The sequence below is a fragment of the Pan troglodytes genome, chromosome 21, assembly GCF_028858775.2.
Source record: "Pan troglodytes isolate AG18354 chromosome 21, NHGRI_mPanTro3-v2.0_pri, whole genome shotgun sequence".
Classification (NCBI taxonomy): domain Eukaryota; kingdom Metazoa; phylum Chordata; class Mammalia; order Primates; family Hominidae; genus Pan; species Pan troglodytes.
This window is the reverse complement of record NC_072419.2, coordinates 31,460,563-31,521,510: the sequence shown is the minus strand read 5'-3', so window position 1 is coordinate 31,521,510 and position 60,948 is coordinate 31,460,563. Positions and strand designations below refer to the sequence as shown.

Here is a 60,948-nt window from a genome sequence, read left to right as displayed (position 1 = left end):
GTCCTCTGGTGCATTTCTTTGCTGCAGCAAGTTCGGTAAACCCAACTTACTGCCATTATTTTTCTTCTGAATGTGTCCCTGGGTGTTTGCAGTGCGTGGGCTTTAACACTGGGCATGGAACACAAATAGCTCCAATGCAGTGAGTTCAATGTTATGGCTGGGGCATGTTTAAAGTGCCTTGAAGACAAAGAGGAAGATTTCTGCTTGGGAAACTGGGAGAAGAATTTTCAGCAAGGATACCTGAAGTGGGTCCTGAATGATAAAAATAATTGGCCAAGTGGAGGTGAAGGAGAGTGTATCACAGGAAGAAGGAACCTCAAGGACAAAGGCAGTCAGGCATGAGATTAGACATGGTAAGCAATCCTGAATGTCTGAAATGGGGGGTGGGGAGCAAGAGGGATAGTCCAGACAGGCAGGAAGGCGTGAGATCATACAGTACTTTGTTAACACTATCCCTGATTTAATAGCTGTATTGGCTATTCTCAATGACACAGAATGAAGTAAAATGTTGCCGAGGCCTGAATTATTACCTGGGATCTCTGGAGAACTGGATTTGCACAGCTCTCCACTTCCCTCAAGCTGGTTCTTCAGCTCTTTGAATGAATAAATAAAAAGCATTCACATGGAATTCTAGTGCCATCTAGCATTTAAAAAGGTAAAGGCATCTAGCATTTAAAAAGGTAAAAGCCTCCAAGAGGAAATTATTTTTTAACACTGCATTTTGAACGTGGCTTTTCCAGAGATAATTCCTCGTGCCACTGGTAACGGGCGTTGATTTCTTCTGCCTGTCACTTCCTCCAGATTTGATTCCTCTTTGAATCCCTGTGCCTCTCAAATGCTCTCACAAGATCCAGTTCTTCCCTTTTGAAGCAATTATTACGTTTGATAATTTTACGTCTATTTTATGATGATGATCTGATTAAAGTCATCTTTCCCACTAGTTTAATTTCTATAAGGAGGGGCCTTGTCTGTGATTTGCCCACCATCATCTCCCAGCACCTGGGAACATTTCTGGTTTCCTGCAATACTGTTGAAAGAACAATGCCTCTCTATGCTTTCTTAAACTTTGTTAGTGATAATTTCTGCTTCTACCTGGACTTTACTTAAGGGTAATCCTTAATAAACTTTATCAAAACTTAATAAACTTTATCAAATGTCTGTTGTAATCGTCAAAAAAAGATTTAATACTCAACATCTGGCCTTAACCAGAGGGAAACATTTTCTAGCCCAAGTTTTCCCCTTAACCGGATGAGTCGGGGAAGGATGTAATTTTCAGGCAGAGGTGACTTCGTTCCAAGGGTGTGAATGCATTATTTTTGACGCTGCCTGTAAGAGCAGGGTCGCTGACATTTAATAAACAGCGCCATCCTCTCCAACGATAAAAGTGGCCAACATCTCGTGCTAGCAATTCCCAAGTGCGTCATGAGCATCCCCGTCCTCAGAAACGTGAGACGAAGGCGGCATGCGCAGGGACTGGGCTAGATGAACCCGAGGTTGAACCACTCGCGTTCTGGGCCCCGGAGTCCGAGACAAGCGGGGACTTCGGCAGCTCCCGGTGCTATCTCTGAGCGAGTTCCGAGCCCCGCTTCCGGGCGGTCAGAATCCGCCTCACAGCGCCGAGCAGCGACGCGCTGGGGACCGCCAGCCCATGAGGCCGGAAGGGGCGGGGAGAACGCTGCGGAATGGTCCCTTGGGCGCAACGTCATTTCCGCGTACGGGGGGGGGCGGGCCTGGAGCCTGAGCCGGCGCCGCTCAGTGTGGGGTGGTTTCTGCGGGTGAGGCTGGCGCCCGTACCATGAGCGAGGCGGACGGGCTGCGACAGCGCCGGCCTCTGCGGCCGCAGGTCGTCACAGACGATGATGGCCAGGCCCCGGAGGCTAAGGACGGCAGGTAGGCCGGACTCCCAGACTGGGCGCTGGAGCCGGGCCGCTAGGAGTGGAGGGCGACCCTCTTGGACAGCGGCGACGGCAGTAACAGTAACCTGGGGATGCGGTGCCGAGCGCGTTGTCAGAGCCCTCTCGTTTCATCCCCAAGAAAAACTCATTTTTCCGAGGAGGAAGCAGGCTCCGACAAGGCGGATGTACCTGCCAGGTCTTTCAGGTTCGGGTGCACCCTGCGCCCAGTCGCCGCGTTGTCCTCGGCTCTCCGGACCCGAGACCGCCTCGCGCCGCTCCTGTGCCTTCCCTCCCTCACTCCTGCCCCACCCTGCATAGCGGTTGCTTCCTCGCCTTTCCCTCGCTCCCCTCGCGCTGTCCTTCCTTTGGCTTAAATGATCCCCCTGGGCACAGCTACCTGGCCAGGGCCCTGCGTCTTCCTGGTTCCCCGCCCGCAATTTCCCGAAGGGAGGAGGTCCCACGAGATGCTGGGGTCCTGCCTCGTTATCCGGCGAAGAGATGGCTTCTACACTTGCTCTTCTGCACCTGCCCCCCTCACGCTGCGTGACCAGTCCTCACCGCGGTTCTTGGAAAGAGTGGAGAACAGAAGTGACATTGTAGGCAATTTTTGCGAGAATTCAGCCTGGCAGTTTTTCCTGATAGGGATGGAGAAACATAGGAAACTGTAGTTGTTGACACCTAAGAAATATCAGGTTTTGCCCTTTGCCTCCTCTCCCATCTTCCAGAATCTAAGAATACTGTGTTTTGTTAGCTAAAAACTGAATCATGATTCGTAAACATAGATTTCAATATAAGATACTTAAAATTCACTTTTCAATTCTGTGTCCTGAGTTTCATAACTTTTAAGTTTCAGGGAGAATCAAGAGGCCCCATAGACCAAGCTTGAAGTTGTGGAACTGATTGACTTATATTTGATAGAAATATTGGAAATATTTGTTCATCAGTAGTGTGCCAAGAGGTGGTGGGGTACATATGAATGAGAGGCAGTTTTTGCCCCTGTAGACTGAGTTTATTGACTGATGATAAGAGGAACACATCTGAAGGAGAGCGATGGCAGGAAGGAGCATTTAGGCTCTAGAGAGGCAATTTAGATAGAAGACTTTGCGGTGATAGTTGACTCCTTGGGCCAGTGAAAAGGTCGGGAAGATGCTCCCATATATCCTGACCAACCATCCTGCGTTGCCCTGGACTGGGGTTTCCAAGGATGTAGAACTTTCAGTGCTAAACCTGGGCAAACTGGGACAATTTGATCACCCTACTTACTGTGAATATTGTGAATTAATCATCTGTTGATGATTGAGGAGCCATTTAGAATGGACATGCAAGAATTGGCAACACTTTCCTACAGAAATCTTGAAAACAAGGCATTTTTACCTGAGAAATGGAAGAGCAGTGGCCTGAGTTTGTCATTAGGTGCAGTGTGTTGAAAACCAGGGCCTACAGCCCCTGAGGGCACTGGTTAGGTGGTCCCAACTTTCAAGTCGGCTGGCTCACACTTCTGGCCCCAGGGCAAGCAGGCAGACTTAATTGTTTTTTTCAGGTTCTCTGTGGGGATTTCTTCCTTAATGAGTAAGTAAATCTGATTCTAAAGTCATCTTTTACTGCCTGATCTTTTCCAGTGTGCCTTTTACATTTATGTTTACTTATTTCCTTGACTTTCCTGTCCATGAACATTGTTCTTGTTTCCCTGTGTTTGTCCTTCTTGTTTGTTTATCCCTTTTCTGTATATCTGTAATGATCTCTTTCAAAGTGAGGTCTTGTCACCACCCTTCCTTTCCGCAATTATTATTGTAACATGGTAGCTGTTTTTCTTATTTTTCTTCTGCATTTCTCCTATATTTTTCATTTATTTTGTGGTCATTTCTAGTAGTTCATGTAATAGTATTCTTGATTACCTTAAAAGTCGAGGGTTCAACATAAGCCAGGAAAGCCTGTGTATAGTGGGCGAAGTAAAGGAATCTAAATTCAGAAGTAAAAACACGAAACTATTAGAATAAACTTTAGCACTTTAGATGTGCTAAATAGAATAAAGGAAGCCTTGAAAGACATATTACTAAACTGACAGAACTAAGACATAGATTTTAACAGTGGTAGGGACCCCTAGCAATACGTTGGGTGGTCTCCCAACTCTTGGCACGAAAGGTGGGTGTTTGCTTTGTTTTGCTGATGAGATCATTGAGGTCTATGTGTGTGTGAGGTGGTTTATATGAAGTTACAGAGAATAGAGTCAAAAGAGAAATGAAAATGAATGGAGGATAGAACTGGCAGCTGGACAGTGATTGAGAAGTGTATTTTTAAAATTATGCTTTGGAAATAAGACTTTATGCCAAAGCTCTTGAATTACTGTATTTGAAATATAATGGAGAATTTGGTTGGTAAATTCTTTTATTCAGTGTGGAACATAGATGAGCTAAGTACTTTAACATACCAGTGCAAGCTTATAATTATTATTTGACATTGATTTCCCGAAATGCTTTAGAAACTTAATTGTACTCTGTGGAACTATTCCTTTCTGTTTGAAACACAGTTCTATCTAGGAAGAGAACTGTTTAATGTCCATATATGACAGTTTAGGGTTGCAGAATAAATACATTGAGGATTTAATATATTTCAGTACATTAAATTCTGTATAATTCTGCTTTTTCAATAAACTTCTGAAGGATTTTAGTCTAATTAAAAGTCTGCTAGGTCCATTTTCCTTTTTCCTCTTGGAGACTGAAGAGTAAGGGAGGAAGTATGGAGAAACAGATTGGGCATTCACGAATTCATGAGGAGTAAGGCAGCTGGGGTGTTTGTCTCAGCTTTGCCCCAGGTGTGTATTTTCAGATGGCTTTTTAAACTTGTTTCTTGATTTCTTAATTTTTTTCAAGGATAAATTGATGAATCTAGGAGCCCCAGTTTAAAGGATTGTGAAAAATGAACAAATTCAAGATGCTGTCACTAAAAAAGATGGGTTGATGCTATCTGACTTTCTCAGGTTCCAGGGATCACCTTGACACATGAGGTTGCTGGTACCCCGTGGATTTGGGGCTATCAGGTTTTCCACAACAATCACAGGTGAATTTTGATCTCTTGGAGTCTGCTTGTTGGGACTTCAGTTCAGGACCCAAGGCCCTGATGTCCTGTGTGCAGAGTTAGAGGATACCCTTCAAAATCTGCCAAATTGGCTGGTGAATCTACAGAAGATTGTGTAAATCATGGCCCAGCCAACAGCAGTTGTCAAATCCTGTTGCATCACTGTGGTTGTGCTCTTGCCTTCAGAGAGTGTAGGCAATTTCAGGGCGCAGATGTCCTCATGGAGATGGGCATCCCTCCAGGCTCTTCCGAGAGATTGAGGCAAACAAACTGATTTCTCAAACTGCGCCTGGGAACTAAGTTGCCAGTGTTCCTGGATGTGTCAGCACAGGTTGGGAACCTGCAATGCTTTGTCAGTGAAAATGGATAGGGATCGATACAGTGTCCTTTATTTAAGTTAAAAAAAGAGTAAGAGGGAGGCAGACACCGAGAAAAGACAGAAGAATTGTGGTTAACTGTGAGTTTACAGGAAGCACCACTGATGAGGGCCTGCCAAAAAGTTAATGGACCTTGGGCTAAAATAAGTGTGGCGCCCAGAGCAGGGGTCCAGGAGCTGTGCTTACCTCATTTATATAATAAGCTAACTCCATTTCAAGTGCTCAGGAACCACACATGGCTAGTAGCTATTGTATTTCCATCGTTGCAGAAAGTTCTATTGGACAGTGCTGCTCAAGGAGTTTTGTTTAAATTTAAGCTAGTATTTCTAATACGTGACCACAGAACTTTCCAGTGGAGGCTGGATGCTGATCAGGTGAGGTTGGGGAGGTGTTGGTGAAGTCTGACTGGGAAGGGAGCTGCAGAGTTAGTGGTGTCCAGCTGCACATGAGGAACAACCGATGAAAGAGTTCGCAGGCCCACCCTGTACCTACCAAAGCAGAATCTCTGGCCCAGGTCATCTTGATGTAGCCCATCCAGGAGTTGGCTGCCTTTGGGAACAGTAGACTGAGTGGCCTCTAAATTCTTCTCCAGCTTTAGGAGAGTGTTACTGGTAGATCCCCCAGCATTGGGACACAAATCTTTGTCAATGGACTTTTGGCCTCCTTTCTGGCTTTAAGCCCCGTGGCTTTCAGTCCTGGCTGGACTTTTTGTTTGGGACATAATTGAGCCTCTAACTATTGTGTGAAGGGGCAACCAGGTATTTAAATGGGGTGCCACCAGCTCTGAATCAGATTACCACATCAAGATTTTAAAAATGTAAGCTGCAGTGTGGTAAAGTAGAGGTCACAATGTTGGAGTCAAGACAGATGAGGAAAATCTGCCTTAGGTAGAATGATGTTAGGCAAGGAAAAAGTAGCGTTTTGGCAAGATTGTTACTGTTTATAATGAAGGTCATGAGGTGAAAACACAATGTACCTTCCCTAGAGGGACTCTCCTCTCCTGGGAGTGGGGTGGGTGATGGCATCAGCTTCCTTTAAGGCAGGCAGTCCCTGTTGGACTCAGTACCAGAGTGCAGTGAGGGCACCTCTCAGGGCTGGCAGCCACACATCTTCACCATCCACCTTTCCATGTGCTTTGTCTCTCTTTGGGGTTCACACTGTCAGAAGCGTTTCTGTCATTTACTTGTAACCAGCCCTGCTTTATTGTACAAGTACTTCATTTCTATTGTGTTGGAAGACTTTAGGTCACTTAAAGAAAATCACTTGGGTTGAAGGGTGTCCTAGCCATTGGAGTGGCAGTTTGCATGGTGGAGTCACTGACTTTGTTTTTTTTTTTTTTTTTTTTTTTTAACATCTTTATTGAGATGTAATTCACATACCATAAAATTAACCTACTTAAAATGTTCAAATCAGTGATTTTTAGTATAATGGCCAGTTTTGCAGTAATTACCACAATCCAAGTTTAGAACATTCTTGTCACTGTCAACTATTTTTTTTAGTTGAGGTGAAATTCGCATAACATACAATTAACCACTTTAAAGTGCACAGTTCAGTGATATTTAGTGTATTCACAATGTTGGGCAACCACCAACTCTCTCTGCTTTCAAAACTGTTTCATCACCCCATAAAAGCAAGGTGTTTACCTTGTACTGATTAAGTAATCACTCCCATTTCCCCCTCCCACACAAATGTTCAGCAGATGAGTGGGGCTAGACATGGTTGCTCATGCCTGCTCATTTCAGGGTGCACTTTGGGAGGCTAAGGTGGGAAGACTGCTTGAGGCCAGAAGTTCAAGACCAGCCTGGACAATGTAGCAAGATGTTTTCTCTACAAAAAGTAAAACAATTAGCTATGTATGGTGGTGCACACCTGTAGTCCTAGCTACTTTGGGAGGCTGAGACAGGAGGATCACTTGAGCCCAGGAGTTTGAGGTAACAGTGAGATATGATCATGCCACCGTACTCCAGCCTGGTTGACATACTGAGACTGTGTCTTTATATTTAAAAAACAAAAAAACAGATGAGTGGGCAGCAAGTTGTGGTAGATACATACATAATCAACTGGTAAAAGGAACCATGTACAGATACATACTGCAACTTAGATGGGCCTAGAAAACACACTGAATGGAAGAAGCTAGTCATGAAAGGTCACGTGTTGTATGATTCCACTTATATGAAATGCCTAGAATAGGCAAATCACCATGAATTTTCACAGAGCTTTCAAACTCCCGCTCTGAGGGCTCTAGGTCTGGGCATCCTCCACTCCCTCCTCTTGCTCTTGGCAGGCAGCGCTTCTAATGGTGACCGCAGCCATAGAGTCACATCTGGCTCTCAGTCGTGCTTTTCCAGCTCTTGCATTGGCTGTGGGAAAGCCACTTGAGCCTTTCCCTGCCCACTTCCCTCATTTGTGAAGGAGATAGATACCTGGTTCCATCTGGTTGCCCACGTAAAGCACGTTTCTTGGCATACTCTCATTTGGACTGTTTGCCATTCCTCTTTTCCTGGCCCTTACTCCTTTCCCTGCTGCAGACCTCTCAGGTTGCATGAGCCTGCCGTCATGTCAGGTCGCAGTTCTGTGCTTTGTAGACATTTTTATGCCTGTGGTGCTTATACCCTTGACTGGTATAAGTCAGTCACATTAGAAGAAGATTATTTGGTCCTGGGGTTTGGAGACAGGACTGGGAGGGAGAGGTTGACCTGACTTTCCCCTTCATTCTCACCTGCCCTATTCCAGGAGCTGGGCTCTCTTGGCCTCTCCCTGGTTGGGTCTGTGGCATTTTGTTTGGGTTTGTAGGGCCTGGACCACCTCCTTTCCCACCTAATAAAAGGGGTAAGGACTGGCAATGTGGCATTTTACCTGGCCTCAGGTGTACGGGGTGAGCTCTGAACCCGTTATGAGTGAAGGGGAGGAAGTTAGGGACAAAATTCATTTTTGGAAGATTATTAGAAGAAAAATAGACACAGAATTCTCATCAGCAAAGGGAAATGGCAAAGGAAGAAGGCAGTGGTTAACACTGCCCTCGGGCCTGTCCTGCTCTGGAGGAGGAAGCAGCAGGAGAAACCGGGCCTTGCCTTCAACACTGTGCTGGGAAATGTCCTCAGCTGGGTCCAGTTTCAGTGCTTAGAAGCTCTGCTTTCCACATAACTGCAGGATACGATTCAGCCAAGCTTTCTACCACTGTGTTATAGGATCCACTTTGCTCCAGTTTCCAATCCCATGCTCCTGACATCCTTCTGCGCCCTCCCCAGCAGTGCCAGCAGTGTTCGTGCCCAGTTAGGTGTTCTCCAAGGTGATGGTTTTTTTCCTGCTATGCTCCTCTCTTCCTTCTGAGACCTCACAAGTAGAGTCTTTTAACATCCGTAGTTTTACTGCTGTGTTCAAGGAAATCTAGGCTTTTTCTGTGCTGCTCCTCAAACTTCTTCCTTCCTTTACCCACAGCTCTATTCCAAAGCTACTTCCACATTTTTTTAGATATCTGTTACAGCAACACCCCACTTCCAGGGTGCTGGAAACTAGTTTACTTAGAAAACTGTTAATTTTTATGGCTGCCATTAACAAATTACCACACAATGAGTGTCCTGAACAACACAAATTTATTATGTAATAGTTTTGTAGGTCAGAAGTCCTGGGCAGGTCTCACTGTGTTAAGATCAGGGTGTCAGTAGGGCTTTGTTTCTGGAGGCTCTGTTTCCTGCCCACTCAGGTTGGTGGCAGAACCCAGCCACTCTGCAGAGGTGCTGTCCAAAATGCAAGGGACACTTTGTGAAAGCTGCTCCCTCTTCGTCCCCTTAGTCTTTGCTTTGTCTTTATTTCCACCTACGCCAGTAGAAATAGAGGGATTTCTTTTCTTTTCTGCTTTATTCGTTTGTGAAAATCTTGCATGTTCAGGACTGGATCATGCATGTTCAGGAAGTTACCCTGCCCAACACCCCGTTTCACACTGGGGGAAACTGTGGGTTTTGGAGTGGAGAAACTGGCCTGCAGTTCCCTGACTGGTTGTTGGGAAAGAGGGCTTGGCCTATATGTTTCTACACCATACCCAGAACAGAGTTTGACACATCTAAATGGCAGAAGACTATACTTCTGTCAAAAATCGAACCCTGCCCCCTTAAATCAAGTCTGTTTTGTTAAGTGTGAGTCTTGACTTTTTTCTTTGTCAACACTTTAATTTTTTTCATGGAAGAAAAAAATTCTACCTTAGGAACTCATGATTTTGTTTAAGTTAATGTTAATGCCAAGCATTTAGTAAATTTGAGTTCAATTCATGTAAGCAAGTAATGATCCTATGAGGTTTATTTAGTAGCAAGAGGCCAAATGCTTACTTGTTTGCCAGATGAGAGATACTGTACGTGAAGATTGGTTCAGAGATGTTTAAGGCACTACTGGTCATTTGTCCAAAAACTTCACCCAGGATTCCCAGGGAAGCTTTCACATCTTCCCAAGGGTTCAGGAGTGATGACTTTGAATTGTAATTTTATAGATCCTGTGTGGATAACTGTCAGTTATCTACTGCCAGACTTCTATTAGGTTGAAGAGCTGGGATTTCCTTTTAAATTCTTAGAAGTAGGTTGGGAAAAGTGATTGGGGAATTGGATCCTCAGGAAGTTGTTCTGCTTCCATTTCCTTCATGACTTTAGCTGTCTCTTCTATCTGTGAGACTCTTAGGGCTGCATAGTACTGAGTGTTGCTGCTTTGAATCCATGCACCGGGAATGCGTAGCTTTTGAGAATTACCCACCTTTTCTGTGAATGAGTGTGTATCATTTACGTCATTAGAACTCTTTTTCCCCATTACATTTTGTGTTCATCAGTTCTTTGAGTTTGCCTTCTTTAAAACCCTCCTGGAGGATTCAAGATCTGGAAAGTAACTGATCCAACATATCCCACACAGGGGAAGCTGGAAGATTAAAAAAAAGAACAACAACAAAAGCGTGTTTGCCAATCCTAGCAAATAGTGCTAGAGTTTAATCACAGGCCAGAGGTCGACCAGCTTGCAGTGGGGAAACTGGATGAGCGTCCCTGCTCCTGCCGGGAGGGCTTTCGGACCAGCCAACCTTGTCACTGTCTGAGACTCAGCTGATTGCCTTTGTATCTTTTATTTCTGGCAGCTCCTTTAGCGGCAGAGTTTTCCGAGTGACCTTCTTGATGCTGGCTGTTTCTCTCACCGTTCCCCTGCTTGGAGCCATGATGCTGCTGGAATCTCCTATAGATCCACAGCCTCTCAGGTAGGCTGCCCTGCAGTCCTCAGGAGGGGTTGCTTGACAAAATGTAATAGGCTGAAATAATTTCCAAGGAAAGGAGGGTGATTAAATCAATCTGATCTGAAAGGTAAGTTAGGAGAAACAGAATTTTGTGATTTCTTTAGTACCTGGGTTTTTATGCTGAATTAGATGTTACTCAGGAAATATGCATGGTATTTTCCCTGTCATTGTTTTAAAAAAACTGCATCAACCAAAAACAAAAATTCAAAATTAGAGAAGCTTAATAATCATTAGACAGTCAACCGTAATTCATTTCAAGTAGCAAAAACACACACAAATGGAGCTTCAGTTACCTCATTTAAATTTTGTAAGTAACTGATTTTCTACAAAACCCATAATTAGTGTTCTTTTTTTCCTAAGTTACCTTTCACCGATGGAGATCTATGAGTAATGCAGTCCGTTATAATTTGAAAAAGCTATTGTATATGTAGAGCCCCCTGAAATAGATTCATGTTTATAATTATAGTGGGATAGAGCCAGGCTCTCATCAATGTGACGATCTATGACTTCCATGTTGACATAGTTGCAGGAGGGTTGTGCAGTCTGGTTCAGTAATTTCCTGGTTACCCTTGCAGCTGCTGATGGGGTGAAGCCATCTGAAGCTTATTTTAAATGAGTTAGTCCAGGTAAGGCTTTAAAAACTTCAGACAAGAATCATACCTAGTTAAAGAGTGAATATAACATACTAACTGAATAATGTAGTGTTTTATCCATAAAAATTAAGGCTTTATATTGGATCTGATTCACTAAGAATGTAGAGGACACGGTTCTGACCTTAGATTGACATGTGTAGCTGAGTGAACTTTTTGTTGTTGGATTTAGAATAGTAAAGGCACAAGGTGCTATAAACACACAATTTGCTCATGTAAGATTGAGAATGGGTGAAGGACTGGGGACTCTAGTCAGCTCCAAGAGTGTCAGCTCTGTAATTCCTGGTGTGCCAGTGGGTCTTCAGATGGATTTTTCTACCTGAGCCAGGCCTGAGGACATCCTGTCTCCAAAGGAGGGGCGTCAGGGGTGGGTGGGGGGGGGTGGTTCCCTGATGTGTTGAGGGAGGGGCTTCTCTCTTTCTAACCCTTCTTTCCAGAGCAGGATGGCTCATTCTACCCAAAGGGAAACTGACCTGGGCCTTCTTGGATAGTCCAGTTGGCTAAGGTGGGGGAGTGAACTGTGTCCACAGCTGGGGATTAGAAGCTTGGGTTGCGGGGCTGGCCTTGGAAAAGGACGCTGAGGTTGAGTTTTGAGTTGGAGAGAGAGGTTGGAGCCTCAGTGATTGAAGACCTTTGATCTCAGGAAAGATGATTTTATGTGTGGAAAGAGTGGTGAAGAAATGCATTGGGAAATGGGGTATGTAGCCCTGGCCAGATACTGAAAGGAAGCAGAGCCTACTGGGGATTGGAAGTTGTTTGTACAAAGTGAGTTCTATCTGTTGAGTAGAAAAGCCTGATGAGGAAGGAAAGGAAGAGAAGCAGTGGAACCGCTGCAGCCGACAGGGACCTCTCTCCTGGGCTCAGCTTTCAGAATGGTAGTGGAACCATCACAGCCAACAGGGACCTCTCTCCTGGGCTCAGCTTTTGGAATGGCAGTGGAATTGTCACAGCCAACAGGGCTCTCTCTCTCTCTCCTGGGCTCAGCTTTCAGAATGGCAGTGGAACCATCACAGCCAACAGGGACCTCTCTCCTGGGCTCAGCTTATGGCATTGGAATCACAGCCAACAGGGGCCTCTCTCCTGGGCTCTGCTTTTGGAATGGCACACTCAAAAACAGGAAGATAGGCCCCAAAATGCAGAGGAGAAGCAGAAGCCTGGTACATGACAGAGCTTGGTGTGTCTCATGCAAGAACGTGGCCACAACACAGGCCATGCCCCATGCACGCCATCCCAGCGGGTGCTGACTCAGCTGCAGCCCTCTCAGCCCACAGTCACTCTGTGGAAGGACATGGTTTCTCTCCAGAAGGGAACAAAAAGTTTATTTTTCATAGAAGGATATGAATGTTTCTAGTCACTGAAAAAATATCAGTTAAAGTCAAATTTATGGTAAAAAAAAATAGAGCAGCATTTTGGAGAGTGGATTTGGTTGCTATAATTTTAAAGACCAACAGAAAGAGTAATTCTACCGGGAGTTGAAAGTTGCAGTACTGTTAGAAGTACGCATTTTACTACCGGGTGAAACTGTCAAACTGAGAGATATTAAAAAATAGCAACAACCTTTATGGGTGGTCTGGGACATCAAGAGCAAATAGAAGCACCGTATAAAACTCAGGCAGGGCCAACAGGAGACCCGCTGGGGAGGGAGAGAGCAGTGCCCCACACCCTGGCTTCCTGTGTTAGGGAGAGAGATGTGGGGGACCTCAGAGAGCTGGTTCTCAGAAGTGCTTAGGAAAACCTTTGTGCAGTCTGTGGGTCACAGTGGGTCACTTCTCTGCAGTTGAGTATCACTGCATTAGTGCAGGCTTTCTTCACTTGTGCCAGCCATCCGTGATCATACAGACGCCCTGTTACTCTGTTCACATCTCCACACGTTGTCACAGGGATCTTGAAAACTACTCTGTACATGCTATAGGAATCAGGATGTCATATATGCTGTGTCTATGACAGCCCTCTAATCTTCCCAGAAAGAAGAGAAAGTGACTTTGCAGGGCAGGTTTTTGGCAAAGCCCTGCAGCCTTCCTGGTGATTTTGTTCTCAAGTACTGAAACCAGCTGTGTAATAGTCCAGACTGGAAGAGCGACCATCCTTCTCTTTGTCCCTCCATACTCCTGGTCTGCCTGTTCTCTGATTTTTTAGAGATTTCTAAGTGTGGTCTAAGCTCTCACGGGAGTGATGTAGTACCCTGGGTAGACTCCCAAACACCTGACCATCAGCTGAGTGGCCGTTTCTGCCCCGTCTGCTGGCCTGATCCTCTTGACCATGGTGGCCCCGCGCTGCCTGGCGTGTAGAGGTGACGGAGGCCGAGCGAAGCTGGCAGCTCTGCTTGTCATCGTGGCATGGCCTCTTGACCATGGTGACCCCACACTGCCCGGCGTGTAGAGGTGACCGAGGCCGAGCGAAGCTGGTAGGTCTGCTTTTGTCATTGTGGCATGGCCTCTTGACCATGGTGATGCCACGCTGCCCAGTGTGTAGAGGTGACAGAGGCTGAGCGAAGCTGGTAGGTCTGCTTTTGTCTTGGTAGCATGGCCTCTTGACTGTGGTGGCCCTGCGCTGCCCGGCGCGTAGAGGTGACCGAGGCCAAGCAAAGCTGGTAGGTCTGCTTTTGTCATCGTGGCATAGCCTCTTGACCATGGTGGCCCCGCGCTACCCAGCGTGTAGAGGTGACCGAGGCCGAGCATGGCCTCTTGACCATGGTGACCCCATGCTGCCCGGCGTGTTGAGGTGACCGAGGCCGAGCGAAGCTGGCAGCTCTGCTTGTCATCGTAGCATGGCACCACTTGCCCCAGGTGGGGTTTCCCTTCCTTCCTCTTTTGCTGTGAAGAGAGCTTTAAAGAAGCTCTTTTTGCTGTTGTCATAAACTTTTCCCCAACGCTTAGCTCCTTCCTGTTCTTGAATTCTCTGCCTTGCTGGAGGCAGGGGACAGGGGATAATTGGAAGATATTCCTCTCCACTTTGGTTTCCTCCAGCAGTGCTCGTTGGGAGCCTTCTGTGTGCCATGTTGGATGCCAGGTGCTGGGAATACAGTAGAGAAAAACATAGAAAGAAATCCCTGATCTCATGGAGCGTATGTTCTAGTGGGGACAGACAGACCATAAACATAACAGAAGCAGATCACACAGTGCATGAGAAGCTGGTATGTGCTATGAGGAGCATGGAGTAGGGCAGGGGCCTGGGTTCGGGGGAGGTATTGGATATTCAGCTGGGTGGTCAGAGTGGGCCTCCTGGGTGGGGGATGGTTGCTGTTCCAAGTGGAGCAAAGAGCTGGTGTGAAGGCCCCGGATAGGGAGATGCTGGTGTGGTTAGGACCCAGCAGGGAGGGGCTGGTGTGAGGGATGCAGAAGGCACAAGGGAGAGGGGGCAAGAAGGTGCTGTGGCCAGGTTGCGGTGCTCAGAGGCTGCTGCCAGGACTTGGCTCTAGGTGAGAGGGGGCCATTATGGGGCTCTGAATAGAGGAAGGTCATGATCCGGCATGGCTGCTGGATTGAGAGTAGACTACAGGGGTCAAGGGAGGGAGCAGGGGCGAGGCGAGAGGATGGTGGCCCCAGCCAGGGTTGTAAGGAGGACATGGAGAGACGGGTTCAATGGTGTCTTTTCAAAGTGGCCTCAGCAGAACTTGATGGTGGGTTGGGAGGCGTGACATACTGGCATGTGGATGGGAAGGACGAGTAGAGGCAGGAGTTTCTGGAGCCGTGTCTGTGAGTAGAAGGGCTCCAGGGCCCAGCTCAGGCTCCTGCTTCAGGAAGAGCCTGGTGGGCCCCGAGAGTGTCAGCGGGAGGTGGCGTGCCCTGTGCTGGACCATGGGACGGTGGCTCCAGTCCCAGGAAGGTCTCCCCTTGCTCCTTCCATCTTCTCTGTGAAATACGAGGCCGGGTCATCAGGTGTGAAACGTGGGCACTGCCCCCCACCACCCTAGGTAGACTCCAGTGGCTGTAGGGCTGTGAGTCACAGGGGTGAGGAGGTCCAGCTGCCCTGAGGCATTGGATGGGGGTGGGGAGCTGGGGAGGTTGGAGGATGGGTGGGCACGGGCCCCAGGATGCTCTCAGGTGACAAGACTGCTGAAGGTCTTGCACTAGCACATTTATGTTTTTATATTTCTTTTGTACCATGATGTTTTCTGATATCCTAGAACAGTTTTTTCTTAACCCTTGTATTTCTGGCAACTGAGGATGTTGTTAGAAAGTGCCATCTTTATCAAAGAACTGAGAGCAGGTGCTCGGTACACATTTTCTTCACATGTGTATTTATAGACAAATCTCTGGAATTGCATTATTTTGCAGCTTCAAAGAACCCCCGCTCTTGCTTGGTGTTCTGCATCCAAATACGAAGCTGCGACAGGCAGAAAGGCTGTTTGAAAATCAACTTATTGGACCGGAGTCCATAGCACATATTGGGGGTAAGTCTGAGCTTGCGGGGGGGGGCCTTCCAGGCTGTCTGTTGTCTGAGGGGGCGGGTTCTGTGGGAGCAGCTACAGTGGCACACTGCCCCTGGACTGGGGCCATGCACATCCTTCTTAGCTGCAGACGTGGGACTTGGCCTTCAGACATCACATGGGAGGCCCTAGGGCTCTTTCTGCTGGTCTTATCTGCCCAGTTTGCATGCCATTTTAGCACTGGGTGATTTTGAATTCCTCTCTATGGAACACTTTGTTGTGCTCAAAGTGTTGTGAAAGGAAAAAGGCCAAATACAGATACCGATGTTTAGTTCATTTATCAAAGTTAAATAGGTATTTGACAGCACAGTATTTCTTAGTTCCATTTGCTTTGTATAGATTTCACTGTGAAATGAAGACAAATGGTTCTCAATATTTCCACTGTTTTTGTCTGACTGTTTGAAATCTCACCTTGATGGGTACACTTAAGGGTAACCATCTGCATCACACTTGCCCACGCCTCAGAACTAGAATTGGGTCTGGTTCTAATACTTGCATCTCTAGCGACCTTGAACAAGGCATTTTCTGTTTGTTAAAATGAGAATTAAGTTTAGTATTGGGAAGGCACAGATAGTCACAGATAGTTTAAAACTTAATCTGGTGTGGGCTTGCTGAGCAGCTTCTTTGGAAGTGCCGCTTGTTATTCTGAAACACACTGTTCTCCAGGCAGTGGGTGGCTGTGGATATGTGCACACAGGGTGCTTCTGTTGTGCTCTCAAGGCCGGTCAGCGGCCTCTCTTCTAGTGACATTTGACCAGCTTTTCTTGCCTGGGCCCTGTTATTTGACACAGGCCCCAAGGACTGTTCCATTTCTGCAGTTGGTTGGTTTTCTTGGCTGTCAAAGTCAAAATTGTTTCAAGAAGAGTAAATATCATGATAGAACTTTGTATTTCTCTTAAAAAGACATTGGCATTTATTTGTGTAAATTTTAAAAGCTTTAGCTTTTTTTGGTGAAAAATCAAATCTTGGTCTTTAAAACTGAAACTTAACAGCAGTTGAAGTGCAAACCAATGATCTTACCTCCCAAAGAGAGCACTTTCCTGTCTTTTTCCTTTTTACTGGGTTACTTCTCATTGTACTTTGTCACCAGGTCCCAGCTTTTTCTCTTTCTTTGATGAGCTGGTGACATTTCTTGGCCAGGCACAGTGGGGTCCTCTCTGGTGGGTGTGAGCCGCAGGGACCTGCCACTGCTGTCTCTGCCACCTCATTTGGAAGCTGCCCTGGGGGCTGGCTGGCAGGTTGCTGACAGTGGAAGGAGGTACTAGCTCTGGGGAGTGCTGGGAGAGAGTAACCACCAACTATAACAGGCTTTATTTTATTTGTTTTTAAGTAGACTTTATTTTTAAGAGCAGTTTTAGGTTCACAGAAAAATTGAGCAGAAGGTACAGAGATTTTCTGAAAAAGAGTTTTTATTACGATTGGGTGTTGCATTTCATCAAATACTTTTTCTGCACACATGCCATGCACAGCCTCCCACATGATCAACATCCCCCACCACAAGGGTCGTTTGTTACAAGTGATGTACTCACATCAATACGTCAATAGTACTCGGAGTCTGTAGTTTACGGTAGGGTTCACTCTTGGTTTTATACATTCTATGGGTTTGGACAAATGCCATGTATCCACCGTTATGGTATCTTACAGGGTGTTTTCACTGCCCTGAAAATCCTCTTTGCTCTGCCTGTTCATCCCACCCTTTTCTTTTAACCCATGGCAACCACTGATCTTTTTGCCATCTCCATAGTTTTGCCTTTTCCAGAATGTTATGTAGCTGGACTCATACAGTATGTAGCCTTTTCAGATTGGCATCTTTCACTTAGTAGTATGCATTTATTTAAAATTCCTCCATGTCTTTCCATGGGTTGATAGCTCATTTCTTTTTAGCACTGAGTAATATTCCATTGTATGGATGTGCCACAGTTTAGTTACCTACTGAAGTACATCTTGGTTGCTGCTAAGTTTTGGCAGTTATGAATAAGGCTGGTTTAAACATCTGTGGGCAGGTTTTTGTGTGGACCTAAGTTTTCAGCTCATTTAGGTAAATACCGAAAAGCATAATTGCTGGATTGTATGGTAAGAGTTAAGTTTTGTAAGAAACCACCAAGCATTTCCAAAGTGGCTGTACCATTTGCCTTCCCATTAACAATTAGTGAGAGTTCCTGGTGCTCCATGTCCTCGCCAGCATTTGGTGGTGTCAGTGTTTTGGATTTTGGCCCTTTTAATAGGTGTATAGTGGTGTCTCGTTGTTTTAATTTGCATTTCTCTGATGACATTTGATGTGGAATATCTTCATATGCCTACCTGCCATCTGTATATCTTCTTGGTGATGTGTCTGTTCAGGCCTTTTGCCCATTTTTGTAATTGGGTTGTTCATTTTCTTATTGTTGAGTTTTAAGAGTTGTTTGTGTATTTTGGATAATAGTTCTTTATCAGACATGTTGTTTGCCAATATTTTCTCCAGTCTGTGGCTTCTCATTCTTTTGACAGTATCTTTTGTAGAGCAAGAGTTTTTAATTTTAATGAAGTTTCACTTATTAATTATTTCTTCATGTATCTCACCTTGGTTTTATATCTGAAAATTCATCATCATACCCTAGGTGTTATATCTAAAAATTCATCATCATACCTAGATTTTCTCCTATGTTCTAGGAATTTGTTTTGTATTTTACATTTAGGTCTGCGATCCATTTTGAATTCCATTTTTGTGAAGGGTATAAGGTTTGTGTCTAGATTTATTTGTTTGCATGTGGATGCAAACAAATTTGTTCCAGCACCATTTGAGGAAAACACTGTCTTTTCTCCATTATGTATTGCCTTTACTCCTTTGTCAAAAGATCAGTTGATTGTATTTATGTGGGTCTGTCTCTGGGCTAAAAATTTTATCTGTTCTATTGATTTATTTTTCTATTCTTTTGCTAATACCACATTGTCTTGATTACTGTAGCTTTATAGAGAATCTTGAAGTTGAGTAGTTTCAGTCCTCTGACTTTATTCTTTTCCTTCAATATTGTATTGGATATTTTGAGTCTTCACCCTCTCCATATGAACTTTAGAATTCATTTGTCTGTATCTACAAAATAACTTGCTGGGATTTTGATTGGGATTGCATTGAATCTATAGATTAAGGTTGGGAAAAACTGACATCTTGACAATATTGAGTATTCCTGTCCATGAACATGGAATATCTCTCCATTTATTTAGTTCTTTGATTTCTTTCATCAGAATTTTGTAGTTTTCCTCATATAGACCTCGTGTATATTATATTATATTTATACCTAAGTATGCCAATCTTTTGGATGCTAATGTACATAGTATTGTGTTTTCAATTCCAAATTCCATTTGTTCATTGTTAGTATAAAGGAAGGTGAGTCAATATCTTGCAATATCCTGCAACCATGCTATAATTGCTTGGTTCCAGGAGGGTTTTTTGTTGTTGTTGATTCTTTCAGATTTTCTATCTAGACAATTATGTCACTTGCAAACAAAGAAAGTTTTATTTCTTTCTTCTCAATCTGTATACCTTTTGTTTCCTTTTCATGTCTTACTGCATTAGCTAGGTCTTCCAGTATGATACTGAAAAGGAGTGGTGATAGGGGCATCTTTGCCTTGTTCTTGATCTTAGCAGGAAAGCTTCTAGTTTGTCATCCATAAGTATGATGTTATATGTAGATTTTTTAATAGATATTCTTGATCAAGTTAAGAAAGTTTCCCCTCTACTCCCAGCTTGCTGAGAGTTTTTAATCATGAATGGGTGTTGGATGTTACTAGATGTTTTTTTCTGTATCTGTTGATATGATCATGTGATTATTCTTGTTTAGATTGTTGAAGTCTCTAACTGTGATAGTGGATTCTGTTTCTCCTTGCAGTTTCATCAGTTTTTGCCTCACATATTGGTGCTCTATTGTGAAGCATATACACATTAAAGGTTCTTATGTTTTTTTGAGGCATTGACCCCTTTATCATTGTGTGATGCTCCTCTTTATCCCTGATAACTTTCCTTGGTCTGAAGTGTTCTCTGTCTGAATTTAATACAGCTATTCTGGGTTGCTTTTGGTTAGTGTTAACATGATGTACTTTCTTCATCCCTTCACTTTTAATCTATATATGTCTTTATATTTAAAGTGGGTTTCTTGTACACAACATAGAGTTGGGTCTTGTTTTTTGAATAATTCTGGCAATGTCTCTCTTTCAGTTGGTATATTTAGACCATTTATGTTTAAAGTGATTATTGATATATTGGATTAATATCTACCGTATTTGTTACTGTTTTCTATTCTTTGCCCTTATTCTTTGTTTCTATTTTTGCATTCTACTCTCTTTTTGTCTTTTGTAGTTTTAAACTGAGTATTTTATATGATTCCATTTTCTCTCCTTTCTTAGCATATCAGTTATACTTCTTTTTTTTACTTTTTGTAGTGGTTACCCTTGAGTTTGCAATATACATTTGAAAACTATGGAATGTTTTATGAATTTGTGTATCATCATTGCTCAAGGGGCATGCTAGTCTTCTCTGTATCATTCTAATTTTAGTATATGTGCTGCTGAAGTAAGCACTTAATGTGCTGTAATTTTCTTCTAAAGGATTTCTGGCAGTTCTTCTCCTTTAGTTGGATATAATCAATATCAGCAGCAGACACTGATGTGAGGTGAATATGAACTCATGCCCCTAAGTGCTGAGTGTCAGCTTGAGTGCTTCAGGACTGGAGAAAATCCTCACAGTTCTCATCACTGACTGGTATCTGCTGCACCCTTGCTTTTGAGTCAGGTTCATGCCCACAGGCTGCTTCCCTAGGCCCCCGCAGTTTTATCACTGTAAGTTTTAAGGATTTTTCTTTTTTTTTTTTTTTTCTTTGTACCATGGATCTGCTTTCTTTTTTTTTTTTTTTTTTTATTGATCATTCTTGGGTGTTTCTCGCAGAGGGGGATCTGGCAGGGTCACAGGACAATAGTGGAGGGAAAGTCAGCAGATAAACAAGTGAACAAAGGTCTCTGATTTTCCTAGGCAGAGGACCCTGCGGCCTTCTGCAGTGTTTGTGTCCCTGGGTACTTGAGATTAGGGAGTGGTGACGACTCTTAATGAGCATGCTGCCTTCAAGCATCTGTTTAACAAAGCACATCTTGCACCACCCTTAATCCATTCAACCCTGAGTGGACACAGCACATGTTTCAGAGAGCACAGGGTTGGGGGCAAGGTCACAGATCAACATGAGCCCAAGGCAGAAGAATTTTTCTTAGTACAGAACAAAATGAAAAGCCTACCATGTCTACCTCTTTCTACACAGACACGGCAACCATCCGATTTCTCAATCTTTTCGCCACCTTTCCCCCTTCTTTCTATTCCACAAAACCGCCATTGTCATCATGGCCCGTTCTCAATGAGCTGTTGGGTACACCTCCCAGACGGGGTGGTGGCCGGGCAGAGGGGCTCCTCACTTCCCAGTAGGGGCGGCCGGGCAGAGGCACCCCTCACCTCCCGGATGAGGCGGCTGGCTGGGCGGGGGGCTGACCCCCCCACCTCCCTCCTGGACAGGACGGCTGGCCGGGCGGGGGGCTGACCCCCCAACCTCCCTCCCGGACGGGGCGGCTGGCTGGGCGGGGGGCTGAGCCCCCCACCTCCCTCCCGGACGGGGCGGCTGGCCGGGTGGGGGGGCTGACCCCCCCCTCACCTCCCTCCCGGCTGGGGCAGCTGGCCGGGCAGAGGGGCTCCTCACTTCCCAGTAGGGGCGGCCGGGCAGAGGTGCCCCTCACCTCCCGGACGGGGTGGCTGGCCGGGTAGGGGGCTGAGCCCCCCACCTCCCTCCCGGACGGGGCGGCTGGCCGGGCGGGGGGCTGACCCCCCCCACCTCCCTCCCGGATGGGGCGGCTGGCCGGGCCGGGGGCTGACCCCCCACCTCCCTCCCAGACAGGGCGGCTGGCCGGGCAGAGGGGCTCCTCACTTCCCAGTAGGGGCGGCCGGGCAGAGGCGCCCCTCACCTCCCAGACGGGGTGGCTGGCCGGGCGGGGGGCTGACCCCCCCACCTCCCTCCCGGACGGGGCGGCTGGCCGGGCAGGATTTTTCATATTCCCAGAAATTGCTTCTCTTCCATCTTGAGAATTGGCATTTCCTCTAGAGGGCAGGGGGAACATGTAAACAAGCCCTCTTGTAGGAGAAGGCGGCTTAGTCACATTTCTTAGGCTAACATTGCTCTTCCTCCTTTTTGTGTTTTTAAACAGATGTGATGTTTACTGGGACAGCAGATGGCCGGGTCGTAAAACTTGAAAATGGTGAAATAGAGACCATTGCCCGGTTTGGTTCGGGCCCTTGCAGTAAGTTGGTGATAATCCCTCGACGTGTCTCTTCCAGTCTTTCAGAAAGATGTTGGATCGCTGTGTGGAACTGCTTTTCCCTAGAATGCCTGTGGGAGAAAAAGAACCTCTGACCATCTAGTAGATGGAACATGACGTCACTACGAGCTCTTCATTTGCCGGGTGGTCCTTGGGCCTCACGGTGCCTGATGGTCACCTACAGTCCCCATTTTGCAGCTGGGTAGTGGCTGTGGCCCCTGGTTGGTACTGCGTGGGCCTCGCCCCTCACCATTTTATTGGGGTCCCCGTTTACCTTTGCGGTACTTCAGAGGCTAATAGGTGTTATCACAGTGCTGCTGTGGAAAAGCAGGTGGCCTTGTCATTACTTGGATGTGTAAGTGTTATTCTGCCTTGGTCTCAGGAATTTCAGCCCTGTAAGTGAGAATACCCTTAAGTCATTCAAATTTTGGAAAACTAGAGTAGAAGACTCACTGTTTAAAACTGATAGTCTATAGACTTAATAGTTACCATTTTTTAATAGCTGGAATGTTTTTATTAAAGTGATGTATTTTCATAAACACAAACAACACAAAGGTACAAAGGAGAAAATAAAAATCACCTGAGTCTTTTCAGATGTAATTGTTATGAACATTTTAGTGGTTCACTTTTCAGACATCTTTTTGTTCATGGACATCCACACCCACACACGTATGATGGAATTATACCCTACATCAGTTCTTTAACCTGCCTTTTTCCGTGCCATTTTGGCAGTAAGCACCCTGCAGTGAGCATCCCACAGTGAACACCCTGCAATAAGCATTTGCAGTGAGCACCCATGGTCAGCACCTACAATAGCACCTGGAGTGATCACCCATGGTGAGCACCCTACAGTAAGCACCTGCAGTGAGCACCCCACAGTGAACACCCTGCAGTAAGCACCTACAGTGAGCACCTATAGTGAACACCTGCAGTGGTACTTGCAATGAGCACCCTACAGTTAATGCCCCACAAAAGCACCTGTAGTGAGCACCCTGCAATAAGCACCTGTAGTCAGCACCCCACAGTGAACACCCTGCAATAAGCACCTGTAGTGAGCACCTTCAGTGAGCACCCTGCAATAAGACCTGTAGTGAGCACCTTCAGTGAGCACCCCACAGTGAACACCTTGCAATAAGCATCTGCAGTGAACACCCCACAGTGAACTCCCTGCAATAAGCCCCTGCGGTGAGCACCCCACAGTGACCACCCTGCAATAACACCCTGCAATAAGCGCCTGCAGTGAGCACTCCACTTGAACACCCTGCAGTAAGCACCTGCAGTGAGTACCTCACAGTGAACACCCTGCAATAAGCACCTGCAGTGAGCACCCCACAGTGAATATCTTGCAATAAGCCCCTGCGGTGAGCACCCCACGGTGAACACCCTGCAATAACACCCTGCAATAAGCACCTGCAGTGAGCACTCCACTTGAACACCCTGCAGTAAGCACCTGCAGTGAGTACCTCACAGTGAACACCCTGCAATAAGCACCTGCAGTGAGCACCCCACAGTGAACACCTTGCAATAAGCACCTGCAATGAGCACCCCACAGTGAACACCCTGCAATAACCACCTGCAGTGAGCACCCCACAGTGAACACCCTACAATAAGCACCTGCAGTGAGCACTCTACACAAACACCCTGCAGTAAGCACCTGTAGTGAGCACCCCACAGTGAACACCCTGCAGTAAGCACCTGCAGTGAGCACCCTGCAATAAGCACCTGCAGTGAGTACCCCACAGTGAACACCCTGCAATGAGCACCTCACAGTGAACACCCTGCAATAAGCAACTGTAGTGAGCACCCTGCAATAAGCACCTGCAGTGAACACCCCACAGTGAACACCCTGCAGTAAGCACCTACAGTAAGCACCCTGCTGTGAGCACCCCACAATGAACACCTTGCAATAAGCACCTGCAGTGAGCACCTGCAGGGCAGTTGTAGCTCTAATGCCATGGTCTTGTCTTGTTCTGTACAGCATGATGTATGGGAAGGGATGGATGAGATGCTTGGATACTGAGAACAGCACATGTAGAATCCGGGACCAGCTACCAATCCCCATCTGTTTGTTTTTCTAGAAACCCGAGATGATGAGCCTGTGTGTGGGAGACCCCTGGGTATCCGTGCAGGGCCCAATAGGACTCTCTTTGTGGCTGATGCATACAAGGGACTATTTGAAGTAAATCCCTGGAAACGTATGTGACAATATCTCGTTTCCTTCTATGAAGATTTTAGATCTTTTAAACAATATATGTATGTGTAGACTTAATAGGATTTGTTAGCAACAGTCTACTAAAGACTCTGATATTTCTTATTCACTGAACAGTACTGAAAACATTGCCTGCAAAAGTCAGCTAGTTTTAAACACCAGAAAACTCCCTACCCATGATTCCATTTGGTCCATATCCTAATTTCCTCCTAGTATTTATATTTTAGCCACAGGGTCTCAAAAGGACTTATTTTGAGGAAGTTAGACCTCTTTCTGTCTTGATTTTTCTGTGTGTCTCTCTGCGTCTTGTCTATTTGTTTTCTCTCTTTCTTCTCTGTGGCCCTCCCCTTTGTCTCTTCCTTTCTGTTTTCTCCTGTAGTTCCTCCTCTTCTCTCCCCTGACTGCTCATGAGTCCCCTTGACCAGGCTGTAATACGTGCTGTGTGTCTCAGTGGAGGTTCCTGCTGGGGAGGAGTCTGTTGTCTTGTGCGTGGGGGCCCGAACATAGGCCCTGCAGCCCAGCTGCTTGGGGGCATTCCACTCTGCTGGCCACCAGCTGTGACTGCAGGTCCCTTAGTTGCTCTCTGCCCAGCTTCCTCATCAAATTGGGGTCATAGTAGCCCTGCCTGTGGGATTGTTGCGAGGGTTTAAAGGCGATCACACCTCGAGAGTGCTTAGCACTCAATCCATGTTCTTTCTATTATTTTTCAAAACTTACTACTACTTTTCTTTTCTAAAAGGAGATGAGTAGAATGTCATATTTCTCTCAAATAGAACTAACAAATAGAACTAAAGCCTGCCTAACACTTGCAGTAGATGTTATCAAGTCAGTTGGCCTTAGTAAAAGAAGGAATTCCTCATCCTTATAGAAAAGATCCTGCGTTTAATGAACTTAGTCTAAAAAAATCATTTAACACCTAATACTGTTTTTACTATAAGAAGGAATAAATCTTCTGACAAATGACATGGAGAAGTTTCAGTTTTTCTTTTTAAATCAGTTAGGTTGGTTAATATTTTGCAATTATTGAGAAGTTCCTAGTTCAAGTCAATCTTTTTCTTTCTTTTTAAACTTCAGGTGAAGTGAAACTGCTGCTGTCCTCCGAGACACCCATTGAGGGGAAGAAAATGTCCTTTGTGAATGATCTTACAGTCACTCAGGATGGGAGGAAGATTTATTTCACCGATTCTAGCAGCAAATGGCAAAGACGAGACTACCTGCTTCTGGTGATGGAGGGCACAGATGACGGGCGGTGAGGCCTTGCTCCAGGTCTCCCATTTGTTGAGTTCACCAGCCAAGCCAGCTGCTTCAGCAGAGCCTGTTACTTCTAGGGACCAAGGGAGTATTTCCAGCATCATATTTCAGCTTCTAGGACAGGACCTTAGTGGCTTCTGGAGGCAGGTGATGGATGTCACAAAATGGAACAAGGTGCTTTCGTTTTCTCTGAGGAAATAAAACAGGCCAGTCCGTCTGAGGGTGCAAGTCTAGGCAGTCGAGAGAGACCCCGGAGGCAGGCCTGGGCTTTGGGTTGCCTCTCTGAGGGGTATTCCTGTCCAGCTCCCAGGTGAGCAAGATAACTGACCTTGGGGTTCCCTGGAGGGGACACTGGATCTGCTATGGATGGGGAAGGGCCCCCAGGGGCCAGCCTCGAATCAAGTTTGAGCAGGGCACCCAGGGCCTGTTGCTCCGGGGTGAGGCGGAGTCACCTTCTGCAGGCCCATACCCTGAAGGCCCAGAGTGGGAGCCAGGGATTCTCCCCCATAACCCTCTGCTTTTGGTGTTCCACAGCCTGCTGGAGTATGATACTGTGACCAGGGAAGTAAAAGTTTTATTGGACCAGCTGCGGTTCCCGAATGGAGTCCAGCTGTCTCCTGCAGAAGACTTTGTCCTGGTGGCAGAAACAACCATGGCCAGGATACGAAGGTGTGTGTGGGATTAGCTGAGCCATCAGTTACTGGCCAGAGCGCATCATGGCCGGGGTGGGGTGGGCATGGAAATGGGATCGACAGAAATCAGAGGCAGCAGCGCACCTTCTGCATGGCATGTTAAAGAAAATTCAAGGGTGCGCTTTCTTTCTCCCATTGCGAGTCGCAGTCTGGAAGAGTGTCTTAAGGCTGACTGGTGCAGCCCGGGCCCCATTCCCCTGCTGGCAGGGCCTTGGTCCTCCCCTGACCTACTTCCCCTCTGTTCATACTGGGCCCTGTGCACAAAGGTTTCTTCTCAGCAGCTGAGCCTTTGTTCATGATGGTCATAGAGCACTTTCCATATATATATTTGGACCAAGACCAGTTTGGTGCTTGGCTAAAATTTTTTTTCTGAAATTGAGGGGCTATGGTTCACTCTCTGCTTGGGTGAATTTTTCAGAGTCTACGTTTCTGGCCTGATGAAGGGCGGGGCTGATCTGTTTGTGGAGAACATGCCTGGATTTCCAGACAACATCCGGCCCAGCAGCTCTGGGGGGTACTGGGTGGGCATGTCGACCATCCGCCCTAACCCTGGGTTTTCCATGCTGGATTTCTTATCTGAGAGACCCTGGATTAAAAGGATGATTTTTAAGGTAACTGTGAAAACTGTTATTCCAAGAAAGAAAACGGAAATGAATTGAATCATATTTTTTTGACCCTTATAGCTTAAAAATCTAGTTCTGCTTGTAGTATTTGGCTCTGAATGACACTTAGAAACACATTTCATTCTTCATCCTGAAATGCAGATTTAAACATTTGGACCCTTTGGTTCTTATGGTTTTCCTTTTTCTGGGTGTTTTTATTGTCACCCTCACCATCGTGGCTTTGGGCATCTGCCTGCCTGTCAGTCTCTGGTTCCCTGTTTCTGGGTGTTTTGATTGCCACCCTCACCATCGTGGCTCTGGGCATCTGCGTGCCTGTCAGTCTTGCTCCTCCATCTGCCATGGCTTTGCCAGGCCTTCTCTGCTCTCCACCCTCCTCTCTGCCTCCTCAGGGAAAGAGTCGGCAGGTGCCCTTTCCTCCCCTCCCTGCAGGTGTGGCCACTCCTGTAACCTAGTCACCACAGCTGCCGTCCCGCCTGCTCCCTGCTGCCTTCTTGCAGCCTCACTGCCAGGCACCCTTCTCTATGGAGTTCTGCCCTTTGACCTCTTACCACACCCAAATCTTTCCCTTTTTAAAAAAAGTCACCCACCCCCACCAATGGCCAGCCATGGCCCCTTCAACACAACAGCCCCTTCAACACAGCCTTTAAATCTTGCCATTTTCCCAGTGGCTTCCATGAAGCACCCCACATAATAACTCAGCACGTTTACACTGTGGAGGGGTCACTTGCTGATGTGGGCACTTGTGTAATACAGAGATCTGCTTTTCCAGCAAGCTCCATGTCACAGGCTGAATAGGTATTTTAAATTGATACTGAATATTTGAACCGATATGGAAATACTAGCTTATGGTCCTGGGGCTGACAGGCAGTAGTTGCTGAGTCCTGCTGCTGGGCTGTGTGTCTGGACCCCTCCTGGGGGCTGCGTGCACATTCTCAGACTGGCTCACGGCCTTCAGTGATGTGAGTTCTGTGGGTCGCTGTGTGGGAAGTCCTAATCTGTTGAGAAATCTGTCCTTCTCTTTGCCTTATTGGCTCCAGAGACAGCATCTGTTCCTGCTGGGACCTAGGGGGAGGCAAAATGGCAGGTGGGCTAGCACAGGGGTTTTGGAGGCTGCCAGACCAGCTGTGGGATCCTGGGCCGGGGACTTGGACTCGCTGCCTCAGGTGCTCTGTCTGTAAAGTGGAAAGAATAATAGTGCCTCATCAGGTGCTGGGAACATTTAGTGAGAATCTGCACATAGTGCCCTTAGCGTAGGGTAGTATGAGTGGTGGTTGTGTCTCTTCCCCTGAATAGAATGTGCATACCATCAGAGCAGGTGTTTTTCTGTTTAGTTCATGCATAGTTCATTTGTCATCCTCCACACCTGCAACAGTGCCTGGCACATGTAGGCGCGAGGACGTACCGTTGATTGAGGGCACAGTTAGGGAGGGGGCTGCAAACATGAGGGAACATGGAGTCTTCCTGCAGCTGGGTGAGGAGGGGTGAGAGGGAGGACCACAGCCCCATGGACTTGGAAAGAAGGTTCAGTTTTATTCAAAATGTAATCCAAGTCATTGAAGATTTTTTTGTTTTTTGTTTTTTGTTTTTGAGACGGAGCCTCGCCCTGTCACCCAGGTTGGAGTGCAGTGGCGTGATCTCGGCTCACTGCAACCTCTGCCTCCTGGGCTCAAGTGATTCTCCTGCCTCAGCCTCCTGACTAGCTGGGACTACAGGTGTGTACCACCACGCTCGGCTAATTTTTTGTATTTTTAATAGAGACAAGTTTTCACCATGTTGGCCAGGCTGGTCTCGAACGCCTGACCTCAAGTAATCCACCCGTCTCAGCCTCCCAAAGTTCTGGGATTACAAGCGTGAGCCACCATGCCTGGCCTGATTTTTTTTTTTTTTTTAAATTTCGAGGCAGTATCAAAGCTGTGGAAAGAGGGAGGGTACAAGGGATTTTTTTCCCAGCACTGTTTCCGAGTTAGCGGCTGGCCTAATGCCCTGTCACTCACTGCCGATGCCTGAGCATGTGTTTGGCACATTCTCCTTCATTACCACTGATTGAAACCAGGAGATGCCCACAGCTCCCCTGTGACTGTCCGGTCTGCAGGCCCCATTCAGATTTTGCCAGTTGTCCCGGTGTTGTCCTTTCTAACAAACGATTCAACCCAGGATCAGGAGTGGTGTTTAGTTGTCAGCTGTTTAATCTCCTTCAGTCTGGGGGATATTCAGCTCCTGTCTTTTTTTGAATTTTTGGCCTTGATCCTTTGAAAGCATACAGGTCAGCTGTGTCCCAGAATGTCCCTCCAGTAGGGTTGGTTTTTCATGTTTAGATTCTGGTCTCGCATCGTTGGCAGCAGTGGCGCAGCAGTGAAGCTGTGCTCATCTTGGCGCGGCTGTCATGAGGGCGCGATACGAGTTTGCTCTGTTGGGGTGGTGGCAACTTCGGCCACCTGATTCAGGCAGGGAATGCCAGGTGTCTCCACCTGGACTTGGTTCTTTCATGTCTAATTACTGAGTTGCTCGCAGAGAGGTGGTTTTTGTAAGTAATCACCAGTGCCATCTTATGGTTTCCCATGTTCTTAATGGTGATTATGTTACAGTCATCATTGATTTTGATGCTCAAATTACCCATCTGTGGCCAGGAGGAGCCCCTTCAGTGTGGCTTCTGGGCCTTTGGGCATGTCCTCTTGTCTTGGGCTAGCTCCTCACTTTCCAGCACATAAGTCGTTCCAGTTTCCTCTTGTATTGTCCCTGCTTCAGCTCTGCAATCGGCCATTTCTCCCAGGAGCCCTGGTTCCTTGTGGAGGAGATCTGGGTGCTGAGTGTACTCGCTGCTTTGGGTGTCGCTGCTCCCAGGTCCCTAAGGGACAACGCTGGGAGTACAAGCACACGATGCATACTCACATATACCTGCATGCGTAGACATCACACACACACACCACTCACGCTTATGCCTGCATCTGTCATCTGTAAATTGAAAACCATGACACCACCACAGGACTGATCCAAGTTTTCTCCCCTTATTTTTCCCCCTATTTGTACCTCTCCAACAGTGAGAAACCTGGATCCCATTGTCCTGCCTAGGTTTACCTGTTCAACCATTTTCTGTGCATGTGACCAATCTGTGGTTGCTGTGCCCTGTCACATGGCCCCATCCAGGGCTGTAGCACCCCATGCTGGGCTGTCCCCTTCCTCCCTGACCATGTGCTGGAGGCTGCCTTTTGCCTCAAGGGCTGTGATCCCTGCACCGGGCTGTCCCTGGGTGTACACCTCCTCACTTGCATGGGCTCTCACAGCCTGATCTGGGCCTCACTGTGGGGACACCTCCTCACCCCATGTGGGCCCTGACAGCCCATGCCAGGCCACTCCCCTGCAGGGACACCTCCTCACCCAAGCGGAGTGGGCTTGTCTGGGTCACCATGGTCTGCCATCCCCTGCACACATGTACCCTGCTCAGCCCCATGCTCCTGATGGAGTTGTTTAGGAGGGGAGTGATGTAGTACAAAGAATGTTTTTAAAGAGAACTGCAGCTACTGCAAGGAGAACAGCTTGCAGCAGGGCTCAGCTGGCTGTGGGAGCCTGTGTGGAAGCTGTCTCAGTGACTGGGGAGAGGCGGCAGGCCAGGGCCCAGGCCAGGGACACACACAACAGATGGCAAGACTGGCAGCTGGGCTTGTAGGGCACAGAGAGACTGGGATCAAGGGAAGGCTGGGGTCCTGGCCCTGTCTCCGGAGCTGGGGAGGCTGTTGAATTTGAAGTGCTATTAGAAAGGCCAGGCAGACATGGGTCCCAGACAGTGAGAAACTTAGCACTGGTGTTGGAGATGGCGATTTGAGAGCTTTCTGGGAAAGTGACTAGTTGTAATAGTGAGAGAGGATGAGATCTCTTAGGGGGAAGAGAGAAGAGAGGAGAGTGGGAAGGATCCACGGCCGAACAGCAGGAGGTGGCATTTCGTAGGTAGTGGGAAGCCTTGGGAATTTTTTGAGCTGTAATGCAGTTGATCTATCGCTGTTGAACCTAGAGTCTAGTCAGCTTGTCTGTCTGCTTGAACATTTCCAGTGACTGGGAGACATTATTCGTTGGACACTTGTTTGGGTATTTTCCCTTGTATTAAAAGCTAGAAATCTGTCTGTTAATTTCCATTCCTTGGTCTTAGGCAGTGGAGTGCTTTGTCATAATTTCCGACCAGGTGTCCTTCTGCTCTGCCAGAAATCACGCCTCTCACCATCTGTTCTCTGCTTAATACTCTTCAATAGTCCCGTGTGACCACAGAGTCCAGGTCTAAGCTCTTTTGCCTCCGTCCCTGGAGGCGTCCCTCAGGATCTGCACGCCCCGCTTTGAGGAAAGCAGTGGGATTTTGCTTTTTGTTTTGGAAGCCATGTTGTGTGGTCTGTGGACCTGCTTGCTTTTTTTGAATGTGAGCTGCTCTCAAATCTCCATCATTTGCACCTTGCCTATTTGAAATGTTTTAAATCTAAACAGAAGACTTGTGTATTCCAGGGAAGCTGCGCTGGTTGTGATCTGGTGAGTGGAGGTCATTCTGAGCCTTGGCTGCAGTGCTGTGACCACGTCGGATGTGATATGTCTCTCTCAGTTCAGCCGGGCCATCCAGAGATGTGCTCGCGTTGCTGTCCTTATGCTGGGGAGCCTCTTTGGCCTGATCTTCACAGGGACAGGGGTGGGGTGGGGCCTGCTTTGGGGCCCCTGGGCTGGGAGTGGGAGCTGGATTAGCTGTCCTGTGGGGCACTGCCCTGTGGGGCTGCCCTGTCATGGGAAGGAGTCAGACCGTTCCTGGATGGTGGGGGCGGCGCGGTTGATCTGCGCACAGTGTTCTTGGCCAGCTGGTGAACTTTCCCTGCACTGTGCTTCCCTCTAGCTCTTTAGTCAAGAGACGGTGATGAAGTTTGTGCCGCGGTACAGCCTCGTCCTAGAACTCAGCGACAGCGGTGCCTTCCGGAGAAGCCTGCATGATCCTGATGGGCTGGTGGCCACCTACATCAGCGAGGTGCACGAACACGATGGGCACCTGTACCTGGGCTCTTTCAGGTCCCCCTTCCTCTGCAGACTCAGCCTCCAGGCTGTTTAGCCCTCCCAGATAGCTGCCCCTGCCACGCAGGCCAGGAGTCTTCACACTCAGACACCGGGCCTGGTCCAGGAGGAGCTGTGGACACAGTCGTGGTTCAAGTGTCCACATGCACCTGTCAGTCCCTGAGAGGTGGTGGGAATGGCTGCTTCATCCCTCGAGGATGCCCGGGCCCCACCTGGGCTTGTCTTTCTGTTTAGAGGGAAGTGTAACATATCTGCCATGAGGAACATAAATTCATGTAAAGCCATTTTCTCTTAAACAAAACAAAGCTTTCTAAGTACAGTCATTCTCTAGGATTTGGGAAGCTCCTTGCACTTGGAACAGGGCTCAGGTGGGTGGAGCAGTAAGGCACTACCCAGAGAGCTTGCTGCTGTGGCCCTGTCCTGTGGCCTCAAAGTCCTTCTTTACTATATATAACGTGCGGTCATACCTTTCTTTGTTGTGGTGGGGATGGAAGAGCAGAGGGAGCATGGCCCAGGGGTGTTGAGGCCAGCGGTGAGAGCCGTGTTAGCCAAGACATGGAACTGTGTTCTCAAGGGTTATGTGGGGCGTGGGCTCTCCATAGTGTGTATGAAAAGCTTGTTGACTCTAGCGGCTCAGAGAGGACTTTGCTGGGTTTCTTTCTGTGAATATCTCCGTGCTGACCATGCTGGAATTGGATGATTCTGCAATTCGGGACCTACTGCAGGGGTCCGTTTAGTAACGTCTAACGTCTTGTCTGTGACCTTTGTTCTTGACCTCTAGAAGCCCAAGATGTGAACAGTGCACGTGTTAATGTCATCTTTGCTCTTGTGTTATAAGCCCTAAGTTGCTGTATATTTTCACAAGTATGTCTACACACTGGTCATGATTTTGATAATAAATAATGATAAATCGACTTCTGCTGATTAACCTTTTTTGATGGTGTGGCCTGGGAGTTTCTTCTCTACTTTAATTAACAGTACTGAAATTTAATTCCATCAGGTGTCGATGTAAGGATTGTCTTGGTGAGGATGATGTTTTAAGGCCAAGCAGTCCATCCGACTAGCTCAGGAGGGAAGCTGTGGGACTTCTCTCAGGCAGCCGTCTTCAGGCAGGGAGCAGGTGACCTTAGACCATCTGCTCTTGATGCCGACTCCCTCTGGCGTAAGTTGATATTACACTTCCCTCCTGTTTTCCAGCCTACAAAATGGGGCTGACATCTGTTCCTTTCTTTCCTGGGTATTTGTGAGAGTAACAAGAGATTGTGTCTCCAAAGATGTTTGGAATAACTTCACAGACAGTATTTTAAATAGATATCAAAGTCAGAAAAAAATCAGATAAATATGTAATGATACAAAAATTCAGAGAACTGATAGCTGTGGTAACATTGGGACCATCTGTGTGCACTGGCTGGCCTTGGACTCCTGTGTCCTCCTTTCCCCTGAGTAGTGGCCAGGCCCTGTTGGGGGAAGAGAGTTGGGAGTCTGATGGTTAATTCCCCCAGTGCTGGTCAGGCCCCATGTTGGGGGAAGAGAGTCGGAAGTCTGGTAGTTGATTCCCCCAGCTCTGGTCAGGCCCCTTGTTGGGGGAAGAGAGTCGGGAGTCTGATGGTTAATTCCCCCAGTGCTGGTCAGGCCCCATGTTGGGGGAAGAGAGTTGGGAGTCTGATGTTTAATTCTCCTAGCGCTGGCCAGGCCTCATGTTAGGGGAAGAGAGTCGGGAGTCCGATAGTAAATTCCCCCAGCTCTGGCCAAGCCCCATGTTGGGAAGAGAGTCGGGAGTCTGATGGTTAATTCCCCCCAGCGCTGGTCAGGCCCCGTGTTGGGAGAAGAGAGTCGGGGGTCTGACAGTTAATTCCCCCAGCTCTGGCCAGGCCTCATGTTAGGGGAAGAGAGTCGGGAGTCTGATGTTTAATTCTCCCAGCGCTGGCCAGGCCTCATGTTAGGGGAAGAGAGTTGGGAGTCCAATAGTTAATTCCCCCAGCTCTGGCCAAGCCCCGTGTTGGGAAGAGAGTCGGGGGTCTGATGGTTAATTTCTCCTAGCGCTGGTCAGGCCCCGTGTTGTGGGAAGAGAGTTGGGATTCTGATGGTCAATTCCCCCAGCGCTGGCCAGGCCCCATATTGGGGGAAGAGAGTTGGGAGTCTGATGGTTAATTCCGCCAGTGCTGGTCAGGCCCCATATTGGGGGAAGAGAGTTGGGAGTCTGATGGTTAATTCCCCCAGGGCTGGTCAGGCCCCGTGTTGGGGGTAGAGAGTCGGGAGTGTCCCCGCTTCTCCAGGCTGGCTCCTGGAGGCAGCACCAGTAGGACAGAGGCAAAGATTGGCTTCTGTCTAATTGGTGTGACCCACATTGTGTCAGATAAACAACTCAAAGTTTTTTGTGTGACTCTATAGGAAAGAAAATTAGTGGTCATTAGAAATACTTTTAGTAATAAATGATGTGCCTTGTATGTCAAGTATACAAAGAAAATAATACCTAATCATTCTGTCATACAAACAATTTAAATGTGCTGGGCTTATAGGTAGACTTCCCTTTTTAAATTGAGAACAGAGAGCTTTGCTTTCAGTGCTTAATTTTCACAAATATAGAGAAGCTGGCAAACTGGTTTTCACAGTTTTCAGCAATGGAGTCTTGATGTTGACTTAGCTGTTGATTTTCTGTCTCCAAGTGTCATTTCCTGTGTTTTATCTGGTAATTTGACATGGTGAGGTGTGAAATAGAGTCTTCTTATTAGGTTTAAATATGTGATATGCTTTTGCTGTAAACATAAAAGGGATTCGTTCTAACGTGAATTACTAACATGCTCTTAATCAGGTGACTCATTGTGTGCCTCTGTTATCCCTTACAGAAACTCCATCAAGATTCAGCTATTACGTTTCATAGGACAGAGATCTCAGTTTGAGATTTTTATCATCAGCTTACTACACTTGCAGAGTGGTCTGTAGTTCTGAAAGTTGTTCACATACGCTGACTCTTAATGATTCCAGAAGACATGGCCTCATTGCACCAATGGGAACTGAGGCTCCAAGGGGTTAGGTTAGTGACTGCCAGAGTCACAGCTGGCACAGCCGAGCCAGCCTCCCGGGGATGTGACTGGAGAAAGCACAGGTGAAGCTGGGAGCAAGGGTGACAGTGCCTGACTGGGCAGTGGCCCCTGCAGCCTGTGGATCATGGCAGGGCACTGACTCGAACCTTGGCTGCACAGCAGAGTCCTCTGGGGCGCCCAGGGCTCAAGGTAGCCCAGTCTGGCACTTCTTCCAGTCTTCTTCCAATCCTGGTGCCCTCCAGCCCTCGGTGGCCTCTCCCTCCTCGTGCACCCCCAACACAGTCATCTTCAGTGGGGCGTCCTCTCTGGAGGGCTCTGGGAAGCAGTCTGCTGCTCTGCCCCCACTCAGGCAGCAGGGCAAGTCCCTGGGAGGCCTGAAACTCAGGGAGGCACAGTTGTGGCCCTGCTGCTCCTGGTGTGGACAGCTCACCTGTTCTGGGGCTTTGGCCTTCGGGGGGTTATAGCTAGCAGCTCAGGCTGGCCAGGCCCCCAGAGGAAGTAACTTCAACTTGTCAGACCCCTTGGTAAGGGGGATCCCTGGTAAGGCTTGCCTCACCTCCCGACTCTCCCCTAAAAGGGCCGGCATGGCTGCTGCTGGCTGTTCATCTTGATTCCCAGTTGTGTTCATCACAACCGGTCAAGGCGCCCAGTGGCCAACAGTGTCCCCACCCACATCTCTGCTGATTATTCAGACCCAGAGCTGTACCCCTGCTCTCCTGGGGGCCTGTAGCCACAGGGGATCATCCCTTAGTTTCACAACTCCCTCCATTGACTCAGTCCCCTGCACCCAGACCCGGAATCTAGGTGCGCAGCCTCAGAAACAGGAGTTAATTTTAGAAGCAAATGTGATCTATTTAATCTGTTAGGAGGCGCTACCATGCTGCCATTCCAGCTGCCCTGTGGTGACCCAGTGGCACTTCACCTGCTCACTCGTCAGAGGCCTGAGAGGGTCTGTGAGGCTGGGTCATGAGGCGGGTGGGAGGGGACAAGGAGCATGCATCCTGGTGTTTGTCACGGCTGTGGTCTTGCTGAAGAGGCGGGGGTCAGTGACAACGGAGAACAGGCACCTCGAAGTGCTGGAGCCAGGGCACGACCCAGACTTCAGAGTAGCAGCTCAGAGTCTGAAACAGAGAAGGGCACACCTGAGAGCTTAGACTTTCCCTGCGGGGAGCCCTCTGCCCGTGGAGGGGTGGTCCTCATGGAGGAGCTCTTCTCCTGCCCCTATTTTTCATTTTGAAAAATTTCAAACCTACAGAAAACTTGAAAGAACGATGTAAGAAGATGCGCTTTTCACCTCTGTAATTGCTAAATGTTGCTGTGTTCCCGTTCTCTTGCTCTCTCTGCAGAGATATGCTATATATGATATACATATGATATATATCATATGTATGTATATGATATATATATAATTTCTGGATTGTTTGAAAGCTTTTCTTACTCTAACCCTCTCCACCCGCACCCCAGGACGCTCTTCCAGAGCTGTGTCTCCGCCTCTGGGACCGGAGGATGTCATCTGAGGAGCTCCTGGCACAGGCTCTACCTCCTGTTCTCCCGGATCCTCGGTCGTGCGGGAGTCCAGGAGTCCTGGCTTCCTCAGGGGTGAGGTTTGGGGTGCTGCGTTAGAGACGTGGTGACGGTGTTTTTCACAGTCCTGGGAGGGAGTGGGCTGGGGAAGAGAGGGCACATCTGAGAGAAGGGCCTGCTGCTTTACCTGCTTCAAGGTGTGGTTGGTTTGGAAGTCACAGTCATCCAGACGTGGGTGCTGGTTTTTCTTGCAGGTAGTTCTGCCAATTTCCACCTCGAGCATATATTTCAGGCCTTTCACTATCTGGAGGGAGCAAAGGGACTGAGTTACTGGGCACAGGGGAGGGAGGGCAGGCTCCTCCACTAGGAAGCGGGGCCTCAAGACAGCGGTGCAGGTGCCCACCGAGGAGAAGGGAAGTGGGCCAGCATCTTGAGGCAATGCTTCGGGCTTACGGCAGAGCCTGCAGACCCCTCCCACTCCCCTCCCTGCCCCGTGCTGGGTTTGTGCCCCTTCCTGAGACAGATGTCTCCTTTCTGGCCAGAGCTCTGCACTCAGGAGGGACGTCACACTAGGTCTCCTGCATGCCCTGCTGGGCCCGCCCTGCAGCCCTCACTCCAGCCCCATGATGGCTGTTTCTTGTGGCCTCTGTGTCAGGCCTGGGGTCTGCGGGCTTCCCCTCTCCATTCCTGGGGTCGGGAGTTTTGAGTTTCTGGACAGCCCTTCTCCACTTGGATATGGCAGCCGCCTTGTTCATTCTCATTTGTGGTCTTAGAGGAGTTGAAGAAAAATTCCTCAGGTTTTAGTCTCAGCTTTAGGGGAATTACGTTGTCCCCAATATCACCAAGCTAGAGAGAGACAACCTCCAAGTCCCCTCCCAGAGAACCCCGAGGACTCAGACCCAGGGCATCCCACTGGCCTACCCGGAGAAGGAGGGAGGGCCTGCATCACCCAGGGAAGATCCCCTGTCCCTGAGGCCAGGCTGCGGAGCGAGAACTCTGGCTACACACCCACGCTTCTCATATGAAAACATGCTGCCCTTCACAAGTTTGCAATTGTCAAAAATAATTAGGTTATAAAAATCACCCCTCCCTGTGACCCAGCATAACCATGAACACTGTGAAGACTGCCTTGGACAGGGCTGCTTCTGCCCCTTACAGGCACCAGCACACGGTGGTGGGTGTCATCCACAGCCTGCATCCCACATTAGCAAGTGGGTGTTCTCAGGACACAGACGAGGGTCCTCTAGGAGGGAGGGTGCTGAGCGGGCGCAGTAGGAATGAGTCAGGGAAAGGGCAGTGGCTTGGGCAGAGCTCTCGGACTCTGGGATGTGAGTGAGCACTCCAGGGGGAAAGTGGCAAAGACACCTCTGGGCTGCAGGGCACGTGAGGGGTGAGGCCGGGTGAGGACTCTGGTCCCAGCAGGGGCAGCTCCTCGGACAGCGGCTTTCTCCCCCATCAGCCTTGGCGCCTGCCTCAGGAGCCCCATTAGGGCCCTGGCACCTCCTTACCCCATGCCTAGTAGGCTCTGGGCCAGGGGCCTGGTCACCCAGGAGCCGTGTGCTTTGTGTAACCTTTGTGCTTGGCCCTGGGGGATGCTGGCCTCAGCTGCTGCTGTCCACTCCCACCCCGTGTGCATCTGCTTTCTGCTCAGAGCTCTGCACTCAGCAGGGACTTCACATTAGATCCGCCCTGCTCTCCTAGGTGTCGCGTTGTAGCAGCTCAGCTTCCTAGGGGTGTCCGTGACATGTGACCAGAACCCAGACCGTTACCTGAACTAGGGCCCTTGTGATGCGGGACTCCTTGAACAAGAACATGTCGTTCGTGCAGTTGTTGAACTTTTCAACACTATATCTGGCTGCTTGGAGGACTCCTGGGTCGTTGGTCTTTATTGTTTTAGGAAATCCTGGCTTCACACCTGAGTTAAGGTCCTGGGAACAAGTATCTGAAAGAGACAAAGAGCCAGACAAGAACACTGATGTTAGTGGGGCCTTCAGTCCAGGTGTCACGCCTCATGCCTCCGTGATGCTCAGTTCTCTGCTGGCGTGTGTCTCCCGGCCCTACCCACCCCTCACCTGCTCCCCCTCTTACCTACCCCTGTCACCTGTCCCTGCTTACCTGCCCCCACCCTACCCACCCCTCACCTGCCCCCCCACCTGCCCCCTGTCACCTTCCCCCCTTCACCTGTCCCTCCTCACCTGCCCCCCTCGCCTGTCCACCCACCTGTACTCCCTCACGTTCTCTCTTACCTGCCCCCTCACCTGCCCCCCACCTGTTCTCCCTCACCTGCCCCCTCTCACCTGCTCCCCTCACCTGTCCCCCCCGACACCCCTGCAGTGCATTTATTGCTCCATTTTCAGAGCTCAGGACCAGGTGCCAGGGGATGCAATGAACCTGTCCCCCACTTTCAGAACCCAGGGTTATTTCCAACGTAAGTGTTAAAAGCGGAACATGTCCCACAGGTGAGATCCTCAGTACAGGATGTAACCTTAGGACGTAGGGAAAGTCAACCCCAGCCTGGCCCTCTGGGCGGTAGATGGAGGTAGTGCCTCCCACCGGAAGGAGATGGTGCCGTCCTCGTCTCAAGACCTTCTGCCCGCCTGGCTCTCAAGCTCAGGCCCAGCCCCCGGGAGGGCACCCCTACTGGCAGCCTGCAGCACGTGGTATCCCTGCGCTGCCTCCTGACTTTCCGGGGACAGTCTTTTCACTCCTATGAGTGACAGTGCACTGTGTCCCCAAGCTTCGTTGGGGTCGGGGAGGCCTGCCCTTCCTGTACCAAGGAGGGCTATATTTGGATAAAAGATGGGGAAGCAGCATCGGGGGCCTCCCCCACAGTCATGTCCCCTAGTATCTGTGCCTGAGGCTGCAGGACGTGCGTCTTTGTGCCTGCTACGGACTGGATGGAAAGCTGGGCCCCAGGGTGTTGGGGGTAGGGTGATTGGGGAATGGGAGGGGACAGGCTTCATAGCTGGGCACGGCAGGGAGGCCTTGCCAGGACGTCAGTGTCAACTCAGAGCGAGGGCCCCAGAGGAGGCCATTCCCACTGCTGTGTGAGGTCTGCAAGAGGCCTTTCCTGGGTCCTGGATGTCTGTGGGTGCACACCAGACCCCACCAAGGGTAGACAGGATGACGAGGTTTCTGGTCACCACGTGGCACCCCCAGGCTGGGTGGTGCAGCGCCGGGAGTGGGCAGAGAAGCATGGGACTGGAAGTTCTGTGGCCTTGGGATTGTCGCCCCATCCCGGTAAAGAGTCTCCATTGTGAAGGGAGAGGCCACCTGGCAAATGGCTGTCCCGTGGTTGGTTCCGGGCCAGAAGGTGAGCTTCATGGCTGGGCTTTGGATAACTGTGCCTGCCTCGTGCTTTAGCAGCCCAGGGAGCCTGGCCTTCCATCCCAAAAAAGCAGCGCAGTGCTGGTGCCCCACCCCATAGAGAATGCTGGCCACGTGCTGGTCCTGTGGGCTGGTGGATAGCTGTGTCCTGTGCTGGCATGCCCTGGGACTGTCCTTCACACTAATTAGTGTCACACACATCCCCCCTGAAACTGCTGCAGCCTTTGCTTAAGAAGACTTTAGGTGGCTCACGTCTGTAATCCCAGCACTTTGGGAGGCCGAGGCGGGCAGATCACGAGGTCAGGAGATCGAGGCCATCCTGGCAAACACGGTGAAACCTGGTCTCCACTAAAAATACAAAAAATTAGCTGGACATGGTGGCGGGCACCTGTAGTCCCAGCTACTCGGGAGGCGGAGGCAGGAGAATGGCGTGAACCCGGGAGGCGGAGCTTGCAGTGAGCCGAGATTGCGCCACTGCACTCCAGCCTGGGCAACAGAGCGAGACTCCGTCTCAGAAAAAAAAAAAAAAAAAAAAAAAAGACTTTAGGCCTCTGACGATGGAATAGAAACCGCTCTGTTCCTGAGCACCAGGGGCTGAGCTTGGCCATCTAGGGGAGGTCCTGGAACCTGCATTTCCCCAGGCTCTCAGGTGACTCTGACACTGGTGTTGGCAGTGAGGGGTCCCTTGGGACCTGCAGTGTTACCATCAGGAAGGAGGGGGCCCCAGAGCCAAAGGAAGCTCCTTCTGGTCCTTGTGCTTGTTGATGACAGGAAGTTGAATGTGGCTTTTAGTTACAACAAAAAACTGTTCTGGAAACCAGCTTGGTTTCAGCTCATCACTGTCATCTGAACAGCAGAGAAAGAGACACGTGTGTGGAAGGGGTAGCATGTGTTCAGTGTATTTTTGCTGTCAGATTAGCATTTTTTTTTTTTTTTTGTTGTTGTTGTTTTGCTTTCTTTCCTCACATTACATTAATATGGCTGTCCATTGTTTTCTTTGTAAAAACTACATTTTATGGCTTTTTCTGACTATAAACTTACCTATTTTTGGTAGAAATTTGAAAAATACAGAGGAGCATAACAAAAAATAATTATTTTTAATATCTTAAAGCTAACCACTATTAACTTTTTTAAAAAATAAAATGTATTTACTTTTGCTTGAGATTAACAGAATTTTAAAAATGAAGTGAAACTCAGTTTACGCTGAACTTCAAATAAATTTCCCTTCCAAGCTCATGACGTTAGTTCCTAAAAGATTGTGGTAAAGTTACAAAAAGGTTATGAAAAATACTGAAATTGGTATTTTTTATTTAACTACATGTTTCCTAAAATGTAGGCTTCAAGTCAATAAACCTTTCACTGTCTTACAGTTGTCTAAACAGATATTAAAAGCTCAGTTTTTGATTTAAAAATGTTTAAAAGTCAAACCTATTTTTAGGATGATTTGTTTAGAGAAATTAACAAGGAAATGTTGATCATTAAGAATTAACACCCCAAAGAGGCCACTCATCTTCAGGGAAGAAAACAAGCGGTCCAGCAGGTGGTGAGCGAATGCAGCTCTTTGAGAGCCTCTGCTGGAGTCAAGGAACTGTGAAGAGGACCCCCCAGGGAGGGGGCTCTGGGTTTGCTCCGTGCAGCTGAAGGCAGGGAGCGGGAGAATGGGTGCTCTCCTCCTCTGCCTGCTCTGTCTGGAGGGCCCCGCGATGCTGTTTCTTCTCATGCGTGCCCATTCTGCAGGCGAGGAGACCAACAGCTTGGAGTGCAGGGTGGGGGGCTAAACCCAGGTGTGACTAATTCGAAACACCACTCTCACTTTTTCCTCATTCAAGAAGGACTGTTTGGCAGGTGCTAGGGGAGATGCAGGGTGGACTCTGAGACAGGCCCCGCCCACAGTGGTGGGGAGGCAGAGCAGGCCTGGGGCACAGGAGAGGACACCAACCTGAGGGTAAAATGGGTGAGCAGAGGGGCAGGGGATGGGGGAGCAGCTGAAAGGTGGCTGAACTGGCCTAGGGGAGGAGGGAGCTACGTGCTGGGAAGAGTTGGGGAGACCCCGCTGGGGGCTGCTGCTGGGTGCAGAGGGTGATGGTGGTGATGGCCGCGATGATGTCAACGGAAAGAACCCACGGACCGTCAGGCTTGTGAGAAGAAACAAAAGGCACATAAAATCCGTCTGTATAGAAACAATGCCTGGGGCAGGCCAGGCCTGCTCGAGGGGAATGGGGGACCTGCCATGTGCGAGGCTCGCACCAGGAGCCTGCCGGGGCAGCCTGACCCCAGCCCACCACTGCTTCTAATGCGGGGTGGGAGGGGAGGTGGGCCATGCCTGAGACAGGTAGGGAGCTTCCAGACGTAGAAGCTGGAGGTGGGGCAGGGGCGGGCAGGGCCTGATGATACCAGGTGCTGAGCAGGCCCCAGGACACATGGTCACAGGAAGGCAAATGAAACTGTCCCCGAAGGTTGACAAGAATTGCATGCCAGGTTCTGGACAGAAAGATACTCATAATTAAGCTTGAATCAGGCTGCTGCCTGGCCCAAGATGTTTTGCAGATCCCAATAACAGCAACCAGTTTGGAAACCCCCCACGGAGGAACAGGATCATCACGAAAATAACAGCTTCTTCCTGTCCCTGTGCTGTGACATCACGCTGCCCCTTCCAGCTATCGAGCTCCAGAACCCGTAAAAACCCGGGCCCCAGCCTCCTCGGGGAGATGGATTTGAGTTTCCTCCATCTCCTTGTCTGGTGATCCTGCGATCACCCTGCTTTTCTGCTGCAGCCCCGTGTTTCTGAGCATCGACTGGCTGTGTGCATGGGGCAAAGTCCTATCCGGGTGCCCGAGGACCAGTGTGCAATGGGGTGCAGATGTGAAGCTGCCAGGCCAGGGGAGTTGCCAGGGCCTCTGCCCAAGGCAGCAGGGAGCTGGAGCTTCTGACAGCTGCTGGGCATGCCCTGGGCAGGGTACGTTCCTGTCCTCAGAGCATTGGCCTAGTGGCAGAGCTGGCACTAAGCCAATCGGAGAAGAGAGAAAACATGGGCAGGGATCGCTGTGGTGGCACCAGTCCGACCCTTCCCACCTGCCTTTAGTAGGAAAATGGGTGGGCACAGCGGGGGCTGGCATTGCCCACCGCCTCCCTCTTTCAGGAGTGTTCTAGATGTGGCTGGGAGGTTGGGAAGCCCCTGCTTGTGAAACCATCCCTGAGATGGGGACCTGGGTGCCGAGAGCTGGACGCCGATGGTCCCTGATGGTGTCCCTCCCTGTGTCACCTGAGGGGGTGCCCTTTCCATGGGCCAGTACTGAGCTGGGTGGGAAGACCCTTTGAGAGGGGCCCCATCGGCTCCCATCACCCAGAGCATAAGGTCTGCATGGCTGTGCCTGAGCACTGGGGTGTTGGGGGGGTGCAAGTCCAGCTTAGAGGTGCTGGTGTTCACTCCGCCCACCTGGAGACGCTTCACCCCAAGCCCTCTCATGTGACACCATCAAAATTCAGAGAGCCTGGGTCCTTGGCGCCACACCCGCCCGCTGTGCTCTTGGGTCTCTGCCTGATGGCTAATGGCGGAGCCTATCTTTTGAGGGCACACTCATGCCCCTGGCACAGACAGGACACTGAGCTCTACCAGATCAGTCCCGACCTTAACCCACTGGGACACACCCGAAGTTTGAATTCCAGCTCTGCTTCTCACTGGCTGTATGATCTCAGGCAAGCTGCCTAACCTCTCTGAGCCTCCATGTCCTCACCTGTAAAATGAGGATGCTGACGACAGTGAGAATATGTGAGGCAACATACACGAAGCACTTGTCAATAAATGATGTGCAATACTGTAATCATTATCAATATATCAAAATGCACATGGCCACAGCAGGGGTCTCAGGGCAAATGAATGCCCCCATTGGGAAAAACAAATCTTGCCACGTAGAGGGTGGCTCAGCCTGCGGCAGCTCCCAGTGCTCCCCAGGAGGCAGGAGGTCCCCGGGCTGCAAGGGGTCTTTCTGCTACTGGGAAGTAAGGACTGACATCACCTTGCAGAGGGAAGCTGAAATGGCTCCCTGACCCCAGGGCCCCTGTCCAGGCAGATGGGCTGTTGCAGCTAGAGTGGAGGGGGCAGAGGATGACATGGCACCTGGCAGAGCTTCCCAGAAGAGATGCCCATCAGATTGAGAAAGAAACAGCCCTTTTCAAAAGGGTGGCGGAAGCCAGTGTGGCAATTTCCTAGGTTCTGAAAGCCTCAGGGAGGAGAGGTGCCCTGAGGGGCTCAGCGCTATGGTCTGTGCAGTTCAGTGCGTGGGTGTGGAGAGAGGCCAGATGCTCAGACGGCACCACCCTTGGGGTCCCTGTTGCTTCCCCGCCCCCTACCCCCCTCAGTCATGAGGAAGGCTCTGTAATTTATTCTCAGAGGAGGCAGTGGAGGGGCTGTAGGAGTTGTGGGGTGGGGGCAGGACGCATGCTTGTGTCTGGGGCCCAGGTTCCCATCTCTTTTTTGCTGCTAGACTGGGGGCCTCCCAGCACCCTCCCTGTATAGCCGAAGACAGAAGGCCCTTGCTGGAAGCACCAGAAATGATCACAGCGCCTGGGCAGGGTGCTGGGGGCTGTCACCAGCACAGCGGCAGAAGGGCCTGCACTAGACAGAGCAGGGGGCTGAGGCTGGTGGAGAGCACCCCATGCCCCGTGTGCCTCCATGCCTGTGCCTTCCCCGAGCCACCTCTGTTCAGCCTCCCCAGGGCCAGAGACGGGGTGCAGTTATCTTCCCATTTCATGGATGGTAGGACTGAGGCTGAGGGCCCGCTCTGTGTGTGTGAACGTGGGCTCTGAAGCTTCTCTCTGGGGTTTGGTGGCTGACAGCAGGTCTGCTGAGAATGGAGGGAAAGGCTTGGTGCAGCATTACATACCAGTGAGGGGCCGGGAACACCGCCCAGGAAAATGACGTTGCCAGCTGCCCAGCACATCGGCTCCCATGCCACCCTGTTATAGTCCCTAGCCTGCTCCGTGAGATGAGCAGAGCTCTGAAACCCCTCAGCAGTCAGTAGGTTTAATTAGATCCCAGGACACGCTAGGACAGCCGGCTCCATGTCTCCTCCAGGAGAGCCTTTTCTGAGGTGTGAGAACGAGCCACTTCTCTGGGGTGAACTTGCCTCTCTTCCCTGCTTCCCCCTTGGACCTTGGAGACACGAAGGGGCAGGGCACAGGATGGCAGCAGGCAGGCGGCGCTGCATCAGGACAGGGCCAGGAGGAGAGGCCCCTGTGAGGCTGGGAAGCAGGTGGAGGGCTCCTCACGTGAGCTAAGAAGAAGGCTCCCAAGCTGGGAGGCAGGGCCGGGTATGCTGTCCCCAGCCTTCTGCCGGCCATGGGTCAGCTCCATGTTCGCTGAGCGCTACCCAGAGCTGGTGGTGGTGGCATGTTCCCATCAGTGAGAGCAGAAGCTGCCCCCGGCCCCTCCTCCAGCCTGCCCTGTCCCCTTGGCCGCTCAGTCGCAGCATCCGCCCTAGGCCAGGCCTGGGAGCTCGACACAGTGTCCCCCAGCATCACTGAGTCCTCAGTATCCTGACTCACCAGGAGGAGATGAGAACCCTCCAAGAACCCCTTGGGTGCTCTGGAGCCATCCTCTTGTCAGTGGTCCTGCTGCACAGCCCCCACCTGGGCCCCTTTGGCCAGGCTCCAGCCCTCTTCTGTCCCTGTCTGCTGGGTGGGGGTCATATGACTTGAGCAGGTCACCTCAGCCCTCTGGTGCCAGCTTCCTGGTTGGTTAAATGAGGTGGGGGCCTCCCAAGTCCCCGTCAGTATCCTGGTCTGATTCCTGTGCCAGGGAGGGCATGGCCCAGTTCCCTTTGGGGGAGGGCAGGTTGTCCCTGGCTGCGTGACTTGGGCAAATCACCTAGCCTGGCTGTGCCTCAGTTTCCCAGTGCACAGGCAGTGGCTCTTTCCTCCCTGTCCCCCTCCCCCTGAGTGCTGACCCTCAGGGAGTGGATTTCAGGAAGGGTGAAAGAGTCTGATCGTTAGGGTCCCTGGAGCCAAGTCACAGGACAACAGCCAGCAGGAAGGAATGACAAGCCATCAGATAGAAGCGGCTAACCACAGGCATGTGGCTGCCCTGTCACCTCCGTCCCGCAGAGGGGCTGCGGGAGACCTGCCTTGCTTAGACCTTTCTCAGACCTCTGTGAAGAGCCAGAGAATAGAAGATGCTTCCCTTGCCCCTAGCCTTCTGGGGCAGCCCCCAAACCCTTCATCCCTGTAGGCTGCTACCCCCAAAGGTAGCTGCAGCCGGATGGAGCCCCTTGCCCCTCTCATCACTCCCAGCACCTCTCACCACTGCATGGTCCTGTGGGGGCTCCAAGCCAGGAAAGTGCCCTGGGGAAGACCCAAGGCACCAGTGGCCAATCTCAGGGAGAGACCCCCGGGGAGCGGACAGGGGAGAACGCCACTTACCTGGGGAAGGGCCCCCAGTGGTGCTCAAGACCAGGCAGCAGAAGGCCAGCAGAGTTCCAGCCGCTCGCATGGCTGCCCGGGTGGGGACAGTGCGGGGCAGTTGGGGGTGGCCGTGCAGTGCCTTCTCAGGCAGCATGGGGCAGTTGGAGGCAGTGGTTGGTGCCCGTGCCGAGCCTTCTTGGGTAGATGGCGCAGGGCAGGTGGGGGCAGTGGTCTGTGCTCGTGCCAATCCTTCTCAGGCAGCACGGGGCAGTGCCGGGCAGTGGTTTGTGCCTGTGCTGAGCCTTCTTGGGCAGCACGGAACAGTGGCACCAGCCCAGGGGCAGGTGCCAGGGCCACAGCATGGAACCCCACCCTGCAAACCACTGTGGGACGGGGCAGGGGTGGGGCTAGGGGGCTGCCTGCGTGGTGCTGGGGAGGGGAGTGTTTTGCTGCTGAATCATTTTGGCCAGAAGCTCTTCACCTTCAGATCTATCAGCCACAAAGCAACCACTTCCTTTATAAAAGTTTCCGAGCAGCCGTCATTTGCTGGGGGAGGAGGAAGAGACATGAGACCCATGAGCAAATCCTGATGCAATGTTCTACCCCTGAGCCACACACGAAAGAGATGTTGCATGAAAAACATTAGCAGGAATATTCAAAAGCAAAATCACTTGATTTTCCTTTTTCTTTTAATTACTTAAGTTCTGAGGTACATGTGCAGAACATGCAGGTTTGTTACATAGGTATACACGTGCCATGGTGGTTTGCTGCACCCATCAACCCATCATCTACATTAGGTATTTCTCCAAATGCTATCCCTCCCCTGGCCCCGGATCCCCAGATAGTCCTTGGTGTGTGATGTTCCCCTCCCTGTGTCCATGTGTTCTCATTGTTCAACTCCCACCTATGAATGAGAACATGTGGTGTTTGGTTTTCTGTTCTTGTGTTAGTTTGCTGAGAATGATGGTTTCCAGCTTCATCCATGTCCCTGCAAAGGACATGAACTCATCTTTTTTATGGCTGCATAGTATTCCATGGTGTGTATGTGCCACATTTTCTTTATCCAGTCTACCATTGATGGGCATTTGGGTTGGTTCCAAGTCTTTGCTATTGTGACTAGTGCTGCAGTAAACATACATGTGCATGTGTCTTTATAGTAGAATGATTTTTGAGTATATACCCAGTAATGAAATTGCTGGGTCAAATGGTATTTCTGGTTCTAGATCCTTGAGGAATCACCACACTGTCTTCCACAATGGTTGAACTAATTTACACTCCCACCAACAGTGTAAAAGCGTTCCTATTTCTCCACATCCTCTCCAGCATCTGTTGCTTCCTGACTTTTTAACGATCACCATTCTAACTGGCATGAGATGGTACCTCATTGTGGTTTTGATTTGCATTTCTCTAATGACCAGTGATGATGAGCGTTTTTTCGTATGTTTCTTGGCTGCATAAATGTCTTCTTTTTAGTGTCTGTTCATATCCTTCATCCAATTTTTGATGGGGTTGTTTTTTTCTAGTCAATTGTTTAAGTTCCTTGTAGATTCTCGACATTAGCTCTTTGTCAAGTGGATATATTGCAAAAATTTTCTCCCATTCTGTAGGTTGCCTGTTCACTCTGATGACAGTTTCTTTTGCTGTGTGGAAGTTCATTAGTTTAATTAGGTCCCATTTATCAATTTTGGCTTTTGTTGCTATTCCTTTTGGTGTTTTAGTCATGAAGTCTGCCCATGCCTATGTCCTGAATGGTACTGCCTAGGTTTTCTTCTAGGGTTTTTATGGTTTTAGGTCTTAAGTCCTTAATCCATGTTGAGTTAATTTTTGTATAAGGTGTAAGGAAGGGGTCCAGTTTCAGTTTTCTGCAAATGGCTAGCCAGTTTTCCCAACACCATTTATTAAATGGGGAATCCTTTCCCCATTGGTTGTTTTAGTCAGGTTTGTCAAAGATCAGGTGGTTGTTGTTGTGTGGTGTTATTTCTGGGCTTCTGTTCTGTTCCATTGGTCTATATATCTGTTTTGGTACCAGTACCATGCTATTTTGGTTACTGTAGGCTTGCAGTATAGTTTGAAGTCAGATAGCATGATGCCTCCAGCTTTGTTCTTTTTGCTTAGGATTGTCTTGGCTATGCAGGCTCTTTTTTGGTTCCCTATGAACTTTAAAGTAGTTTTTTCCAATTCTGTGAAGAAAGTCAATGATAGCTTGATGGGGGATAGCACTGAATCTATAAATTACTTTGGGCAGTATGGCCATTTTCACAACATTGATTCTTCCTATCCGTGAGCATGGAATGTTTTTCCATTTATTTGTATCCTCTCTTATTTCCTTTAACAGTGGTTTGTAGTTCTCCTTGAAGAGGTCCTTCACATCCCTTGTAAGTTGTATTCCTAGATATTTTATTCTCTTTGTAGCAATTGTGAATGGGAGTTCACTCATAATTTCACTCTCTGTTTGTCTATTATTGGTGTATAGGAATGTTTGTGATTTTTGCACATTGATTTTGTATCCTGAGACTTTGCTGAAGTTGCTTATCAGCTTATGGAGATTTTGGGCTGAGATGATGGGATTTTCTAAATATACAATCATGTCATCTGCAAACAGAGACAATTTGACTCCCTCTTTTCCTATTTGAATACCCTTTATTTCCTTCTCCTGCCTAATTGCCCTGGCCAGAACTTCCAACACTATGTTGAATAGGAGTGGTGAGAGAGGGCATCCTAGTCTTGTGCCAGTTTTCAAAGGGAATGCTTCAAGTTTTTGCCCATTCAGTATGATATTGGCTGTGGGTTTGTCATAAATAGCTCTTATTATTTTAAGATACAGTCCATCAAAACCTACTTTATTCAGAGTTTTTAGCATGAAGGGCTGTTGAATTTTGTTGAATGCCTTTTCTGCATCTATTAAGATAATCATGTGGTTTTTCTCATTGGTTCTGTTTATATGCTGGATTACATTTATTGATTTGCATATGTTGAACCAGCCTTGCATTCCAGGTATGAAGCCGACTTGATCATGGTGGATAAGCTTTTTGATGTGCTGCTGGATTCAGTTTGCCATATTTTATTGAGGATTTTCACATTGATGGGACATCAGGGATATTGGCCTAAAATTTTCTTTTTGTTGTGTTTCTGCCAGGTTTTGGTATTAGGATGATGCTGGCCTCATAAAATGAGTTAGGGAGGATTCCCTCTTTTTCTCTTGTTTGGATTAGTTTCAGAAGGAATGGTACCAGCGCTTCTTTGTACCTCTGGTAGAATTTGGCTGTGAATCCATCTGGTCCTGGACTTTTTTTGGTTGGTAGGCTATTAATTACTGCCTCAATTTCAGAACTTGTTATTGATCGATTCAGGGATTTGACCTCTTCCTGGTTTAGACTTGGGAGGGTGTGTGTGTCCAGGAATTTATCCATTTCTTCTAGATTTTCTAGTTTATTTGTGTAGAGGCATTTACAGTATTCTCTGATGGTAGTTTGTATTTCTGTGGGATCAGTGGTGATATCCCCTTTATCATTTTTTATTGCATCTATTTGATTCTTCTCTCTTTTCTTCTTTATTAGTCTTGCTAGTGGTCTATCTATTTTGTTGATCTCTTCAAAAAACCAGCTCCTGGATTCATTGATTTTTTGAAGGGTTTTTCATGTCTCTATCACTTTCAGTTCTGCTCTGATCTTAGTTATTTCTTGTCTTCTGCTAGCTTTTGAATTTGTTTGCTCATGCTTCTCTAGTTCTTTTACTTGTGATGTTAGGGTGTCAATTTTAGATCTTTCCTGCTTTCTCTTGTGGGCATTTAGTGCTATAAATTTCCCTCTACATGCTGCTTTAAATGTGTCCCAGAGATTCTGGTACATTGTGTCTTTGTTCTGATTGGTTTCAGAGAACATCTTTATTTCTGCCTTAATTTCATTATGTACCCAGTAGTCATTCAGGAGCAGGTTGTTCAGTTTCCATGTAGTTGTTCAGGTTTGAGTGAGTTTCTTAATCCTGAGTTCTAATTTGATTGCACTGTGGTCTGAGAGACTGTTTGTTATGATTTCCATTCTTTAGTATTTGCTGAGGAGTGTTTTACTTCCAATTATGTGGTCAATTTTAGAATAAGTGCAATGAGGTGCTGAGAAGAATGTGTATTCTGTTGATTTGGGGTGGAGAGTTCTGTAGATGTCTATTAGGTCCGCATGGTCCAGAGCTTAGTTCAAGTCCTGAATATCCTTGTTAATTTTCTGTCTCATTGTTCTAATATTGACAGAGTGTTAAAATCTTCCATTATTATTGTGTGGGAGTGTAGGTCTCTTTGTAGGTCTCTAAGAACTTGCTTTATGAATGTAGGTGCTTCTGTATTGGGTGCATGTATATTTAGGATAGTTAGCTCTTCTTGTTGAATTAATACCTTTACCATTATGTAATACCCTTCTTTGTCGTTTTTGATCTTTGTTGGTTTAAAGTCTGTTTTATCAGAGACTAGGATTGCAACCCTTGCTTTGTTTTTGGTTTCCATTTGCTTGGTAAATATTCCTCCATGTATTTATTTTGAGCCTATTTGTGTCTTCGCATGTGAGATGGGTCTCCTGAACACAGCACACCAATGAGTCTTGACTTTTTATTCAATTTGCCAGTCTGTGTCTTTTAATAGGGGCATTTAGCCCATTTACATTTATGGTTAATATTGTTATTATGATTTTGATCCTGTCATTATGACGCTAGCTGGTTATTTTGCCCATGAGTTGATGCAGTTTCTTCATCGTGTCAATGGTCTTTACAATTTGGTATGTTTTTGCAGTGGCTGGTACCAGTTGTTCCTTTCCATGTTTAGTGCTTTCTTCAGGAGCTCTTGTAAGGCAGGCCTGGTGGTGACAAAATCTCCCAGCATTTGCTTGTCTGTAAAGGATTTTATTTCTCCTTCAATTATGAAGCTTAGTTTGGCTGGATATGCAATTCTGGGTTGAAAATTCTTTTCTTTAAGAATGTTGAATATTGGCCCCCACTCTCTTCTGGCTTGTAGGGTTTCTGCAGAGAGATCTACTGTTAGTCTGATGGGTTTTCCTTTGTGGGTAACCCGACCTTTCTCTCTGGCTGCCCTTAACATTTTTCCTTCATTTCAAGCTTGGTGAATCTGATGATTATGTGTCTTGGGGCTGCTGTTCTCAAGGAGTATCTTTGTGGTGTTGTCTGTATTTCCTGAATTTGAATGTTGGCCTGTCTTGCTAGGTTGAGGCAGTTATCCTGGATAATATCCTGAAGAGTGTTTTCCAGCTTGGTTCCATTCTCCCCGTCACTTTCAGGTACACCAATCAAATGTAGATTTGGTCTTTTCACATAGTCCCATATTTCTTGGAGGCTTTGTTTATTCCTTTTCATTCCTTTTGCTCTCATCTTGTCTTCTCGCTTTATTTCATTAAGTTGATCCTCAATTTCTGATATCCTTTCTTCCACTTGATTGATTTGGCTATTGATACTTGTCTATGCTTCACAAAGTTCTCATGCTGTGTTTTTCAACAACATCAGGTCAAAAAAAAAAAAGTTAGACAAATTGCTAACTAGAGTAACCAGTTTCGAGAAATCACTTGATTTTCTTCTCCAAACTATACACCCCTCCTGCCCAAACTTCTGGTGTTCCAAGTGGCCCCAGGCAGGAGGCTCTCTGTCCCTATGGGGTGAGTGGGCATCTGGCTGTGGCAACTCCATGGGAAGGTAGGTCCTGACTGCAGCTTCCGAGGATGAACATCTCAGCACTGTCCTCCCCCTGCCTTTGGTGATTTCTGCACCTGGAAAACAGATGAGCAGGGTTTGCTGATGAAGCAATTGATCACTTTCCATCTTTGGCTCAAATTCTATAAAAGAGGGGAAAGAACAGTATGCAGCCCAGGAGGAAAGAACCCAGAGGTTCTGGTTTCCTGGCCTGAGCATTCATTTCCATGCTCAGCCCACGGTTGGGGTGGGGCCCTGGAGCCAGGTGGCCTGCATCAAAACCCTTGTTCTGCCTCCCAACAACTCGGTGACCTTAGCCGAGGAAGAGTCTCTCGCAACCTCAGTTTCCCCCTAGAAGCTGTGGTGAGGATTTGCAGACTTCCTCAGTGTAAATGCTCAGGGCTTGGAATAGAGCCAGCAGTTATGGCTTCAGCCTCAGGCGAGTTCCTGTACCCTCTTCTGAACTGGGCGGTGTAGGCAGTGGGAAGGAGAGGGAGACACTTGGGCCTTGAAGGTCATGGTGGGAGGAGATGCGTGACCGGCCATCAGAGTCAGAACCTTCATTTTAACACCGTCCCAGGGAAGCTGTGCCCCGGGTGGGTCCTGCTGGGTCATACCAGATTTCAGGCAGGGAGATCTGGGTTTGCAGGACTGAACAAGCCACATAATCTCTCAGGGCCTCTCAGGTCTTTGCCTACTTGGAGATTTGTTGTGAGGACTGTTACCAGGAAAAGGAATTTAGCACATGGTAGAAGGTGGCATTCAGGAAAAAGCAGCTGCTGCGACTGTCCCCCATTGCTCTGCCTGTCCTGCTCTGCTGGTCCTGAAACTCAAATCCTCTGGCTTTTGGCCACTGTGCACCAGGGCTGTGGGCGATGACTCTTCTTCAGGCCTCTGTGCCCTGATTTCATGTGTCCCATCTGGGATTCACTCCTGCAGAGGGAGAGGCAAGACCTCAGGGCCCTCAGCATTGGTGACTTTGCCCATGACCAAACACAGGTAGAGAAACAGATTTTACCCTCCAGGGAGCCGGGAGGGCAGATTGTTGTCACTGCTTGCTGCTGCTGGTAGTGTCATGTGCTTTTCTTACTTTCAGACTCACTGGACGAAGCTCAGAGTGGATGTGGGACTCGGCTTGGTCCTTACAGCTTCACTCAGCCTAGGCCCTCCCATCTGTGAATGTGGGTGATGGTCGCTCACACTCTCTGGCCTTGCCATGCCCAGGCCTGCCAGGCAAACACAGGCACATGGTGACCCCAGTTAAGTCATAAAATGCCACAGTAGCGAGCGGCTACTGTTACAATAACATGGTCATGGGTTCTGGGGAAATGTGTGCGTGTGTACATGGTATGTGTGTAGATGTGTGTAAATGTGTTTGTGTCTCTGTGTGTGTATGCATGTGTGTCCAGAAGTCTGTCTTTGTCTAGTGTGAATGTGTGTAAATATTTTCTGAATGTGTATGTCCTTATATGCATGTGTGTAAGTCTGTGTATGTTTGCTGTGATGGTTGATTTTATGTGTCAAATTGAACCATAGGGTGGCCATGTATTTGGTTAAACATTTCTGGGTGTGTCTGGGGGGCATTTCTGGATGGGATCACCATTGGAATTGGTGGACTCAGTGACACAGACTGCCCTCCCCAGTGTGAGTGGGCCTCATTTATCCATTAAAGGCCTAAATAGAATAAGAGGCTGAGTAAGAAAGAATTCTCTCTTTCTGCCTTTCTTTGAGCTGGGACATCAGTCTTCTCCTGCCTTTGGACTTGGACTGGAACTTGCACCATTGACTGTCCTGATTTTTGGATTTGTGGAGGAACTTACACCATTGGCTCTCCTGGTTCTCAGGGCTTCAGACTTATACTGGAACTTATACCATCCAGCTATCCTAGGTCCGGACTTCTGAGCCTCCACAATTGTGTGAACCAATTCTTTATAATAAATGTATGTATGTTTTTATATGTCTCTATCTCTGTCTTTCTATATCTTCTATTGATTCTGTTTCTCTGGAGAACCCTGGTTAATACAGATTTTGTCAGGAGTGGGGTTGTAAAGGAATAAAATTTTAAGGATAAGTTTTCTGCATTTGTTCTGGAATTTCTGGAATTGGCTCTCTGATATGATTAAATTTAAAGACTGTTAGTGACTGTATTTCCAGTAGTAAAGAGAGCATTGATAGTGTGTGTGTGTGCCAGATCTGGTGTGATCTGGCAATAACAATATGAAAAATATCTTCATTGGGTTCTGCTAATCAATCAGTTGTAAGAAACAAGTTCTGGGTGACCATGCATGTAATACTTCCAAACATTTTTGTAAATCTAACAAATATAGTGGGGTTGGCTGGTTGTTCCTAATGTCACTGGACAAAGTGGTGAAAGTAAAAGATGAACTCAAGGATTTGAATTCCCAGCTCAACAGTGTTGCATACATGACCTGAAAGCTGCTAGGTATTCCCTGAAGCCACAAGGCTGAGATTGCTGAAAATCAAACATAGAATCTCATCTTTCCATTGGCTGAATGTAAGTTGAACTCCCAGCCTTGCTGAGGTTGACTGTTAAAGTGAGGGCATTGACTGGGAAAAAAATGAGATCCTATAAGTTAGAATGGGGACATGTGGGAAGATTCTGATGAAGCTGGAGACATTGAGCCCCTAAATTCTAATGGGTCTTCTTTGCCAGTGGAGAGGTCTTTCCATTTTCAGTGAAAGGTGCATCCCACTCTCTCAGGAGTTAACTCTGCATTTCCTGAGGAAACTGTAATGGCAATTGTCCTGGAAGGAAGACAATACTGATTCTTCTCATGACCCACCCCCTTTGCTTCTAGGCCTATACCTAGGCTCAAGTCCCATCAGGTCCCTCAAGGTGAGGTACAGGGTATGACCCATGAGGAGATGTGCTAAACTCTTAAAGAGCTACTCAGGTTTTCTAATCTATGTGAATAGAAATCTAGGGGACATGTGTGAAAATAGATATTGAGGGTTTTGTATAATGTAATGGTGGAAGAAACATAAAGTTGGATCAAGTTGAATTTATTGACATAGGCTCACTAACCAAAAATTCTGCATTTAATGTTGCAGCTCAGAGAGTTAGAAAGGGCTTTAGCTGTTTGGCTCATTGGTTGGCTGAAACATGGATCAAATGATGACCCATAGTAAGTGAATTGAAAATGCCTGGCCTGCTTTGGTTTAATGTAGAGAAAGGGATTGAAAGGCTTTAGGAGATTGGAGTGTTAGAGTGAATTTGTTACTTAAGGGCTACTCGCCCCACTGGGAAGGCCCAGAAGACTCCCCTTTTACAACTCCTTTGAGAAATAGATTTGTGAGGGGGAACCCCAGCATCTTTGAAGACCTCTGTGGTCACTCTTCTCTTTGGGCCAAAATGGCAGCCACTCAGTTGGGAAACCTAAACGCAGTGGGAGTATTTGCATTCTGGGGTGGCAGAGACCAAGAGGCAGCATTCTTGGCACCACCAAAGACAAGGTGAGAATGGTTATGCTGATGGACGGCATGCTCAAGGCAGCAATCAAGTAGTCTGACTCCCATATACCCATGACATCAGCTAGTTGATCATGGTGTTCCTAGAAGTGAAATGGATAGGATACCTATTAAATTCCTCGTTGATCTGAATAAGCAGAAAAGTTCTAGGTCAAGTGAACAAAATTCGAACCTGAATCATAAAAACAGGGAGTCACACTCCCTCAATCAATTCAAAGACTTGAGCCAGTTTACAGACCCAGAATCCCTTGAAGGGGAGGTCACTTTCCTTTGAGAAAGAACCCCAGTACAGTCCCAAACATTTATACTGTCAATATTTCTCCCAGCCTTCTCGAAAGGGATATACAGCTTTTTTTTTTTTTTTTTTTTAACCAGGGTTACTGTGCATTGGGAAAAAGGAAATAATCAGACCTTTCTGAGACTACGGGATACGGATTCTGAACTGATACTAATTCCAGGAGACCTGATATGTCACTGTGGCCCTCCAGTCAGAATAGGGGCTTATGGAGGTTAGGAGATCAGTGGAGTTTTAGCTCAGGTCCATCTCACAGTGGGTCCAATGGCCCCAGAGCCCATGCTATGGCTATTTCCCCAGTTCTGGAATGCATAATTGAAGACATGTTCAGCACATGGCAGAATCCCCACGTTGGTTCCCTAACCTACATAGTGAGGGCTATTATGATGAGAAAGACCATGTGGAAGCCACTAGTGCCTTCTCTAACCACCCCCACCAGTAGTAAACCGAAAGCAATACCACATTACTGGAGGAATGGCAGAGATTAGTGCTGCCATCAAAGATTTGAAGGATGCAGAGGTGGCAATTCCCATTGCATTCCCATTCATCTCTCCTGTTGGCCTGTGCAGGAGAGAGATGGATCGTGGAGAATGACAATTAAGCATAGGCTTAACTGGGTGGTAACTACAATCACAGGCTTCTGTACCAGATGTGGTTTCATTGCTTGAGCAAATCAACACATCTCCTGGTACCTGGTATGCAGCCATTGATCTGGCAAATGTTATTTTTTCCTCTGTCCCTGCTAATAAAGACCACCCGAAGCAGTTTGCTTTCAGCTGGAAAGGCCAGCAGTCCATCTGCACTGTCCTGACTCAGGATGTATCAGTACTCCAGCCCCCTGCCACACTTTCATTCTCAGGGATCCTGATTGCTGTTTCCTGCCACAGGATGTCACACTGGTCGATTACATTGATGCTATGATGCTGATCAGAGCCAGTGAGCATACAAGAAGGAGCAGATACTCTAGACTTACTAATAAGACATTTGTGTGTCAGAGCTAGGAAATAAATCCAACAAAAAACTCAGGGTCTCCTACCTTAGTGAAATTTCTAGGGCCCTAGCAGCCTTTCTAAGATTAAGCCCTTCTAAGCCCTTCTAAGGATATGTTGTTTCTTCTGGCATCTCCTACAACCAAAAAAGAAGCACAATGCCTAGTGGGCCTCTTTGGATTTGGGGGGCAATGTATTCGTTACTTGGGTGGCTACTCCAGCCCAGGTACGAAGCGACTAAAAGAGCTGCTAGTTTTGAGTGGGGCCCAGAACAAGACAAGGCTCTGAAACAGGTCCAGCTGCTGCACAAGCTGCTCTGCCAGGTGGGCCATGCAACCCAGCAGATCCTATGCTGCTCAAGGTGTCAGTGGCAGATGGAGATGCTGTGTGGAGCCTTTAGCAGGCCCCTCTATGTGAATCACAGTGCGGTCCGTTAGGATTTTGGAGTGAAGTCCTGCTATCTTCCTCAGAAGACTACACTCACTTTGAGGAGCAGCTCTTGGCCTGCCACTGGACCTTAGTACAGGCTGAACACTTAATTAACCATGGGCCACCAAGTCACCATGCGCCCTGAGCTGTCTATCGTGAGCTGGGTGTTATCTGAACCCGAAAGCCATAAACTTGGGCATGCACAGCTGCACTCCATCACCAATGGAAGTGGTCTATACAAGATCAGGCCTCAGCAGGCTCTGAAGACACAAGTAAGTTACATGAAGCAGTGGACCAGATGCCCAAGGTTCCCACTCCTGTTAAGCTGCCTTCCCTCTTCCAGACACACTAATGGCCTCATGGGGAATTCCCTACAATCAAGGAAAGAGAAGAGAAAGAGAAGACTCTGGCCTGGTTTACAGATGGTTCTGCATGATAGGCAGGCACCACCTGAAAGTGGAGGCTGCAGCACCACAGCCCCTTTCTGGGACATCCCGGAAGGACAGTGGTGAAGGGAAATCCTCCCTGTGGGCAGAACTCCAGACAAAAACTCTGCTTGGAAGGAGAAATGGCCAGATGTGTGATTATATACATATTCATGGGCTGTAGCTAATGGCTTGACTGATGGTCAGGGACTTGGACGGAGCATAATTGGAAAATTAGTTAGAAGGAAATTGGGGAAGAGGCATGTGGACAGATTCCTCTGAGTGGGCAACAAAAAGCATGATGATATTTGTGTTTTATGTGAATGCTCATCAAAGGATGACCTTGGCACAGGAGGATTTTAATAATCAACTGGATAGGACGACCCAGTCTGTGGATGCCAGTCAGCCTCTTTCCCCAGCACCCCCTGCCATCGCCAATAGGCTCATGAACAAGGTGGCCATGGTGGCAGGGATGGAGGTTATTCATGGGCTCAGCAATGTGGACTTCCACCCACCAAAGCCAAGCTGGCTGAGTGCTCAATCTCAGGAGAGCCCTGACTAGAAACAAGTGACACAAGTGCACTTGTGTCTGTGCCTCTTTGTGTCTCAATGTGTGCAAGTGCATATTGTTTGTGTGTCTGTGTCTCCATGTCTGTGTGTTTGTGTTTATATGTGTCTGTGTTCTGTGAGTCTGTCTGAAAGGCTCTGTATATGTGTCTCTGCATGTGAGTGAACATGTGTGTGAAACTGCACATGTGTGGATGTGTGCATGTCTGTGTGTATCTCTCTGTGTCCATGTGTGGTTGTATGTGTTAAGTGCACTATTTCTCATCCAAGGCACCACTGACCTGCTGCAGGGGTGATGGGCTCCGTGCTGAGTCTCAGTCCTTCATTTCTTCATTCATCCATTCATTCACTCACCCATCCTTTAGCCCCTTGCTACTTAAAGTGTGGCCCCTGGGCCAGCAGAACCAGCGTCCCTGGGAACCTGGTGGAAATGCAGATTCTCAGTGCCATCCCAGACCTGCTGGATTTGACTCCCCAAGGGTGGGGCCCAGGGTCTGTCATCACAAATCCTCCAGGAGTTTTGGCCTCCAAGGTTTGAGAAGCTTTGATTTAACCTGTGTTGTTGCTCCCCATCCTCTCCTTCCTGTAACGCTTGATGTCCTCTGGCCTCCATGGTGTGCCCAGTGCTGACCTTGGCCAGTCCTCTAACCTTGCAGAGAACTCAACTTTGCCCATTCCCTGGTCATAAGGCAGGGCTCCTGCACAAGATCTGTTGTCCTGAGGGCTGTGAGTGAATGTGGGAGGGACAAGGGGTGGCCTATAGACGTGGGCACAGCAAAGCCAAGGCTACAGGCATGTGCTTCTCCCCCATGGGTGTGCCACGCCCAGCGATGCATCTTTCACTGGCTGTGAAGCCCCCAGGCTCTGTGGAGCCAGGACTTCTAAGGCCAGCCCATGCTGCAGGGAGCCTCCTTGCTCTCACTCAGGTGGGCAGGAAGGACTGTCTGTGTAATTGGAGGGATTCCAGCAGTCACAGGCTGTCTTCTGTTCTCCTCCCCTGTGTGTCTCCTGGGAGCCCTTCCCTGACTGGCCTTGGGGTGAAGAGGGAGGTGGAGTGTGGGTGGCCTGGACCCCTGGGAAGCTGGCAGCTGGGTTTCCCCCACTGTCCTGTACCCCATCTCCTACAGCTCAGCACACAGTTCAATCCCATTGTGTTTTACTAGATAGATCCCATCTCGGTACAGATGGCATTGCTGTGTAGATGCCCTGGATAGGCCCTGCCTTCAGGGTCACTTGCCTTGTTACTATGATTGTGGATCAATTCTGCAACCTGTAAGGAGAATCTAACAAAGTGGGCTGTTATTGGTATTAGTTATCTACTGCAGCAATGACCACGAACTTCACAGCTCAAACAACATACTCTTCTGTCTCATGGCTTCTGTGGGCCTGGAGTCTGGCCTAGCTGAGATGGGTGCTCTGAGTCTCACCAAGCTGGCCAGAGCTGGAGCAGGGCAATGTGACTGGGGCTGCAAAGTAGGGCTGGAAGGGGCTGCAGTCTCATCAGAGGCTCAACTGGGGAAGGGGCTGCTTCTCAGGTGAAGTGCTTGTCAGCTGTCAGTTCCTTGAGATAGTCAGTTTCAGCTCCTTACTGGCTGTTGGCTGGAGGCTGCCTTGAGCTCCTAGCCATGTGGGCCTTCCTGACAGTGCCACTGGCTTCCTGAAAGCTGGCACAGGAGAGATTGTATCTTGGAAAAATGGGGTACAGTCTCACATGCCATTAACATGGGTGTGACCTCCCATCACTTTTGCCATATTCCAGTGGCTGGAAGTGAGTCACAGGTCCCACCCACACTGAAGGGGAGGGACAGCACAGGGCTGGGACTGTGGAGCACCACAGAGCCTGTTGCCACACTTACTAAAGTTTACTACAAACCCTCGCTAACTCTGCACTGAAGAGGCCACAAAAAGTGACCAACCAGGTGGCAGTGAGCACCCCAAAAGTGGTTTCTCACTAAGGACTAAGGCTGTTGGAGAAATGGCTGATTCCAGGCCAGGGCAGGAAATGTACAAGATAAACCAGAAACATCTCCTCTTCCAGAGAGCAGGGAAACCCTCAAAGCCTGTCAGGGCCGTGTCAAAGGCATGGGAGCCAAGCTGAAGAGGCTCCCACCAGCCCAGGGAAGGGACAAGTTAGCATGAATAAGAATAATAACTACAGGGGATTAAAATACACAGATATTTAAAAGGCATCGAGATCCATATGATACTGATAATGATGACAATGAGAATCATTATAATCCCTCTGCAACCTCCAAGGGCTGTGGGGCCAGTGGGGCCCCTTCTCCCAGGCACTGATCCCTATGCCACATGCCCAGCCATGGTGGTGTCCTTCTGGCCTTCAGAAAGTTCAGGAAGGAGAAGTGGTGCCCAGCCCTTCTCTGCACTGGGAACCCTGCCACCCTCCTTGACCCATGGAATGACATGTTCCTGGGAGGCCTCAGGGGTCTCCTGGGTGCCGGCTGTGGGATTCAGAGGGCTCGCTGGACTTCCCCATACTCTAGTTTCCTTGTCTGTTACAAAAAAAAACCCAAACAAAAGAAGGGATAAAGGAGAGATTTGACTGTTCATCTCTTAGGCTTCGTGTGAGGTGGAGAGGAGTGATGGGGCATGGCTCAGTTTGAGCTCCCTGACAGCTAGGTGGTTTTCTGTTATCCTTATAGCAGGAATGGGGCTTCCAAACTCTCAGATGTCAGGTGTGTGTACCCATACATTCTCTTGCACAAAAACACATGAGGAATGTGGAGGTAAAGAAAACCAAGCAGTCTCTTGATGCAGGACTTCTCAGAGCCTTTAGAAGCATGTATAGTGTGCAGATGCTCATATTCACTTACAAAGGCAGATGGAACTGCCTCTGCTCAGAGCATCTCTGGTGCCATCTGGGGCTTGGGTTTGAGGGCCTTTGCATGGGACAGGTGGGGAGCCACAGAAATGAAGAACAGGGCAATGCCTAGAACTCTGA

The 60,948-nt window shown here is 48.5% G+C and overlaps 2 protein-coding genes and 1 non-coding gene across 3 annotated transcripts; 1 reads left to right on the top strand and 2 right to left on the bottom strand.

Moving 5' to 3' along the window:
• The first annotated feature begins 1,670 nt into the window (after positions 1–1,670).
• Positions 1,671–32,733, top strand: APMAP (adipocyte plasma membrane associated protein). The gene is made up of 9 exons (XM_514556.9): positions 1,671–1,890; positions 10,455–10,571; positions 15,535–15,650; positions 21,900–21,992; positions 24,089–24,205; positions 25,294–25,468; positions 26,005–26,139; positions 26,581–26,773; positions 31,647–32,733. Exons 1-9 carry the CDS (start codon positions 1,796–1,798, stop codon positions 31,854–31,856), a joined length of 1,251 nt encoding a protein of 416 aa, XP_514556.2. The 5' UTR covers positions 1,671–1,795; the 3' UTR covers positions 31,857–32,733.
• Positions 20,134–20,240, bottom strand: LOC112206623 (U6 spliceosomal RNA). Its single transcript, XR_002941032.1, has one exon. It is a non-coding gene; the product is annotated as a U6 spliceosomal RNA (small nuclear RNA).
• Positions 32,734–35,694: 2,961 nt separating the features above from the next.
• Positions 35,695–46,616, bottom strand: CST7 (cystatin F). The gene is made up of 4 exons (XM_016937577.4): positions 46,132–46,616; positions 38,157–38,329; positions 36,575–36,691; positions 35,695–35,984 (listed from the first exon to the last, which is right to left on the bottom strand). The coding sequence occupies exons 1-4, from the start codon at positions 46,265–46,267 to the stop codon at positions 35,907–35,909; spliced, it is 504 nt and encodes a 167-aa protein (XP_016793066.1). The 5' UTR covers positions 46,268–46,616; the 3' UTR covers positions 35,695–35,906.
• Between the last annotated feature and the right edge of the window lie 14,332 nt (positions 46,617–60,948).

Excerpts from the sequence above, each read along its gene's own strand:
- CST7 (XM_016937577.4), bottom strand. The coding sequence starts at position 46,267 with ATGCTGCCTGAGAAGGCACTGCACGGCCACCCCCAACTGCCCCGCACT. Across the intron at positions 36,692-38,156 it reads TCACAAGGGCCCTAGTTCAG|ATAGTGAAAGGCCTGAAATA; the intron begins GTAACGGTCTGG and ends TGCTCCCTCCAG. Across the intron at positions 35,985-36,574 it reads CCAACCACACCTTGAAGCAG|ACTCTGAGCTGCTACTCTGA; the intron begins GTAAAGCAGCAG and ends TCTCTGTTTCAG.
- APMAP (XM_514556.9), top strand. The coding sequence starts at position 1,796 with ATGAGCGAGGCGGACGGGCTGCGACAGCGCCGGCCTCTGCGGCCGCAG. Across the intron at positions 15,651-21,899 it reads GTCCATAGCACATATTGGGG|ATGTGATGTTTACTGGGACA; the intron begins GTAAGTCTGAGC and ends GTTTTTAAACAG. Across the intron at positions 26,140-26,580 it reads ACCATGGCCAGGATACGAAG|AGTCTACGTTTCTGGCCTGA; the intron begins GTGTGTGTGGGA and ends TGAATTTTTCAG.